At 39.5% G+C, this 72089-nt stretch overlaps 1 long non-coding RNA gene across 1 annotated transcript; it reads right to left on the bottom strand.

Moving 5' to 3' along the window:
- Positions 1–23896: 23896 nt before the first annotated feature.
- On the bottom strand, positions 23897–67211 carry LOC134296623 (uncharacterized). Its single transcript, XR_010003418.1, has 3 exons — positions 65729–67211; positions 65536–65639; positions 23897–26746 (listed from the first exon to the last, which is right to left on the bottom strand). It is a non-coding gene; the product is annotated as an uncharacterized LOC134296623 (long non-coding RNA).
- Positions 67212–72089: the final 4878 nt, after the last annotated feature.

The raw sequence follows: 72089 nt of genomic DNA, 5'->3' as shown, positions 1-72089 counted from the left end.
ACGTAAGCATTCTGCCTATTAAATGAAATGTACTGCCATTCCCCACATTTCTTGTATTGCAGCAACTTAAACTTCCAATGGAGCATTTACAAATACAGTGTAGGCATCCAAAAAAGAGGGGAATAGAAAGAAGTGAAATGATCAAGAGAGTGGGAACACAGCAACGATACGGTAAGCTCTAGAGATGAATTTTTTTCAATTGCTAAGTTTTCAAAATGCTAGAAATTTGGAGACTAAAAGGAAAAAATCATTTGGTGTGGCAAAATGCTTATGAGGTAATACCACTTCCCCAGTTACATCTCTTCTCCTAGCCATGATAATGACAGTGAACAAGAAACAGCTATAACTGTCTGGAGGATAATGGACTGTGGGGAACCAAAGCACAAAATAAAAAACAAATTAATCAAAATGCAACTATCATACATGTCAAGTAAAATCTTCTCCTTTAACAAATAAGATTTTCAAAAACCAGAGGTAGAGAAAATATGGCCCATCAAAAGTTGTTGAAGGTGTTCCTCCCCATTGTCTATTATGGTTTCGGGCTGTTGAGAATTGCAGTACATTTGAAGGACTGCACTTTGCACACCGCTGCTTTAACGAAAGCTTTAAACATTACCCAAAGCTCTGGAAAATAGATTTAAAGCCCTCTTCAGATACATATGAGGAGGGAAAACACAGAAAATATATGTATTGTTTTTAGTAGTTTTGATTTAAATATTGGAATTATTTTTCAACTTAACATTATCCTAGCTGCCAGAATGTCTATAAAAGTAAAGCTCCAGAAGAACCACATTACATATTCTTTAATTAGCTGCTCATGGTGGTGGACTCTTATTTTCCCCATTTATCATCCGAACAAGACTGTGAGTATAGGTCAGACTGGTCCAAGAGCTTCCAATAGGTTTTGCGGCTGAATAGGGACCTGAACATGAACCTCCCAAGTTCCAGTCCAGCACTCTAACCAATATGCCACATTGTTTCTCATAGACAATAGTAATAAGTAACTGTGCAGGAAGCTAGAAGGGGGAATATGCATCTATTGGTTCTACTGAACCTCTCTGTGGTTTGATATCATCCTCCATGATATTCTTGTAAGCATCATTGAAAAGAGGAATTTGGGAGCTCTTGTCTTATTATCTCATTCTTGGAGGAGCAAAATCAGACGGCAGTGCTAAAGGACACCTGCTTAATGCTATGACTATTGGCATATGAAGTCCCTCAGGGCTTAGGTCTGTTCTCAGTGATGTTCAACATATATGAGAAATTACTGGAACAGGTTTTCCAGAGTTTTGAAATTTGATATTACTATCATCCTCTCTTAGTCTGATCTACCTTAGCAGGATTGTTCTAGAATGTGGCAAGAACAGAATGGAAATGGCTGGTTACTCTGGCTTTTAAACTTTAATGTTTAATTTTTATTAGTCTCAATTTTTAAGTCTTGTTTTTAAATGCTTATTTATCAAAATGTGATTTTTTTAGTTATGTGATGCTTAATTTGTTGTAAACTTTTGTCTGATGTTGATGTCTAACATGTTATTATTTGATTTATGGTTTCATTATTTGCTTTTTTGGTTGCACTTTGTGGCATTGAATGTTTGCTGCTGTATGTTGTGAACCACCCTGAGCCCCCATTGGGGAGATAAGGAGGGATAGAAATCAAGTGTTATTATTATATTATTACAATATTTATATTATAGTACTATGTATTTATTATTTCTGTATCATGTACAGTTTTCCAGAAAAAGGCATTACAACAGAATTAAATATAAACAGTATTAAAAATTCACAATTAAAATTCATTAAAACGTATTCAAAGTTAAAAACCACAGTCTAAGCATTGCTGTATATCTATAGCAACATACACTATGACAGTAATGGTGTCATCAGAAAACAAAACTGTCCAATGCTTTCTGGATGAGATTCTAACAATAGTCACCCAACACAGATGGAGCCCACTTGCCCTGATACCGTTTCTCCATCTTGGCAATGTCCCAATTAAACTTTTCACCATGTTTGTCACCCACAGCACTCAAGTTGTCTGGAAAGAAGTCCAAGTGGGAATGAAGAAAATGCATATTCAGTGACACGTTGCACTATATTGATTTGTATGCTTGAGCAGACTTTCAACCTGTTGGACATAATCTGGTGCTTTATTGCTGCCTAAAAAGTTACAAACAACATTCTTATTAAAGGCTGTCCATGCAACATATTCTGCACCCTGTAGAAGACCATCAAAGTGGCTATCCTTCATCACATCTTGGATTTATGGGCCAGTGAAAATGCCTTCTTTTATCTTTGTATCACTTATGCGGGGAAACATCTGTCGCAAATAAATTAAGGCTTCACTTTGCTTGTTCATTGCCTTAACAAAAATTTTCATTGGCCTGAATTTGATATGTAAAGGTGGAAGAAATATCTTCTTTGGATCAACCAGTGGATCATGTACAATAGTCTTCTGCCCTGGTACCAATTTATTGCAGGGAAGCCAATCTTTTCTGATATAATGCATATCTCTTGCTCAACTATCCAACTTGCAAAGGAAACAGCAATACTAGGCTTGCTGAAATAATTTGATTTCCCCGTTACCCGTTATTAATTCGTTACTTTCATTAGTTTTGAAGCAATATACGGCCTTGATTGTCCACACGTCTGGATATCGCAGTTTCGAATCGCGAGAGGCCATTTTTTGTTATGTCGTCGTTTTTTTCGTTAGGAAAAAAAAGCTTTTGCAAATCACCCAAACTCCCACCATTCAGGCCCTTTCCTTTTGCCCCTCAGCAAAAGGGGCGTCACGGGCTCAGCCAATGGGAGGGGGCGAGGGAAAAGGAGGCCGAGGAGGAGGAAGAAGACGGAGGGGGGAAATGGCCGCCGCCGCCTCGCCTCAGCTCAGGCCTGGTGTCTCTCTGTGAGGCGAGAAGGTGGCGGATGGAGCCGGGAATGGAGAGACCGAGAGAGACAGAGAGGGGCCTGGCGGTGAGGAGGAAGAGGCCCGGGATGCGAGGGGATGTGGGCCAGGCCCGTCCTCGGCTGCTCCCAGGGAGGGAGGGAGGGAGGACTACGACTCCCAGGGGCCCAGATTCGCACCCTCCCTCCCCCCAATACAGGTCTCCATACGACGCTACATGAACTTGAATGGATACTGTGGTTGTGTTGTCGAAAGATTTCATGGCCGGGATCACACTGTTGTGGTATGTATTCCGGGCTCTCTCCTGATGTTTCACCCACATCTGTGGCAGACATACTCAGAGGTTTTGACGTCTGTGCGAAGCTAGGCAAGTGGGGTTTATATATCTGTGGAAGGTCCAGGGTGGGAGAAAGAACTCTTGTCTGTGGGAGGCAAGTGTGAATGTTGCAATTGGTCACCTTGATTAGCATTGAATAGCCTTGCAGCTTCAAAGCCTGGCTGCTTCCTACCTGGGGGAATCCTTTGTTGGGAGGTATTAGCTGGCCCTGATTGTTTCCTGTCTGGAATTCCCATTTTCTGGGTGTTGTTCTTTTACTGTCCTGATTTTAGCTTTTCTGTAGCTAAAAATGCATATAAAATTGATTCTATAGGGAGGATAAATGATTGGATTTCAACTCCTACAGCTTAGCTTTCTCTGCCAATAATGGTACCATACCAAACTAAACCTCCCAAGATTCTGTAGCAGTGAGCCATCTTGGATATTGTAAGGGATTTATTATTATTATTATTATTATTATTATTATTATTATTATTATTATTATTATTAGACCTTGCTCCCAGGAAGGTGCCTTCGCTGTGGCTCCCAACTTATCTATCTACCTTTCCACATATTCTCCACATTGTGTGTATGTGTATGTATATTATATATACATGAGCCCCGATGGCGAAGTGTGTTAAAGCACTGAGCTGCTGAACTTGCAGACCGAAAGGTCCCAGGTTCAAATCCCGGGAGCAGAGTGAGTGCCCGCTGTTAGCTCCAGCTTCTGCCAACCTAGCAACTTGAAAACATGCCAATGTGAGTAGATCAATAGGTACCGCTCTGGCGGGAAGGTAATGGCACTCCATGTAGTCATGCCGGCCACATGACCTTGGAGGTGTCTATGGACAACACTGGCTCTTGGGCTTAGAAATGGAGATGAGCACCAACCCCCAGAGTCAGACATGACTGAACTTAACGTCAAGGAATACCTTTACCTTTACCTATACACACACACACACACACACACACACACACACACACATATGCAGGGACTATATATATATACACAGTATATATCACACACACACCAATTTAACAAAGTTTCAGCCACAAAAACAAAGTTTCTGAAGTAGAACAATGACTTTCACAGTAAAGACAACCCAATTTAACAGGAAATAAGACTTTCAAACCAGGAACAGATTTCTGCAATTATTAAAAAATGGTTTATTATAAAAGCTATGAAAATTCGCCAAAAATCAGAGGATAAGGGAAACGTTCCAAATTTTGGTGAGCTATCAGTGTTAAATGTGTTCTACCACTGTACCAAGTTTGAAGAAGATCACTCAAAAAATGAGGGTGGGAGAGTCCTGTAAAGTCCTCTCCCTCTGTGCTGTTTTTGGGAATTGCGCATGCGCGTCCGCCATTAACGAATTAATTTAGAAAATAACGAATTTTCGTTAATTTCGAATTTTTTGGGGGGCAAAATTCGGAAATGACATCAGAAACGAAACGCTGGCGCCCCCTGCTTTTGAAACGAGTTTAGAATCAATTTTTTCATGGATCGCTCAAGCCTAAGCAATACTCCATGTAACCAAGCTGCAGGTCCAGTAGAATTGCAACTACCTTAAGATCACCACACAAATTCCAGTTGTGCTTTGAGTATTGAAGGTGATCCAGCAGAAGTTGCATGGTCTCATCTGATTCTTTCATATGAATAGCATGTCTGGCAGGTATAGAAGGGTAGATATTGCCATTGTGCAGCAAAACAGTCTTCAAACTTCTGTCAGGAGTACTTTGATTGTGCTTTTCCTGCATGGCAGGGGATTGGACTAGATAGCCCATGTGGTCTCTTCCAGCATCTGAGAGCACAAAACAATCAATTGATGTCATAGCAAAAGGTCAGACTGTCAGCTTGGCTAAAATATTTTGTCAAATCTTCATCACAGTGCAGACATTTTGAGATTTTCATACCAGATGACAAAAGATTCCATCCTTGCAGCCTTGATCCAAGCAGCTCTGCCTAACTCTTTGGTAAATACAAATCTCTGATTAAATCGTTCAACTCTGCCTGAGATATTAAATGAGGATCACTGAATGTTGATGTCACAAAGTCAGGATCAGCATCATCACCTACATACTCCTCCTCTAGTGTCCATGTCTCTGGCATGTCTGAGCAAGTTTCTACATGATCAGAAATGTATTTTTGTGGTATTTTAACAGACTGAGTCTCTTTTACATGCTACATTTGATGGTTATGGCCATCAAATATATGAGCAATCTAAAAAATAATGCAAATTACTTTCAAGAAAAAAGTTTCGTAATTTTGCAATAATTGTAAAACAAAATTGGCTGTTTCTCAAAAACTTTATGTGGTGTGATAATTTTGAAGTTATCTATATGATCAGCATCAAAAAATCTATTTGGTATACCAAGAATGGTAAAGGAAACAAAATACCCATTTTTCATTGAGATCAGGGTTCAAATCTCTACTCTGCTATAGAAAACCACTGGGTGAAATTGGGAAGTAACATTCCCTCAGCCTCAGAGAAAAGCAAAAGCAAACCTCTTCTGAACAGATCTTTTTCAAGAACACCCCATGCTAGATGTGTCTTAATATCACCATAAGTCTTGAAGGAACACAATAACAACAATCATGCTGATAACATGCCATTCTATCTCTCCTTTCCAACCAATTACAAGGAAGCTGTTTTCTGCTAAACTAATGCCTGCTGACAAGGATTGGGTCAAAATGAAGAAACTGAACCAGGAAGAGGGATTTAACATGTGCTAAATGATGAGGTTATCACTGCTGCCTTGTAGGTCCAATCTTGGTGCTGGGAGTCAGAAAATATTGTTGTGCTGCATGAGTGATATGTTGTACCACATAGGTAATATTGTTCAAATTTGTCTAAGTTTCATGAGCCACATAAGCACAAGCTAAGCCCCAGAATTTGAACTTAGGAACCTATACATTTAAAGTTAATTCTTCTATGCCTTTGCCTGGTGAGCCAAAAATGTATCTTTTCTCACTAGGAACTGTGCTAAGCTTCTCTCAGCTGGAAGTTGCTCTTTCAAATTTGTCTTAGCAACCACACACCACCATTCCCACCCTCCAAAGAATGTATAAAATGAAAGTGCAGTATGATATTGTACAGGTTTTTTTTCTAGGAGCTGACTGAGACACAGAGCCGGCCCAAGAGAATTTTCAAGTGTAAGCGAATAGAAATTTTGGTGCCCCCCCCACACACACACACACACCAAACCACATGAACGGGCCAGCAGAGCATTGGATAAGCAAAAATGTTGGATAATATGAAGGCCAAGTGTGAATAACTGCAGTTGATCACCTTGATTAGCATAGAATAGCCTTGCTAGACATGGTTATGGTTATTGAGCATTATTTCTAGCAGTGCAATAATTGAGGACTTTTTAAGTATTGACCATTGGACTGATTCTGGACTATGATTTTGAACTTACGTGGTTGTAATTGTTGTTTTTAGTAGTTTTTGTTTTAATGTTTGAGTTTAATTGTCATTATATTATTGGAATTTGTATGTCGGCCATCGAATTGTTGCCAGTTGTGAGGCCACCCTGAGTCCTCTTCGGGTGAGAAGGGCGGGACAGAAGTATGGGAAATAAATAAATAAATAAATAAATTGTAAAAAAAGGACAGTAAAAAAAGGACAGTAAAAAAGAACACTCAAAAACAGGGGAATTCCAAACATGAAACAATCAGGGCCAGCTAACACCTCTCAACAAAGATATACAAACCCCACTTGCCTAGTTTCCAACACACCTCACAACCTCTGAGGATGCCTGCCTTAGATGTGGCCCTCCTCTGGACACTTTCCAGCATTATTTGGCAGAGAAGGAGAAAGAATTTGGGCCCTTCCACACAGCTCTATAACTCAGGATATCAAGGCAGGATAACCCACATTACCTGCTTTGAACTGGATTGTCTGAGTCCTTACTGCCATATATCCCAGTTCAAAGCACGTAATGTGGGTTATTTGTTTGAAGCCATTCTTCCAAGTTCTAGTCTCCAAGGCAGAAGGCAACAAGCTTGGTCCATCCTCCCTATGACTTCCTCTCACATTATTATACATGGCCGTCAAGTCTCCTCTCAACCTTCTCATCTACATGCAAAACATGCCCAGATCTTTAAACCGCTCCTCGTAGGGATTATTCTCCAAAGCCTTGATCATTTCAGTCACTCTCCTCTAGACAGATTCATGTTATCATTTAGTATTACAGTAGAGTCTCGCTTATCCAAGCCTCGCTTATCCAAGCCTCTGGATTATCCAAGCCATTTTTCTAGTCAATGTTTTCAATATATCATGATATTTTGGTGCTAAATTTGTAAGTACAGTAATTACAACATAACATTACTACGTATTGAACTACTTTTTCTGTCAAATTTGTTGTATAACATGATGTTTTGGTGCTTAATTTGTAAAATCATAACCTAATTCGATGTTTAATAGGCTTTTCCTTAATCCCTCCTTATTATCCAAGATATTCGCTTATCCAAGGATTAGCTTGGATAAGTGAGACTCTACTGTACTCATTATTTTTCCTGGAAACTTTCCAAGGCCTGAAGATAGGAGGTATGGTGACACAACGGGTTAAACTCTTGTGCCAGCTGAACTGCTGAACTGAAGGTTGGGTTGCTGACCTAAAGGTTGCCAGTTCGAATCTGCAAGACAGGGTGAGCTCCTGTCTGTCAGCTCTAGCTTGTAGGGACATGAGAGAAGTCTCCCAGTAGGATGGTAACACATCTGGGCATCGCCTGGGCAACATCTCTGTAGATGGCCAATTCTCTGACACCAGAAGCAACTTGCAGTATGTTCTCAAGTTGCTTCTGACAAGGAAAAAAAGCTGATGGTTTGTAGATCAGTCATAAAGAAATTACCATAAATAAATGTCTCTTAAATATTTTGCCAATATCTGCTTATTATTCCTTCTATCCAATAGAGAAAAGTTCCATAATAACCTCAGGCCCATCATGAAAGTTGGGCAAGGTTACCTTCCGTACAATTTACAGAATCTTTCACCTAGCATGAACACAGAACTTTTGGTAGGTAAAGGTAAAGGTTTTCCCTTGACGTGACCGACTCTTGGGGTTGGTGCTCATCTCCATTTCTAAGCCGAAGAGCCGGTGTTGTCCATAGACACCTCCAAGGTCATGTGGCCGGCATGACTGCATGGAGCGCCGTTACCTTCCCGCTGGAGCGGTACCTATTGATCTACTCACACTTGCGTGTTTTCAAACTGCTAGGTTGGCAGAAGCTAGGGCTAACAGTGGGCGCTCATTCCGCTCCCGGGATTTGAACCTGGGACCTTTTGGTCCGCAAGTTCAGCAGCTCAGCACATTAACACACTGCGCCATCAGGGCTCCCACTTTAGGTAGCTCTGCTCAAATGAAATCATCCAAATGAAATCATTACAAAGGAAATCCAGTTAGTTCATCCTTTCATAGACCAAAACAGTTTAATGGAGACACCCAACCCACATAAACTGGATTACTCAGGATGAGGTCAGAAACAACCAGTCAGCTAATCATAGAATCATATGGGACATCCAGTCCAAAACCCTGCCATACAGGAAAAGCACAATCAAAGCACCCCCAAAAGATGGCCATCCAGCCTCTATTTAAAAACCTTAAAAGGAGAAGCTTCTACTGAACTATGAGGCAGTGAGTTCCACTGCTGAACAGCTCTTACAGTCAGTAAGTTCTTCCTAATGTTCAGTTGGAATCTCCTTTTCTGTAATTTGAACCCACTGCTCCATTGAGTCCTAGTCTCCAAGGCAGCAGAAAACAAGCCTCCTCCCTCTTCCTTAAGACATCCTTTTAGATCAGGGGTCCTCAAACTTTTAAAGCAGAGGGCCGGTCCACGATCCTTCAGACTGTTGAGGGGCCGAATTATCATTTGAAAAAAAAAAACGAACAAATTCCTATGCACACTGCACATATCTTATTTGTAGTGCAAAACAATAACAATAACAATGAAATATTTAAAAATGAAAATAAATTTAACCAACATAAACCTGTCAGGATTTCAATAGGAAGTGTGGGCCTGCTTCTGGCCAATGAGATAGTCAGGTTAATTAGGATTATTGTTGTTGTGTGTCTTCAAGTCATTTCAGACTTTGGGCAAGCCGAAGTCCAAAATTATTTATTTATTCATTTACTACATTTATTTACTACATTTATATCCCACCCTTCTCACCCTGAAGGGAACTCAGAGCAGCTCTATGTACATACAATATATTATATTATTAGCATAGCACAATATTAGCATTATATATTACTATATTGAACTATACCGCTATATGTAACATTATATGTAATATAGAACATATAATTAATATTATTATATGGTATTATTATTAGTATTATATTGTATAAAATGATAATATTATTATCAATATCATATGTATATACAATATATTATATTATTAAAACTGATATAAAAATATTATATTATAAATGAGGGTGGGGGCCAGGTAAATGACCTTGGAGGCCTTAGTTTGGGGACCCCTGTTTTAGATATTTAAACATGGTGATCATGTCTCCTCTCAACCTTCTCTTCTGCAGGCTAAACAGACCCAGCTCTTTAACCTACTAATCATAGGGAAGGTGGGAGCCCCCAATAGCACAGTGTGCCAGCAGGACTGATGACTTGCCCGTTCGAATCCAACCTGGGGAGAGCACGGATGAGCTCCCTCTATCAGCTCCAGCTCCATGTGGAGCGGTCTGAATCAAGGTAAATCAGGATGGTGGCGATGAGGAGAGCAGCCAGTTAGGGAACATTTAAAAAATGGTAATCAAAGATATGGGAAATAAAGAACATGGACAGACTGACTTTCCTGATGAAGAAGCATAATCAAAGAAACAGGAATATATAAAAAAAGGAGAGACACAGATTGAAGGAACTCCATAAATGAAATAAGAAATAGCCAACCCAGGCAACATAAAAGGGGGGCACAATCTGCCCCCTAATAAAATAAAACAACTACTCCTCTACATCCAGCAACTTGCTCCACAAAGAGACTAGACTCATTGAACCGAAGATCCAATGGAATATACCGATCCTCTCCCCCTCACCCAATCCCCCCTCCCCCACCACGAATTCCATGTTTTTTCTTTTATTTTTAATTGTAAATTAAAAAACATCAATTAAAAATATGCAAAAACAATTTTTTATCATGACTGTATGCATTGCATTGCTGCTGCTGCTGCTGACTGACCTGAAGGTGGGCACTGACTGGGCAGGCAGGCACAAGTGAGATGGTTTTAACAGCAAGATAGAAGCTGCTCTGCTATGATCAGTCAGCCGGGCCCTAGCACCTCCTGGCTGGCTGTTCCACGTGGTGGGCGGCTGGAGGCTATGCCTGCACAAAAACAGCCAAAATGGCTGATGGGAGTCCTGTGCGTATGCGCATAGAAGTCCCATCGGCCATTTTGGGCGATGGCATGCCAGTCCTGTGCATGCGCTGCACTCAGGGCCTCCATTGCCGGCGCCAGGACAAAGAAGCCCCATCGGCCATTTTAGGCGATGGCATGCCAGTCCTGTGCCGTTGTGTGCATGCGCTGCATGCAGGGCCTCCATTGCCGGCGCCAGGACAATTTGGACAAACACTGTGACCGGAGCAAAATGGGGGTGCTGCCAAGGACTCCACACAGCGCCCCCCCTCGCCTGCGCCCAACGCCAAGGCGTAATCTACGTACTGCATTGGACCGGGCCTGCTGAGACAACATTCCTTCCTGTTATTGAATCATGTTGAGAAGACACGGGGGCTTTTGAAAAACTATGTTCTCCTAGCTCACTGAAAAGGTAGGCAGCTGAAGTTCTCCATTAACCCAACCTGCTCTATCTATATCATTAGATCTTTTCCTGACCAGAGCACGACTAAGAGTAAAATGTTAACAGAAAGGTCAGGTGCCTTGTAATAAAAATCTGCAAGTAGATTTTAAGAAAGTCCTAACTTTATATCAGAAGCTTATTTCAAAACTCTTGATAAGCCAGTTACATATGGCTTGGTTCATAAGATTTAATGACCTCAAAGAAACCCCATATTCCTCCAACATAGTCACAGATCTAAAATAGACTGTCAAGGACATGTGTAGACAGAACCAAGGCTTGCAAAGTTTAGTTTCTGTTTTAAGAACCCAGAGGTGTGTTAAACAATGCTCAGATGAGCAGGTGCACACTAAAGACATTGGCTGTGGGAGTCTATTTGGGGTCCAACTGGTTTTGCAGCATAAATGCTGCTTCCAGCCATTAATCTAGTGGAGGAGAAGCTGGAATTTACTCCAGAGCTTTTAGGAAGTTTGGGAGTGATTCTGCTGTCTTTGATATGTGAACGGTTGTGATCCACAGCTATATCCCCACCTAGAACTCCCAGCAGAGCCTTAGTGGTGATGTCAGTTCTGCTGATCACATGGCTGGGTGACCTATTTTGATCTCATCAGAATTGATGTCACCAGTAAGTTTCTTCAAGGGAGCTTATATTGGCTGGCAAAACAGAAGCAGCCGTTTCAGTGCTCTGTCAGCTGAACTAGTTGTCTGGACATCAAAGAGGCTCCTAGAATGCTCTTGTGCTGCATTGGGTCAGCTCCAGAGCACAGTACTCCGGATTATTTTGATAGCTGTAGCTCTACATGAGAAATTAGAACCATAGATGTTCACTCTGGCCTTCTTCGTGATTTCCCTGTGTTGTTGGGAAAAGCCTGAAAAGGAGTTTTTACTTCATTCAAATGAACATAACTACAGAGTCTTGTGCAGTGAAGAACCTTGATAGGGTAGCATTCCACTGGCACACTCATTTTAATATGGTCCCAGATCTTATTTCAGATCTTCATTGCCAAGGCATGGAGGGAAAAGGAAGAGATTGCAGCACCTCCATCATTCTGCATTTGTTTGGCGGCGGCGGCGGGGGGGGGGGGGGGGGGGGAATGGAATTTGAGAATGAACACCTAAATAAGGTTTCAGGAATAAGAAATATAATTTTTCTGAGCACCTGCAAATTCCAGCATTTGTGATTAATATTAGAGTCAGGCATATATATATATATTACACACACACACACACACCACGTTATTTTTCAGTAATTTAATAGTGGTTGCTGCTACTGTTAGTTAACTATGAGGCAGGAATCCTTGTTAAATAACTTTTTTGTGTGGGGACAATTTCAGGCTGTATTCTCATAGCATTCTATTATCTACAGCATTTCTATTTTTTCTTGAAAGCAAGTTTGTCACTGCTATGTATTAACTCAGATAGATCAAGCTGTAGATTTGAGGAGGCCTGAGAGAATCTTCTCGGAGTTACATAGAGCAACTTTCTTCCCATTGCTTCTTGGCGCAATGGCCCATGGTTTATTATTCTGATTTGTGCCTTAACTCCAAGTACTACATTTTAATGCACAGCCTACATCTACAGGAGCTAGCATTTGGGGAATTATTTAGGTCTGGAAACCTTCTTTCCATAATGATTCCTGCCAAAAGTAAGATTGATGTTGTACTTCTTCCACAAGGTGAGAAATTTCATTGGGAGCAAAAGCTTTGTCAGTACTGTACTTACAGACTATTCTCTTTTCCCTCCCTGATTCTACCTCCAACTCCCAAAACAAGTTAATGAGGCAACAAATTTGGCAACAACTTGTCAACCTTTATGGCTTGAATATTTAGTACTGGCCAACCACAGTTAGTGGCCGCAGTTATGCATTGTATATGGAAATGTGTATTATATTCAAATCTTCATTTCTTCTGCCTTACTACATAGTCAGCTATAACTGAGTTAACAAAAAATACATTCCACCGACAAGCCAGTTTTAATGAATAGATAGAAATGTTGAGGGAAACTTGGGCTGTAGTGTGTCATATATAGAAGTGCCTTGATATCTATCTGGAGAACAGGACCTGAAATTATTCCCCCGGAGGCAACCGTGGACTTCTACAGAAGTCTGTTGAATTTATTTAATCTTCAGTTGAGAAATGGTAGGAGCCTAAGGGTTTAACCACAAGTGTTATTTAAAGCAAGAATTTCAAAGGATCTCTGTGTTACAACCTAATATTTTTCCTTTCTTCAAGGCATTTGTGGGGAGAAGGTGGATAGGAGGATGTGAAGGTACATTTGCAAAGCTGAAGATTACACAATTTTGTATGTAGCTTGTGTTTTCTATTTGCTTCTACTTCTGAAGTCGATTCTTCTTTTTCTTTTTCTGACATTGGAGAAATATGGTTTATTATGCATAGATATCTTGATTTTTGTTTATACAAGTGTTGAATTATTGTGCATTGACATTGAAAATTTGTATGCATAATGAGCCATAATTCTCCAAGCAAATAATTCTTCCAGCTACTTACTCTGGCCAGAATCCAATGCTGTCTTTCAACTCATATAGCTGCATCTGCAAGAGCAAACAGGTGTGTGTGTAAGAAAGAGAAGGGAAGGGAGAAGGAGGAGGCAAGAACACTGTACATATCATGTTGGCCACTGGGTGGGGGGTGGGAGATGATCACCTACTGGTCACGTATGCTTTTTTTCTTTCTAGGTAGGTTATATCCACTCATTCAGTAGTTCATTGTACAAAAGGGGATTTGAGCCACATACAGAAAGGGCAGTTAACTGGTGTCCCTATTGCTGGTGTTAGACCGCAGCTTCCAGTAGGCTTAGACAGATATAACTGATGCTGAGGAAAATGGGATATGCAGTTTTACAACCCCTCTAGTGCATTGAAGGAAGCCCTAAACCCCAGAACTGCTAAGGAATTGAATCTCTTTCATTCAGTCTGAGACTCTGTATATTACATCTCCTGTGCACTTTGGTGAAAACACAAGCACTTCCGGCTCAGAGAACTGAATTGCAGTTAGTTCTGAAGATCTTGTGACAACCCCCCAGCTGTGCACCTTCACTTTTACAAAGGTGACCAATGGCCAGTAAACTATTTGTTATCTAAATGTAGGGTTCTGGATACTAGGTTTCAAAACTCTGCTTGATCATGAAACTCACTGGGTGACCTCAAGCAAGTCACACAATCCAAGCCTCAGAGGAAGGTAATGGCAAATCTCTCCTGAACAAATCTTGCCAAGAAAACCTCATGATAGGTTCACCTTAGGGTTGCCATATGTGGAAACAACAAATAATACAACTTTAAATGTATGTTTGTTGTCATTAGTTCTTTATTTTGTAAATCCTAGACAACAATTGTTATCCAATTTCAAATTTCTCTAATAAAGGAAGAAAAACTATAACATGCTTCAAATGGGGATTTCTGTCCCCACCCCCAACTCAAAACCTAGGCTTTCCCTCGGTGGTGGGGGGGGGGGGGGTGGACTAGATGCCATTCCGTGTCAACCTTTGGTTGACCTGGGATGGCATCCAGCCTCTCCCAGCTCCCTATTTCCCCCCAGAAAAACTACTCGAGGGGCCTGCTGGCAGCCACAATGCCCACAAAGGACTCATCACTTCCCACTTTTCTTCCTTATTGTATGCCCAACGGAAGAGACATGGCTGGTTCTCCTTAAATTATTTCCAAAAAACAGAATTTGAGATTTACTACTACCCAAAAAATAGTCTGGAAGATGTATCAAGTGATGCCTCTCAACCAGGGAAGAGCAGCTGAGAGGGAGGAGATATGTTCATAGTGTTGGTCACTAAGAGTCAATATAAAAAGCATTAAGTGAGAAACTAGTATAAAGTCTACCATTAGGTAGCATGTGTTAGCAGAGTCCACCATTAGGTAGCATGTGTTATGAAAGGTTAGAGAATTATTGTGCATGATTCTGCATCAGTAAATATAGCTATGGGATGAAGGGCTGCTAATCTCCTATCCAATTGCCCAAGCTTTCTCAGCTTCATCTTTGCAAACATGGTCCTTTGTTTTTGTTTTTGTGAGAGCAGGGGAAACAGCAAAGAATTCTATAGTGGGTCAAAGAGCAAAAGGCAGCTTCAGAGACCTCTTCTCCACTGATTAAAAATGGTTGGGTTTTAGGATGAGGTAAGGCTAAGAAAAAATGGGTTGGGGGGCGTTTGGTTGTTGTGTGGGCTGTAGCGAATACCAAACTATCCATCAATCAAAATGTAAGATGGGATGTCTTTACATCCAACTGAATGCATGGGGAGGACATCCAAACTAGCTGTGCCTTTGCTGTTTTTTTATATGAAGAAACTTGTGACCTCATCACATTGAGAGGGGAAGGCATGGATGACCGCCCCTTTAAGAGTAGATAATTGCCCCTCTTACATCATCAGCAGTCCCTTTCATGTTCTGCCTCCCCTTCACACTCATACTCACATGTGGAAATTTAAGAGCTGACAATACATTCATCTTCCATTCATCACAAGGTGATTACTTATTTGTTTTTAATCAGGAGAAACAACAGTATCCAAAAAACCAAGATATCTCTTGCCCTGCCCAAAGCCCCTTGCATTAAAGGAGACTGACATTAGTTTAATGCCTCATCTTCCCATGGGAAAAATGGTGCCCCAAACCCTAGAGGATACAAGAGACAGCGATCCAGGTTAAAACAATTACTTTCCATGGGATCCTATTGATCTGCATCAAGGATACAAGAGACTACTGATGGTTGGGCAATGAAACAGGATGGGAAACTTTGATAGTTTCCATCACATCTATTTTTCAGTTATAAAGATGTGAGTAAAGTGTGATAAGAGGTAGGAATTCTGAACACAATTGCTGGCCTGTGTTCCAAGTTTTCTCCTTTGAGGACATTTCAGTCTCTTTTCAAGCCTGGAACATGTGAAGAGCTTCATGCTTCTCCATGCTTGAAAAGAGGCTGAAGTGTTCTAGCAGGGAGAAATTTCTCAATGTGATGAGATTGATTGCTGGATTTCCCTCCCTTCAGGACACTTCTGCTTCTTTTCAACCATGGAGGGCTATGCATGGAGGTCAGAAGTAGCTTAACTTATGTGATGAGCTCAGTGCGTTTCCATGTTTGAATAGAGCAGTGGTTCTCAACCTGTGGGTCCCTAGGTGCTTTGGCCTACAACTCCCAGAAATTCCAGCCAGTTTACCGGCTATTAAGATTTCTGGGAGTTGAAGGCCAAAACATCTGGGGATCCTGTGATGTCTCATGGGCCTTGTAGTCCCGTTCCTAGTGCTATTGTGGCAGACGAGGAGGAAAACATGGGATTTCCACCGGTTCAACTTGAATCGGAGCCTCTCCACCTGGAGGATGTTTGTCCTCAGGAAGTTAACCAAACAAGCCTTGGGCAGAATTCTCCCCCATTTTCCCGAAAGGACAATTATAATAGAGATAGAGGAGTCAGGGAGGCAAATCGCCGGAGTCTCAGAATCGCAGCCAAACAATTAGCTGATTAGGTCTGCTTCCCTTGGGAAATTCTAAGGAGTCATGCATCTGGACAGAGTTGGGTTTCGCTTCTTGTTCTCCAGGGAAAGTGTTCTGTTGGCGGGAAAACAAGACCCTATATAGGGGTTTTGCCGCAAGGGGAACCTTGCGGAGTCAATTGTTCAGCTTGAGGAGAGAGATCGTGTGTGGACTTCGTACCCTAGTTCCTTGTTTCCCGGATCAAGTTCCAAGCCTTGCCTTGTTTCACGGATCAAGTTTCCAGCCTTGCCTTGTTTCATGGACTTCTCTGGACTCAGTTCTTGTTTCATGTTTGCCTCGTTTCAAGCTTTGATCTAGCCAAGAATCAAGTCTATTTTCCAGCCTTGTTGTCAAGCTACTTTGGACTTTAAAGACCCTGTCATTCCCCACACTATTGCTTGGCAAGGTGTGTGTTTCGGTCAAGTGGATTATAACTTTGGACTCTAATATCTTATATTGGACAATACATTTCTGGACTATATTTGACCTCATCTGAAAGGTCTGCTTCTGAACTATATTCTTCACTTGTTTTTATTGACTTTATATATTTCTTTAATAAAGATATTAGATAGATTCTGGCCTCTGTGTAGGTTATTGGTGCTCTGCAGCCTGGATCCTGACAGATCCACATGTTGAGAACCAGTGGAATAGAGGCTGAAGTGTCCTACGACTGGGAAATTTCTCAATGTGATCAGGTGGTTGGTCTAAATAGAAGAGCCTCTGTTGCAAGGGTCTCTATACAGCACCTTGAAAAAGACAGATTTTCTAATCATGAGAAGAGGCTACTGATGTATTGGAGTATCACATTTTCAAGTTATCCCAGTCTCTCTACTGCTACTTCACATGATTATTGCCATAATAAAAAGAGGGACAGAAGGCACTGCATTCTAACTTGAACTTCTAGGAAGAAACTGAGAATATACATATATTAAAGAAATAATGCAATATTTGCCATATTAAATTCATACTTTAAACTTGCCATAAAAGCTGTTGCAATGCTCATAATAGAGCTAGAATGCCAAGATACTTTGTTTCCCTTACTTTGTTTTCTTTCTCCTTTTCAGGCTTCTCAAATGCAATTGCAAGGAGGAGATCCTGTCTCTGACATAGATAGTCCTCAGTACAATGTGAAATGATTGGGAGGTAGGTTGGGCCTGACTTGGGAGAGCAAGTTCTTGGGAGAACTGTTCTGCTGAACCAAAGTGTGAGAGTTTGTTATGCTCTTGAAAGACTTGAACTGTTCAGTATGGGGAATTGATCAATTCCATCCACTTGTAACACAATTTTTTCTTTATGAGAATGCAAGAGTATACAGCTATCCTCACCAATCCTTGTCAATTCTAAAAATATATCCAGTTGTCCTGATGGCCATGAAGCCCATGGATACCTGAGAGTTTCCTGCAAACTCCATAGCATCCTCTGACAGCGTAGAGCAGAGTAATGCCTGGTTAAGAGGTTAAAACTCTGGATACTTATTGGAAGTCCCCATTTGTTGTGAAGCCTGCGAGCATAGACACAGCCTTAGAAAGCCTTAAATTGAACTTTGATTGTTCAATATCCAAATAATGTCCACTTGATCTAATGTGTTTTGTCTGGAAAAATTACATAAGCAGAAAAAATGGAACGAAATAAAACATTTAACACTGGATTGGTTCCAGATTTTCTCATAAGTAAAGTAGTCCCGATAGAATCAATGGGATTTGAGTTAATCATGGCTGGCTTTCAGTTCTAATGTTTATAATGAGCTTACCTGAAGTATAAGGAAATTTGTAAGGAACCTACTAAATTTAAGTGTTTAATCAGCTGTAAAATTAATGACATTACTCCCTGAGAAAACCAAGAATGATGTTAATTTTAACTGCTGGTGGGAGACAAAAACATTATGTAGGTAAAAAAAAAATTCAGCAAATCTAACATTGGAGCTCAGTCTCAAATCACCACAGAAGATGTTGATTTTGAAAAGTTTCTTTTGGAGGGGGGGGGGGGGGGGGGTGACAGTTCCCAGGATACTTCCAGACAGCTTTGTCACTGGGTATGCTGGTTTAGGCATTCTGTGTGTTGTAATACAAATTATTTCCAAGTTTGGGAATTAATCTTAAAAGAATAAACATTCCTCAGCATGTACAGATTACTTCCAATTCAATTGCTTCTCTTGCTCTGGCACTGTGATGTCCAAACTGTCTTGAAACATGTCAGTCTTTCCCATTTAGAATAAATAAGAACTAGACTCTGCTCTAAAACTAGTGGTCTACTGCTGCATTGTCAGGGCTGTAATCCTCCTGTTGTTACACAGAGACACAGCCTTTCTTGAGCTAAGTGGTTTTTAATTCTCGTAACAAGCAAAATGCCTTGCCCTTCTGTGCTCTATATATTCTGAAGAATCCAATGCTCCTTAAGTACAAGGTTAAGGCTCATCCTTCACAGAACCGTTTATGTGAGTGGCAAATCAGAAAGTGGTCAATCACAAAGGCAGCTATAGAGATGTTTTTCATCTCTGGTAACAGCAGGATGCTAATGGTAGAGTTAAGAAGACAAAAAAAAATCCATTGATTTGTTGACAGAGGCCTAGCAGCTGTCACAGTAAAACACGGTTCTCTTGCACTTAATCAATGTCAGCCTCCAACCAAATCGTTTTGTAGCCCAGATGAAAAGCAATCAAGAGGAACACCTTCATAAGCATGAAGCCTGCTAGATGGAGTTCAATGAAGTGTGTCGTTAAGCTTAGACACTTCAAGTGTGATACATGACCCGCAAGCTAATTGGAATCCTTTAACCCTTTCAAAGGTTGCAACATTGCTGGCTTCCTTTCCTTATAAAAAGCCAAGATATTAGATTCCTATCAGACCACTTTTTAAAAAGAAAAAAATATATCCTATGTCAGCTTTGATGTGCAACCTTTCCTTTCTCTGGAAGAGCTGAACCACTATCATTAATTAAGACTGTCTCAGGGATTGACAATTTAAATATTAAACATACCTCCCTGCTCTACCAGCCCACATTCCCCTTTCATGGTCTCAAGCATTTTTTTCATGGTGTCTGTGAGAATACAGGCAGTTCTAAAAGATGCCTTCATTAGCAGTTCCCCAAGCAACTCAGAGAAGGGGGATGTGCTGGAGAGAGGAATTGTTGATAGAGGCCTAGCAGCTTTCCCTTTTTGTTTCGTACATCAAATAATTACAGTATGCCAGTCTTACAAGTTAATTAACTTTTTAAGAAACAATCAACTTGCTTTCGCATCCTCTGTACTGACCCAGAGCATAGACTACAAAAAGGTTAGGTAGTTAAAGCCATTTAAATGAGAAGGTAATCAATAGCATGACCTGTTTCAACCCCCCCCCCCCCCTTGACAGACTATACAGATAAAATTTCATGAAGCATTGTATCACATACCATATTGGTAGAGGAGTACCAATAGGCACCATTAGCTGTATTGCTGGCAGAGAAATTGGTTTGTGCCTGCTGGTAGAGCACTTTTGTTTTTTCAGTCTAAAGTGAAAAGCCAAGCTTTTCATATGCTTCTGTGAAGATATTTGAAGTGGCCTTGTAGGTTTTCCTCTGAATGAGTACATACCATGTTATCTTCAGCATATTGGACTTCTGTTACTTACTTTTGGCTTCCAGCCTGCTGGCATGAATATGAAGCAAAAGGAAAAAAAATGTGCCAAGAGGAAGATGTGTCAAGCAAACCATTGTCATGACCACCTTTCACCAGGAAATCTATGTCCTCATTTTGAAAGAACATGTGGGTCTTCGTAGTCACTTACAGACCCACCATCAAGACTCTACCTTTGGAAGACAATCATACGCAGCCATGAGGGATTGCCCATAATGATGGCCAATAGGCAGTGTGTTTTGAATATCACCTTCATTCTAAACGTTACCTTCTGTCCAAATACTGATCCAGCACAAGTCATTTGTTCAGCAGGTAAGCATCAACAGTGTTTCTGACTTTTATAAAGAATTTGGATTTTTTTTCTGTCATTCACCCACATAAGGGCTTTTTCATACTATGCAAGTATACTGCTAGAATTTGACAAACTGCTATGGTTCTATCCTATGGAATCCTGGGATCTGCAATTTAGGGATAAATGACATTTATGCACTCATGTGTGCCTTTCACCACTTATGCATTATATTTCTTTCAATGACCCAATACAAGCCATCTCATAAAAAGCATTCCTTAAGAAGTAAGTATGATATGTCTGTAATAGAGAATAAATTCCCAGGTACCTGAATGGTATTCTAAACCTTAGTCTGAGTGAGTCATAGGAGTGTATACATAATAATTATGGCATTCAGAAAGAGTAACCTTAGTATTAAGTTTAGACTCATTCCACTCTGTGCTATTTTCAGTACTGCTAGTTCTGGGTAAATTTTTAAACAACTACTGGTCCATAAAAACAAGTATGGGTCAAATAGATGGCAAATAAAAACAAATCAACATTCATGCTGGCCTTCTGTTTGACTTTCTTAAAAATATAATTGAGTATATTTTGGAGGGACTTAGTTCAGTGTTGCCTGGCTAGCTTCCACATCCCACAATCACACGTAGCCATTTAATAAGCATAGTCAGTATTCTGCAATCTGTGTTTTGTTCTTTGCTGCTCCCATCCTCTGCTCACCTCCTATTCCCCTTTGCTTCTCTTTCTTTTCAATTCCCCTTACTGCTGGTGGTTTACTTTAATCCTGATTGCCTTTCCTCACCACCACCACAGGGCACCGCACACATATCTCTCCCTAAATATATGGTTCAGCACAGCACAGCCAATGGAAATTGACATTTCCTACTTCTCAGGTTGGCATAGAGCTAATCAAAGCATCACACTACACTATTATCCTCTGTATTTTCATGGATTTCATGCTATTATGCAATCATGCTGTTTCAAATACGAATAAATATTTAAGCTTAAATGTCAGGCTTTTGAATCTGAAACTCCAGTAACAAGGCATGAGAGGCTCACTATTTATTTTGCAGTTAACAAAAGCAATAAAAAAATGTCCTCTGCTCTCAGTGCAGGAGGATGTGCAGGATGTCATTAAACTAAATAATGCAGGTAGCTGAGTAATATTACTAAAGTGGTCCCTTGGTATCTGCTAGGGTTTGATTCCTGTATACCCACCAAAATTTGTGGATAAGTACTATAATATACAGTGTTGCAATAAAATGGTATCCTTTATACAAAATGTATAATGTATAAAGAGAATGAAAATCTAAAGAGAGCCTCTCCATGATGCCTTTGCATGTTCGCTGCATATCCATCTGAAGAAAGTTGGATGTCAGTGTTTTGTATTCCTACTCTCAGATGCCCCCAGTGGCACAGTGGGTTAAACTGCTGAACTGCTGACTGGAAGGTCAGTGGTTCGAATCTGGGGAGTGGGGTGAGCTCCCGCTGTTAGCCCCAGCTTCTGCCAACTTAACATGCAAGTGTAAGTAGACCAATAGGTACCACTTTGGCGGGAAGGTAATGGCGCTCCATGCAGTCATGCCAACCACATGACCTAGCAGGCGTCTAAGGAAAATGGCGGATCTTCGGCTTAGAAATGGAGATGAGCACCAATCCCCAGAGTCAGACATAACTAGGCTTAATGTCAGGGGAAAGCCTTTACCTTTACCTACTCTCAGAAGCACAGTCAACATGAGTAATATAGTAAAGGATCATGGGTGTTTTATGGGCCAAAATGTCTGGATGGACCAAATGCTCCCACACTCACATGACAAAGCTTACAAAGAGCCTTCAGCCGTTGCAATGAGTTAATGGATGATTGCACAAAGATCAAAGTCCTATTTGAAGTTGGTGAAGCATACATATGGAAAGATCCAGGAGGCTGACGTGAATGAAGGCTGACAAAGAGAGAGGGAGATGTTTGACAAATGGATGGAGCTGCACCTGGTCACTGGCCAACAGCCACTCTACAGATTGATAAAATGGTTGCATAATGAGGTATTAAATACCTCTTTATGCATCATGAAGATACTCAATAGGAAGTTCATTATTCATTGTTTTGGCACGTCTTGAATGTTAGAAGAACACTGCTCAGATTTAAAAATGAAAGTGTTCAAAATGTGATGGGATATGTGTATTTTTGGAAGATCATGCTTAGAAATACATATTTTTAGGACCAGTAAACCAATGCAATTATACCAGAACTTAAGGTGTTACATTTTATAAGTAATATTTTATGCAATTTGTCTGCAATAACAAAAAACCAACTAACAAACAAGCAACTCCTGGACAAATCCACAGCAGACTGTCTCCATGACACACAGGGACATCCAGTGAGTATCTCAGGTTTTCTACTTTAACGTGACTTTGCCCTAATTTAGACAAAGTTGAGGAACACTCCAGAGTTTACATCCTGGGGTTTTGCAATTTTATGGATAGTTGGATTAGGGTCAATTTCAACTTGATTTTCTGTCCAGATGGCTACTGCTGCCATTACCTTTCCCTCCACTGATCATCATAAGGAATGAGATGGTTCAGCCCCATGTCACTGCCACTGTTTCTTGCTGGCCACAAAGCTCACTGCACATGACTGCCCATTGCAGTCTCATCTAATGATGTCAGAATACAGCACCTTTGTGACCAGCAAGACCCGCTTTGATTGCTCAAACCCTTCCCACTGGTTATGTGACCACCCCATTAGCTGACATCAGCCGGCATGACCATAATGTTGAACTCCATGGCCAGCATGGAGGGACAGCGATGACCCAGGGACAAGGGGATGGGCCAGTAGAGGGCTGAACTGAACCATCTGGGCACTGGCCCTGGATTCAGCAGGTTTGTGCTGAATTCGGGGCTCCTCTGGGACAGATATATACCTGAGGCTGGATTTACACTCTCATATAATCCAGTTTCTGAATCCACATTATGTGCTTTGGACTGTATTATATGAGTCTACACTACTATATCATCAAATTCAAATCAGATAGCCTGTATTCAGAAACCAGCATAGATGGGGCCTAAGTAACCTAGTAGGTAGACATTGTCTTGTTGTGAAGACCCCAAGAACTCATTGTGAAATAGTTCACAAATGTATATCATTGCACCTTTTATTGTTTTTGCAATTAAAAAATGAAAATGGCACAGCATTTTTTTTTTAAAAAACCCTTACAATTGCTTCAAGAGAGCATTTGTTGTCATCCCAAAGTAAAGAGTAATTTTTACTCACTATTGGAAAAATATCATTTTACCAATTGTTGCATTATTTGCAAAAGACCATTGTTTCTTCCTAATCAACCCCCTCCCAAACATCATTATTTCTGACTTCTCATTTAAATACAATTTTGAAGTAATTTTGTAATGGCCATAGTACTGTGCAAATGTAAATTGAAATGGACATGGGCAAAGACATATGAAAGTGAAATAGACCAGAATTAGAGTTATTTGCTCATCTTTATTTTGTTTCAATGTAAGAAACATTTAAGCATGGACTTAAGTCTCCCGTTTACTTCCCTTTTTCACTAAATCATGTTTTACATGATCTGATTACCTGGGTAATATTGTAAACTTGTCTACACGAGCACACACCTGAGAATTGTCAGAACTGCCTTCATCGGCAACAAAACCTACAGTGAGAATAAAGGCTAAGTCAAGTCAAGGGCAGTGACAATACTAATATTGCAGATTTCACTTCAGTTGCAAATCAATACAAATGTCAAGAGACAGGCTAAAATTGCTGCTAGTGTGTGAAGGAGACATTAAACACTGACTGGAGTGCAACTTCTGCAGAACGAGCTTTTCCTCAAGCACTGAGCGTACCTTGTAATAAATCAGCTCAGGTCAACTTAGATAAATAGCCCTTGCTACAGCCAATAGCAATAAACCTCCGCTAAGGTTACTAGTTATTTTCTGCCTCTTTTGCACCTTCCATTGTAATAAGCAAATAATGCCTTTAAGAAAGGTGAAGCAAAGCCTGTCCTTGGAGCCTGAAAGAGACAAGTAGCCAAGAGATGTCACTTTGGAAAATGCCTCCATTAACAGTATATAAAAGAAATGACAATGGGGTTGATTGTGGATCCTTAGGCCCTTTTCTTCTATCACTTCTTGTATCTTTATTACGAATCCCCCCTCCCTTTTTATTATTCTGGAAATGGCATAAAAAAAGATTCCTTTGTTTTGAACTGATGCCATCTGAAATGGCAGAACTCCTAACTGCTATTTCTGGCTTGCCTGTTTCAGTATTCAACAGCTCTTTTCTTGACTTCATAATTCAACCAACAAAGCAAAACCCAGTTTGACTGGGCACCATTTAAAATGGCTCTTTCTAAGCCCATGCTAAAACAATTTTATATAATGTAAAACAAGTCCACCAGCTATAAAACATTATGTCTTATTATGTTTATTGTTTTATGGACCCAGCTTCACATGGGTGCTATCAAAGAGCTTGTCACCTTGGACGTCTGAATAAAGCCATAATTGCATACACTTTGAAGGAGGACTCCTGCTGTGGTTGACCCCTCAGATCCTTGTGGGAGAGGTCCATCCATCCCAGTCTTATGAGTTGCCAGCCCTACACCTGTTTAGGAAGCTTTTCCAAAGCAATAAAATCAATCAATTACAAACCTATATGTTGATTTGAGAACCACCTGAAGGCTAAAGCATAGAACTGTAAAGATGAAAGGGACACAAGGGCCATCTAGTTCAATCCCTGGTTAGTGCAAGAATCAATTGGTTAAACACCCTTGAGAAATGGCCACTTCACCCAAACAGACCTCTGAAGCTTCAAAGACCCCATCTACACTGCTATATAGTGCAGTTTCATAATGCAGTTTGACTTCATTATATGAGTATACACTGCCATATAATGCAGTTCAATGCAGCTAAATTGCATTATGAAAATGCTTTATTATTATTATTGACACAACAACATTGCATGACACAGCAAACAAGATAGGTATGCTGGATTTCATATCACAAAATCACAAGTCAAACACTTCCCAAGTGTCTAGGACTGTGTGATGTATTTTCAGTTGATGCGCGCAGATCCCAGTAGGGTGACCTTTTGCAGTTAGTAGATCATAATTTTGTCAATGTCTATTGTTTCCAAATGCCGGCTTAGATCTTTTGGATTATTGTTGTTATTATTATTATTATTATTATTATTATTATTATTATTATTATTATTATTATCACAACAAGATGAGTCCACAGCAGACACTCTGCTAGCTGTTGTATTGGATCACATGTCGGACACTTCCCAAGTGAATAATGCGTGCAGATCCCAGTAAGGTGGCCTTCTGCAGCTGGCAGATGGTAATTTTGTCAGCGCCAATTGTGTTTAAGTGCAGGCCAAGGTCTTTAGGCACTGCACTCAGTGTGGTGATCACCACTGGGACCACCTTGACTGGCTTGTGCCAGAGTCTTTGCAATTCGATCTTTAAATCCTCATATTGTGTCAGCTTTTCCAATTGTTTCTCTTCAATCCTGCTGTCACCTGGGATTGCAACATCGACAATCCATACTTCTTCTTCTTCTTCTTCTTCTTATTATTATTATTATTATATTTATATTTATATTTATATTTATATTTATATCTCAGCCTCTCTCTCCCGAAGGGGACTCAAAGCAGCTTAACGTAAAAGCATCAGTACCCAATTTAAAATATACAAATATACAATCATTAAAATAGAAGTGTGGCAGTGTAATGGTCAGTGTAAATGAAGCCAAAGTCATGTCGTCTCACTCGTTCAGTCGTTTTCGACTCTTTGTGACCGCATGGACCAGTCCACGCCAGTCCTTCAAGGTCGAGCCAGTCACTTCAAGGATACCGTCCATCCATCTCGCCCTTGGTCGTCCTCTCTTCCTTTTTCCTCCCATTTCCCCCAGCATCATGATCTTCTCCAAGCTTTCCTGTTTTCTCATGATGTGGCCAAAATACTTCAACTTTGCCTCTAATATCCTTCCCTCCAGTGAGCAGCCGGGCATTATTTCCTGGAGGATGGACTGGTTGGATCTTCTTGCGGTCCAAGGCACTCTCAGGATTTTCCTCCAGCACCAAAGTTCAAAAGCGTCTATCTTCTTTTGCTCAGCCTTCCTTATGGTCCAGCTCTCGCATCCATAGGTTACTATGGGGAATACCATTGCTTTCACTATGCGGACCTTCGTTGCCAGTGTGATGTCTCTGCTTTTCAGTATTTTATTGAGGTTGGCCATTGCTCTCCTCCCAAGAAGTAGACGTCTTCTGATTTCCTGGCTGCAGTCTGCATCTGCAGTGATCTTTGCACCTAGAAATATAAAGTCTGTCACTGCCTCCACGCAAAGTCACAGACACATTTAAATTTATTCAGTTAGCAAATGCATTGATACAATAAAAACAAACCCAAGGTGCACACTGCTACAGTATCACTAATATGCTGATCATAATTTAGATGTCTGTGCTGGAGCTTTGATAGGTAGACTTATTATTGAGGACCCCCAACCCGACCCCTAAGAAAAAGAAGACATAGTTCAATCTCCGTGAGAATTGTAGTTTCCCATGGACCGAAGGCCAGATGAACAGGAAATGGCCTCCGTCCCCACAACCTCCTTTGATTCTCTAAAAGACCAGCAGCAGCCCATACTCCATAGCCCCCAAGCCCCCACACATGGACACACACACCCGGCTCAGCTGTTCAGCTTTTGCTGGTCCAGACCAGTGAATCTCCAAAGCTTTAAAGGAGATAACCCATATTAACCTCTCCCTTCTCCCCAGCCAAGATGCAAGCCGAATGGCTAAAATGTATCCAAAGCACCTACGTTTCCAAACTGCTGATACTACGTATCTCTCTATATTGCTTTTATTTTTTTATTTTTCTCTTAATGCAAATAAGCTGATGTATGCACAAGCGGAGGGGATAAAATATAAACAAATAAGGAAAATGACCTTTTCCAACTTATGCTCAGCAGCAGAGAGACCCTCATTCTTCACCTCCTCTTCCTATTCTATAAGCCTCTACCAAGTACCTAATGAATTATCTTTTACAATTTATTATTATTATTATTATTATTATTATTATTATTATTATTATTATTGAACTCTATAAAATGAAGGCAAATCAACATGAATCTATGAACCCCATTAACTTCTCCTGAGCAATTCCAGATACCCATTCCACACCCTGTGTGAGAACCAAAGATGGGACATAATCTATTGGACAAAGGACCTTCCTGGATCTCAGCGGGAGCCCATCTGCCTGTTGCCCAGCAGTTCCCCTTGGTTATAAATGGGGTAAAGGTCCAGGATAAAACTTTTGATTGTGATCCCATCAACAATATAAATCTTTGCAACTCTTTGCCTTCCCAACATAGGAAGATGTCTGGAACAACAATCCTCATTGTCCTCTCCGGTAAGGTCCAGTATCTGCATAATCCGGTCAAATCATCTTTTGGACTTTTCTTTGTCTCCAGCATTCCATTGATACACACCTAGGGGTTGGCTTGACCCTAGGGACCTCTCCACCCCAAGACCACCTCTGCCAGCCCATTGGAAGTCCTGAGGCCTCTCTGCCCAGCTGTGAGTAGATCCCTGGCTACATCATCACTGGCTCCTCCAATCATGGCGTGCACTGGCTAAGACCTGCCTTCTGACCAATCAGAGGCTGGGGCATACCGACTGGCATATCGACACTGTCCAACCAGGGGAAAGGGAGGGAGTATCAAAATGTAGCAATGCTAATACATGAGAACTCTTGTATAAAAATATGTGCTTATGATTATGCTTTTACACTTGTACCTTTTGAGCATCTCTGCTGTATGAGTGTCCTTTCTGCACAAACTGAATAAAGTGTCTCTTATTTGCCTTCAACCTGGTGAGAATCCCAGTTCCTGATTCCTGATTCGTGACATCCATGGTTAATGAAGCTTGCCAGGTATCCCTCAGTATCCACAGGACTTAGAAAAACTTCAAATTTCTGGCATCACACACATATACATACACAAACACACACACATTATTTTATTATTATGGAGATATCATTGAAAACTCTTAACAGAAAAAAGGGGAAAGATAAAATATAATCATCTGGAAATGGGAAATTCCAATCAAATCTGGTCAGGAAGATCAGAAGATAAAAGACACAAAGTAATACATTCATGCTTGATGATGTATCTTCTACACATGGAAAAAGAGATACAATTGATAATATAGAACTTCATGTCAATATCAAACTGGTTGTGCAGCCAAATGGTCATTTTTGTTATTAGGATCACTAGGTACTAGACACCTGCTTCTATTTTAGATTTTTAAAGGTTACTTCTGAGTCATGGAATATATTATTTGACCTTTTAAGAATGTTAATTTAAGTTTTTGCTGATTAAATTAGGCAAATCACTGATTAACAGAGTACAGCCCCCATAGGCCTAGGAGGTACATTCCTGGACTTCACATGAATATGTGAAAATGTGAATAAAAGTGAATCTATTGAAATAAAGGACACCTAGCTGAAGAAGTGTAGAGTTGTGCTAGAGAACCTAGAAAATGCCTAGATTTGAAATGAAACTATGGGTACTGATCCAGCAGATATGGGAGTCACAGTGCTGTCTTAAGACACTAGAAAATGAAAGGAGAAGTGATGGAGCATGACATGATGCAGAGGAAGCACAGTTGCCAAAATCCAGTTACTAATCCAAGCCATGGTGAGCCAGTTGAAGAATTCCTGAATCAAATCAACACTTACAAAAATGAATTGATTTTGTGGGTCTACTCTAATCAGAACTAGCAGCATATTGTTTTTCTTTTGGAGGATTTACAGCTATATTTTTAAGAAGCGGCTATTAAAATATGGGCTGAACACATGACTTAAGTTTTATATTGTATAATTTCTACTTGTATGTGTTTGGCTAAACCCTTAGTTTACATTGCCTATATCTGCATTAGGGTATACCTGGACCCAGAGGCAGGTCTGTTTCATTTTTATTTTTGTATAAATTGCATTGGCCACTGGCTCTGTGCAAACAAAATTGGATTTCATTTGATTTTGAACTAGCAATTAGATTCAAGCCTTTGAATTCACAGGAGCCAAAGCCCTACTAGTCCATAGTATCTTCTAGGGAAGCAATACTTCACTAATTTTCATTTTGAAAGAAGCAAGAAGTTGTTTTAGCAATGATGGATTTGAAATAGTTACCTAAATGTACTCATCTTTAACTGATTCATGTTCATGATCACTTAATCATGATTGTAACAAACCTATTTTATCAAGCATCAGCTGCATGGGAGAAGAAGTTCAATTTTGCCAATAATTGGAGCACTGGTGAAAAATTTGTTTTTGACCATTTTCAAGCAGTCCTTTCATCTTTATCATGTCTCCAACTTGGGAGTAAGTTATTACATCACAGCCAGGATCACACCTACAATGGGAAATCCATACAGAACAAAAAAACAATGGAAGAAAGCATGGAATGCTGTTCCTTTTCCAATCCCATCCTGTTGGCAAGAACTCAATAGGCCTTACATTATGTCAGGCTCTCTCACCTTGGAGCAATCTGATTTATAGAATTGCCCTATCTCCATAAGGAGAAATATGAATAAATTCAGTGTTCCTAATGAAAATGGATTGGGTGTAATGCAATTTGACATTACTACAACCCCAGTCAATTAATTCACTATCAAAAGTAGCTTGTTTCAGGAGTGGGATTAGAATTGTTTGACATTTCACTAGATATGAAAACTTTTTTCCCTTTTGTGGCAGGATAATGCAACCTAGTATTTTATTTTTTGTAACATGAAATCATGAACTAAAGTAGACTTTGATCAATGTTCTGGATTATTTTAAAGAGTTTAGAATTCTTTCAAAACGCTTTGACAGGTATTAGCAGCTACTTCTGGCAACTTGCTCATTTTTAAAAAATATATGCAGAACACACACTCTTGTACTTTTCCACTAACACATCACTCTCACACAATGGACAAAACATGAATGGATGTCGTTTGCTCTTGTGATCAATACTCTGATATGTAACAGGAAGTATGCACTTTGATAAACAGATAATATTTTCAAATCATTAAAGTAAGCCATTTTATGAGGATGTTATTAATCTAGTTTCTCAGAGACGAGCACAACCCACAGAGCTGCACCATGAAAGGGAATATAGAACATCACTCCCCTTTTAAGCAGCCTCAGCAAAAGCATCTATACAGAGCCCTAGTGCTTTAAACCGTTTCAGTAAACCTATTACAGCATGCACTTGATTTATGAAAAGGGAATAAAGAAAGTCTATTCTTCATCCTGACCTGGAGGGTTTTTAAAACATGACGAAGTTGTGATGTAGACAAAGAACTGTTGATATGCCCATAATAATTGCCAACATGCTATGGCTGCCCCATTCATTGTGGGAGGCTAGAACTGTCTTTGATTTTACATTGAATGAGAAACCAAATCATATTCATGAGCTGAATCCAGGGGCATCATTTTGTGGAATCATACCCATCAACTGACTTCTAATGAGGTCTTCACTCTGAAAAGACTTGTGGGTTCTTCAGCAGATTGGAACGGGATTGGAGGGGCAAGAGAAAAATCCATTTCACTAAAGGACTGCCATTAGCCCCATGTTGGATTTAAATCAATGTTATCCATCTTTGAGTGCATCTGCACTGCAGAATTAATGTAGTTTGACACCACTTTACATGCCTTAGCTCAATGCTATGGAATCATGAGAGTTGTAGTTTTACAAGGTCTTACTTCCTCTGCCAAAGAATGTTGGCGCCTCATCAAACTACAAATCCCAAGATTCCAAAGCATTATGTCATGACAAGTCAAACTGCAATAAATCTACAGTATAGCCCCAACCTTTATTTTAATCATTCAGGGAAAACACTACATTCTGAGATTTAAGGGCCAAGGAATGAGATTTTAAATGTCAGTATCTGGGTGGCGCTGCTAGATGGTAGTGTTGCTAACTTCTCTAGACTTAGCCTGATTAGGTCTGTGTGCTTACACTGAGCAAAACAGCAATTCTGCCACACTAATATGATATGGTTTCAGCATTACTAATTCTGACAGCAAGCTTATAAGCAATGTTCAAAGATCTTGTCATAAATATATTCATTAATTTACATTCCACCACCCTATTTTATGCTTTGCATTTTAAAAAATAAGACATGTTAAACTCTAAAACGAATGGATTATTGAAGGAAAAAAGAAATGCTTTCACTGCTGAAGTCAAGTCTATTTAGCTTTCCATTTTAAGAAGGCAAATACATTTCCTCTTATTATAAAGGGCAATGGGGTTGACTTCAAAACCCATGCGTGTTTTGATCATCCTTAGTCCGAAGATAAAGTCTTGTCACAAAACCTGGCAGGCTTTTTTTAAGCACTCACATTTAAGAGTTATTTATTATAACAAATGTATTCAGGTACTTTAAAATCTTGCTTCTGCAAATTCACTGTATGTCCTACTTCTCTCCTGTACCCATACAACAGTAAATGCTCACTAAAATGATTGCTTAGCTGGCATGCTATTTAAATTAGAACTTCAAGAAAAATATCACCTTGAGTACTGCTGTGTATCTTTCTTGGTGTATAGAAGATGAGATTGGTTATTCAGAAAGAAAAAAATATTTCATTAAGTATGTTCCCCACCCCATACTAGTCTAACTGCTTTATGTTCCCATCCCTAAACAGTACAGTCCTATGAATGGTATTGAAAGAAAAGGAACAAACAAATTGAGAGAATGAGAATACAGCAAAGGTGGTGAACGATTTTCAATGCCCCACTCTGCAATGCTAGACATGTGGGAGTTCAGAATCCATTTTTGAGAGAGGCAATACCCCATATCCCCAATCACTATGCATCTGCCCCTGGCTGTGATAGTGAGAGAAAATCAGAATAAAAGAAAATGCCTGGAGTAACAATGGGATGATGAGTAAAGATAACATAAAAATGAATTGACTCCAAATGCAATATCCATCTCTTTTGTTGTTATGTGCCTTCAAGTCATTTTGGACATATGCTGACCCTATCAGATGGTTTTCTTTGCAAGATTTGTTCAGATGTGATTTGCCATTGTGCTCCTCTTTGTCTGTGAAAGTGTGATTTGCCCAAGGTCACCTACTACATTTCATGGCCCAGCAGGAATTTAAACTCTGGTCTTCAATTACAATCCAACAATCAAAACACTATACCATGCTGGCTCCTACCTGTCTTATAACAGGTCAAATAAAATGAATAGATATGGGTGCAGATAGTGGATGTCTTCACTTTGCCCCCTTCACCCCTGGTCAGATAAAAAACCAGTAGGGACTATTTCCAAGTAAGTATATATTTGTTCATAGTCCAGAGCTGCAATTTATTTACCTGGGATGGAATCCCATTGAACACAGTGGAATTTAATTTCTGATTAGACATGCATAGGATTACACTGTAAATGTTATTTCAAAAACTCCCAGACTGTTAAATATGTATTTCTTTCTAGAAAAAAGGCTGCCTTTGATTAAACGGGTGCTTATAATGTTTTGTGTACTAAGGAGCACTGAAAGACAATAGTGACTAGAATATTGAAACATTTGTAAGTAGATCAGAGGTCTTGTGGAAACAGAAGGTGATGCCAGAAGGATTCCAATAACAAAACAGTGCACCAATTGCAGATACACTGCTACGTATCACAGAAATTTGTTTCCTTCTATTTTCCATGTACTTCTCAAAATTATTTAAAAATGGACTCCAGAGGGTTCCTCATTCATCAGGAGTAGCAATGTGGCCTTTTTGGGGTGGGGTGGGGGGTGGGGGGGTGGGGGGGTATGAGAGATAAGGAAAGATCAACCCCCCCCCCCCCACATACACACATACCAACCTGTACTGTCAGATGGATGCCCTCTTTTGTATATCACTTATAATATTTTCTATAATACTCAGTAAACTCTCATGGACTAGAATGGCACATTTGATCCCATCGTCCAAGTCATAGTGACTTGAATTAAAATATGAAGGCATGAATATCTGTTACATCTGTCTATAGGCTCATCTACATGAGCATAACAACCAATACTCACTGTGAGTTTGAGCCTGGTTGTCTTCATGACATTTCTTCGTTTCCGGTAGATATCATGGGGTTAATTGGACTAATCGGGTTTAGCCCCTCATTAAGAAAGGTCAGGGCACATTTCAGAGTCTACTTGAAACTCCAGAGTAATCCTGCCACTTCAGGGCAATGTAGACAGCAGGATCTGGTCTGTTTCAGACTGGTCTACTGTCCACATGGAGCACTGCTGACGTTCTCTTTTGCCTGCACTCATCACCACAGGAAAAAGGTGACAGATCACGCCTGCATCACCATCATCACTGCTCCAAGATATGTCCATGTGAGCTCCTGGTTATTGTGAGTTCCCAATGTGGACATCAGCAAAGGGTGCTGTAACAGCCAGGAGCTCACACAGACCTCCATGTTAATTGGGGAGTGGTGATGATAATATGGACACGAAGGTGATGACAGCCCAGTGTGGTCTCAGCCCAGCTGGACAAGCCGGATTTTGATCCATCACTGCTGTAAATTGACAGTTCATGTGGCCACCTTTAGGGATAGCCCTGGATTAATCAGCCTTTCTGCTCTGGAATAACCATTTAGACATGGCCCATGACATTTTAAGATCTTTGTTAAAGAAGGAATTGGAGTACCTCCTTTAACTGCTGCTGATGCGTGTTTCCCATAGCTCAGTGATTCTCAAACTGTGCTCTTCCAGGTATTTTGGACTTCAGGTCCCAGAAATCCCAGCAAGCTTACCGGCTGTTAGGAATCGTGGGAGTTGAAGTTCAAAACATCTGAAGGAGCACAGTTTGAGAAAAGCTGTAGCTATTTAGTTACTAGAGTAGAGTGCGAAGCACCTAAACAGAGTTTGGCTGCATTTCTACAGTCCCCATACAAATAAGATGGCGTTCTTCTGGACCTTCAGTGGTGGGGGAGAAGGAAGTATAAATATGTTTCGTTGAACTTTATGTTGCCTGAAGCAATGTGGGATCTGGGCTATTTTCTTGCAAAATGCAAACAGAACTAGACCTGCAATGCAATCATTCTGTGGCACAGTCACTTGCAGTTGTATATAATAGCTACAATTTCTGTATACTTGCCAAGTACAGTGGTATTCTTTTTCCTAAAAAGAAAAATAAATAAATTAGCAATAGTCTACAAACTTGGAGGATGGTCAACGTTAAAATTACTAAGCTCTTCAATAACATATTCTTGACCTAATTACAAAAATATACATTTGAATTAACTAACACATCCTACAAAATAAGCAAATACTTTGATGAACCCAGGATCATGACCCTTTTTTCTATAGAGGTCATGGCATCTATTATCTCGGAGGTTTCTTTTTATACTAGTGCAAATGAAATTACTATGATCAAGCAGAATTAATCAAGTCATTTTTAATTGTTGTGTATGGCCTGACAAATTTGGTTTAAAAATGAATCCTAAGAAAAGCAATACGACAGCCTGAGAATTAAAATTTTAATATATTCTAATTACTGACTTTATATGTCTTACTCATTTGTGATAAATACTTTCATCCATATTTTCTTCATATAAATGCTTTGCAATATTGAGTCTTTGATGTGATAAAGATGCAGGATTTCCATTAAATGGACTTCACAATTGCCATTTCAGGAATTCTTTGTGACAATAAAAACTATATTCTTTGATGCAGGTTTGAATAATAAAGTTGTGTCTAAGAATCTTTTAACCTTTAATCAGCTTGGAATGCTTTGATCTAAAGCACATTACTAATTTTTGTCATCATTATGTTTTTACCCCAGATACAAAGTGTGTCAGTAATTCTCTGTTCTGCACTCTTAACAATTTAACAGAATATTTTGAAGGCACTGGTAGGCAATTTTATTCCACCCAGAATGTTTACTGGTTTTCAGTGTGGCTCCCCAACGTATCATTAGCAAGCAAATTGCAATGGTATGGAATAGCAGTCAGTTATCTATGGGGCTATTGATAAAAGATGTTTATTCATTTCTCAGAACTCTTCCAGATATGAAAAAGTATCTGAAAGTTCTTGGTTTTGTTCCTGTACAGACCAATTTAGGTTTGTAGACCCACAAAATATTTTCTTCATTTGGAAACCCTCAGCATTACCAAATACCTTTTGTTCCTACTTCCCAAGTTAGTGTACTTTATTTATTTATTTATTTACAATATTTATATTCCATCCTTCTCACCTCGAAGGGGACGCAGGGTGGATCACAATGTACACATACATGGCAAACATTCAATGCCATTAGACATACTGACAGAGACAGATATGAAGACACAGAGGAAATTTAACATTTTTTCCAGCTTCCAGGCTTCATGAGGGTATTCTCGATTCCAGCCACAGGGGGAGCTGCTGCTCCATCATCCACTGTGACACTGAGTCCTTGATGGATTGCTTCCTCATTTCTTTCTGCATGCTTCTGGATGATTTTTATGGTGTTGTAAATTAGTTAAATTAGTCTCCACACATAAGCAGTACCTAAATTTTTCTACTTAATAGATGCAACTATCTTTTGGGTTGCTTAGGTCAACAATGAGCTGGGCTATTTTTAATGGTCAGGCGCTCACTCGAACATGGGCTGGGTTCAAACTCATGACTGCTCGGTCAGTAGTGATTTATTGCAGCTGGCTACTAACCAGTTGCGCCACAGCCCAGCCCTTTAACTCAGTATTTTCTGAGACAAAATGTATCTCCTCTTGGTTGTTTGTTTGTACTGCCATGGAACTATCTAAGATGACCATCACCACCAGTAAATGCAACTATTGTCTGCACAACACAGATTCAACAGAAATAAAATGATTTAAAGAGAAACTTTTGCACCACAATGGCATGATGCTAATGTTCAACTTGTGTAATATTGTTAAAGCAAATCATCACTTTTACTATAACTCCTAAATAATAATAAGGAAGTCTGAATGGAAATTGGTGAATGTATTTTTTTTAAAATATTGCATTAATCTAGATGGGACACATGATCAGTGGAAGGGGGAGGAGGAAAAACATAAGAGGATAAAGTGATTGAAATCCAGATATTTCAATAAAGAGTTTGGATGCAAACTTAGGAATGGGCAAGAAAAATCAAAACAAAAAGAACCGGAAACTCTTGATACTTTCAAAAACCTTTCTCCAGTTCTAGATGAATCCAGTTTTGTGATATAACCATATGTTTACCACATTTTATCTCAAATTGTGATCTCTAGATACTTGCCAGAATATGGTTTCTGGTGAATGCAGTGGAACATTTTCAGGCTTAGATTTTGTGTTCTGTGGTTCATAACGAGCATATAAACTGTGGGGATGTGGTTCTCAAAAGAACCTTTTCTCAGTAGGCTTCTGATGAAGACATTGACTTCCTTCACCCTCATCTGTTGGCTCCTAGTTTAAATAATCTGCCATAAAATAAAAATGAGCCTGACACATCTTTTTCTAAAAAAGGAACAATAACCCGTAAATGAACGTCTGGGTTAGGAATTTGGATCCAAATAAAAAAAGTTTCTGTTCTTTAGCTATTAGTGCACCCAGCTAACTGCTGGGAAAGACTGATGCTCAAAAGATAGAGGAAAGGAGCACCTGCTTTCTCACGCTGGTTTGTGTTTGCTGTCTTGATAAAAATGCAAGACAGCATATGCAGAAACTGTGCGGAAACTCCATTCACATGGTAATTCCTTTGTATCTGAATAATTTCTTTTCAGGTGCCTGAATGAATACCAGGCTAGTGGGAGGATTTTGAACATCCCATTCCTCCAGTTTGTTCATGGCTATGTTTAGCATCTAGCTGATTTTGAAGATCAAACACCACCACATTGTCTAACTACTCAAAAATAAAAGGTTGGCTCACTGGTTCTAATCCAGGCCAAGTATGACTGAATAATGTCTGTTTAGATAACATGACCTCACATTAAATTATTCAAAACCTACATTTTGCTTGATCACAGGAAATGGCATTGTTTAACAAAATAATAATAAAAGTGGGGACGTTATTTCTAGGCGTGACTAACAACAAAAACAGAAGACTGGGAACCAAGCTCACTGATCTTTAATCATAAAAAAGCCTGTGCAAGAAGCCAACAAAAATAACTGAACAAATTCCAAGCCGTGGGAGCTCCTCATGCTGGGAAAAATAAAATTGACCACAAAGCTTGTAAGATAGGTTGAGGGTGGCATGTGGGTTTAACTTTCAATATTAGGTCATTCAGGAAAGCCCCTTTGTTGGATTTTTCCAGTCCTACCATTTATGTGACTATGTCTGCTTTTTCAATGCTGCTGGACACCAGCAGTGCACTTTGATTTGAATGGGATCTTTGACAGCAGACAGCTGGAGTGAATCTGGCCCAGCTTTGAGAGGAATCTGTTCTTCTATAAAGCACAGCTCACTATAATTTGGCCTGGAAGTACTGATAAGATAAAACAACCTTCTGCTGCCTGTGTGAGGATGAATTCAATTTATATCCCGTGTTAGAGAGGAAGTTACAATTAATCATGCATGTGTAGTCTGTTACTAATCTTTCTGAATCTAATAAAATGCTAGTCCTTACCACTGATAAGGTGCAAATAGCACCAGTCTGTATTTTACTGTGTGCATTGTAAATGGAGACAATCTATATCATAAAACACAACAAAAGAAGGTAATGTCTAATGGAACATAGGAGGATATCTGTCATGATGGCTAAACTCTGTCTCTCAGATGGGGTGATCAACCTTAGCAGTTCCAGAAGCACATATTCTGCCATCATGACTTTCTGGGGGCCATATGAGCCATCAAATATATATTTTGAAAACAAAAGTGTATACGTCTGATTTAGAAAAATGTGGGAGGGTATACCAAACAATAAAGAGTGGGCTACAGATTTTTTTATAAAAATGAGTGAAAACTCCCAGGGGTTTCTGGATGAGGCAATTTGTCATTCTTTTCTTAGAAAAAAGAGTGCTCTGAGAAAGTCTGGACTACAAAGGTAGCCTTTGAGTGTCACATGAATCTTCAAGGTTCTGCCAACCCAAAGGGTACCCAGATCTGCTAAAGGAACATATCTACTTTGTTAACTGAGGTATAGCTGTATTTTAAAAAGGCAATAAATAAAGAAATATACCAGATTTACTGTTTTAATTTCACAACAAAACTCAATAGAATTTAGAGGAATAAATTATTTGAGAGATATGCCCACATTCAAACCCTCAGCCACTGAGGGACCAAGCTCAGATATTCCTACCATTTTTAATTTCATTGGTAAAACCTTTACCCAGAAAATCTAGAAACAAGTTTTGATTGGTTCTCTTATCCACCAATGTAGTCAATCAACAAGTCTGGAATGACCTTGAAGATACAGCCCAGGTCTGCTGTAAAGCTACTGCTTAACCACAATAAAACAAAAAAGACCACGGAATAGGAGGGTAACCCATTTGGAATGTCATTAAGACCACCACCCTGAGTAAAGTTAAAGGTGCTTCAGAGGAAGAATTTCAACTTATTCTTCATTAGTTCAGCCAAAAGATAAGACCATTGGTAGCTATCTCCCATTATATTTTCTCAGTATTCAGCTTACTTGGCTGCTGTCTCTAGAGTAATTGATTGGTCTACTTCTTTTGCCTTCTTCCATAAATACCTGTGTGAGTTTAGCAAACAAATAGGACACTATTTTTTGGTAAGCCTGTAACCATGGAACATTGTGGTGGAAATGAGGGCCAGCCATCTCAAAATCCTTCTGTCTCCTGCCAAAACAGGGAGACACTGGCCATTGATTTCATCACAATGTTACTGCCCTAATTGTGCACTAAGGTAAGAACTGTCCCAGGTCTTGAGATTTCAGTATCAAACCTGGGCCCTAAGGATGCTATTTAATGATTTACAGGGAGATAATAAAAAGGTTAATGTTACAATGGGTATCTCCTTGTATGCCATTAAATACTGTAAGTTAAGTATCATCCACAAGTGCACAGAGTTTGTAATTTGAATACAAAACATCTAGACCAGACGTGTCAAATTGTGGTCCTCCAGATGTTTGGGACTTCAACTCCCAGAAGCCCTAGCCAGCTTGTCCAGTAGCCAGGAACTTTGAGAGTGGAAGTCTAAAACACCTGGAAAGCCACAAGTTTGACACCATTGATCTAGACTAACAAATGAGGAACACACACACACCAAGCAAATTGAGAGTGTAGTCAAGACAGCCAGTGGAAAAACAGATAAGCTGAGAGATGCTGCAGTAGTTTTATTTTGCCTGAGTTTGTAAGAAAAGGTAAGATCCTATCCCCTCCTGTCCTGTGTCCCTAATGGGTTGAGTGCAAACTACTTTTGCACTTTGAACTCAGTTTGCAGCAACTGAGGTAAACAGAAGACAGAGTGTGAAAAATGGGTAGATGAGGGACAATCTGGGACATGTTAAAAGCAGGTTGATGTCAGAAGATTAATCAGGACTGTCTCTGCCAAATTGGAACAGTAGGAGAATATGCCAGTGCTAAATGCAGAACTTATGTGTTAACATGTTCACATGTATTGTGCCTGAATTACTTTTCATTTCCCATTAGATCCATGTAGCTTCAACTCAAAATGTGTGCATTGCAAATACAATTTCCTAAAACAATAGCCAAAAGTAGTTTTAAAGAGGCACTTACTGTCCCCTAATCCAACTCCCGGTTTTGTTTTGTTTTTTTGTTTTTTTTGTTTTCAATAGCAGTCTTCAAATGGAAGCTTCCTAATGGAATAAATGTCACAAGACTGCTTCTTCCTCTAGGTGGCTGCTTTGATTGTTTTATTCCTTTAAGGCTTGCAGAAAAGCATTTGTTTATATTGATTTCCAAAGCCAGAAAATGCTTCCTTTTCCACTCTCCCCCCAAAGCTGATTACACACTGGTATACAAAAACAGAAGGTGAAATGTTGACCTAAAAGATAAATTTATGGGAAGAAAATTATTTCTATTCAAGGTAGGTTAACTTGCTATGCAAAAAAATGAAGAAACGAATCTATTTGGGTAGTGCATTGCAAATCCCAGTCATAAACTCACCATTTAGAAAAGACTACTCAGATCAATGCAGGATTCATTAGATGTGTTCTGTTTCTGATGTGTGTGCTTTTATCTTTTAAAAAGAGCATCCCATTTTATGTATTATTATATTTTCCATTGGTATTTTGTTGCTTATGGATGCCTGTGTATTCAGCATGCTAAATACACCCAACTGGTGAAATAACCATGCTTCGTTCTGTATAATTGGGCCTACCACATTGTAAGATGCCCACGGATGCTGTGTTAGTTGGTAAGCACATTACTAGCCAAGATGAATTATATATGAGGATATGGTTTTAGCAGTTGAGGCATTGTGGTGGGATGTAGTTCTCTGGCTCTCCATCCCTGCACACAGAAAAAGGAAGAGATTATATTTAAATATCATATCCCATGGTTTACTGTGGCTTAGGGTGTTACATGGTTTTTTATTTCATTTCATTTCAGTACTTAGAATACTTGTGGATTACTGCATTTCAGGACTGGTCTGGCAAAGGCTTGTTTTAAAGCTGGCTGTGTAAGATTTCCTAAGCCACAGTCTGAGGAGAAATACATTAAGTGTAACAAACAGGCTTTACAAAATCTTTGAATACTGCTATCACTAATCAGATTGAACAAGGCTAGATCCCAGTCCCAAGAATTGAGGGACAAGCAATTTGCTTTGCAGTAGGGCTTCTGAAATGTTCTCTCTCATTTTGGAAGCAACAACCGTGCCAGCGGACGTGTTCAGAGGAACTCTTGGAGGAACTCCAGAAGCTACCTGTAGGATGAAAGGAACAGCTGCTGGCGATGGGTGAGGGCAAAGCTTTGGTGTGCTGAATAAAGGACTTCATGCATGTCTCCAAAATGCTGTTTGGAGCATGGCAGGAAGCTCTAAAGCACATTTAAATGTAAACAGCTTTACCCAAAGTGACAGCTACTACTACGTTTTCTGCTTCCAAATGTGAGAAAATTAATGTGCCAAAAAAGTGCCTACTATTTAAAGGCGTCTTGCTCCAGACATTTTTAACAACTGAGATTTGCAGTGGGTAGACCACTGAAGTGTCTCGTCATTAAATTATGAACTGTACATTAGAAACAGATGTAGCACTGGAAGCCTTGCATGACAGTGCAGCCTTCAAGAGCTGGCGGTTACATTGCCGCTGAAACAGGAATGTGAAGCATGACTAACAGATTGGTTATTCCTCCTAGGAGGTGTCAATTTGGGATGGTGAGATTAGAACATTTTAGTGTCGTAGTGCCACCTGATCCAAAAGGTACCACTTGCAATACCTTTTATCTCCTGTACCCAGTAAACTGTAAAGGCCATTTAATATCAACACATGATAAAGTATTTGATAGGTTAAATTGAAAAATACTGAATTTAAAATAAGAGGGAAATTGTGTTTGCTTGCTTTTAAATGTAAACCTCCCCTCAATTAGTTTATAAAGCAATTTGTAAGGCTTAACAAAAATATCAAAGGAAGGAAGACCAGGTGGCAGCAGCCCAAGGCCCACTCAATGGTATGAGCAGGAAGGCCTCAAAGTACAGAAGGCTTGGCTGATCATGTTATCAAAAAGTTATCATCAAAATTAGAATGAGGAAGATGATGCTAGTAAGTATGCCATTTGTTTAGAGTCTAGAGCAGGTATGGGCAAACCCAGGCCCCGGGGGGGGCGGAGGGGGGCGGCGAATGCGACCCTTTGAGCTCTTTTCTCAGGCCCTTCTCTCTCACTCACTGTCCTATCAGCATGAGGATGCTGGAGCCCACCACATTCTCATGCTGAGAGGAGGGCCAGGGTAGTCACATGTCACCTTAGCACCAGCCCCGAGCAAAGCCTCTTCTTGGCCTTCCTGGTCTGTTGCTCTTTGCTGATACACTCCCCTTCTCCCAGCCTCTGCCCCCAAAGATGAGGAGGGCGGCTCCTCCTCTTCCACCTTCCTCAAGGGCAAGGTTCCTCTTGGAAAGTTGTTCTGGGAAGATGCACATGGGGCCTTCAGGAGGCAGCCCATGTTTTTACCTGAGGAAGGAGCAGGAGGAAAGAGAAAAAGGAGAGCCCTGAGCAATCGCTTGCCAAGAGGAGGGTTTGACATGCCCTGCAGCCTCTCCTTCCATTCCCTCCTACTCCTGCTCTTCTTCTTTTTAGGGAGGAACCTACCCTTGAGGAAGGCAGTGGCTGCAGAGGAATAGGAGAAAGAGGAAGCAGAGAACTCCCTCCCGGCCCGCCTACCCCACTCTGGCCTGCCATGCAGCCCCAAGTTATGAGGGTTGAATGAAAAGTAATGCCCCCACCTTCATTACTTAGGTTTGAATGGGAATATTTTAGTAAAAGCAGAAATAATCCTTAGAATGTGCTCTTTAACTACCACTATTCACTTTTCCACATAATCACCAGACAATTAGATACATTTCTGCCAACGATGAACAAGTTTTCTGAAGCCGTCACGGAAGAAGTTGACACTCTGTTTCCGCAACCAGCTTCTCACGGTACCCATTGTGCACAGATCTTTGAATAGCCAAGCAAGTCAATAATGTGACCCACACATTCTTGTGAAATGCTGATTATGCCTGAAATTTCTCTCTGAGTGATACAACGATCGTCCTGAATCATTCTATCAACCTTTTGCTTGTGAAACTTGGTGATTGCTGTCACAGGATGTCCGACTCTTTGTTTGTCATGCAAGTCAGATGTTCCCACCTCAACATCTTTAAACTTACTCGCCCAACAATGCACAGTACTCACATCAACACAATCACCATAAACAGCTTGCATTCTCTGATGAATCTCCTTTGGGGTGACACCTTCTGCTGTCAAGAATTCTATGACTGCACGTTGCTTAAGTCGCATTGACCAACCGTCTGCGTAGGGTTCCATACTTCGCACTTTAACAACACAACCGTTCAATGCTAAGGTTTCCTGCCAAATGGAACTGTAGAGGAGAGTCTACTGAATAAGCCAGTACCTGCCGCATACCAGTACTTCCATCTGTTGAGGAGTTATGAAGGGGTTTCATTCAACCCTCATAGAAAGTTTGCCCATGCCTGGTCTAGAGACTCACATTGACAGGTTCATCTTTGCTCATGTTATCATCCCCCTCCCTTTGGAAAGGATTTATTATATCAAAGGCTTCTTGCACACTGGCTTGAAAACCGCTTTCACTTTCAATAGTAATTTCCCTCCTCTGTCATAAATTATTGTTCCATGGGGCAGGTCACTATAAAGAAGAAAAACTGGAGTGACCTCTAATTCAGTGCCTGCCATCCCTACAATGTATGGCAACTTCTGATGAGTAACCAGGCTTTTCTTTTCTTATTCCAACTTTGCTCTGCTTTAAACAAAGTAGGATAATCAGAATTGGTTGAAAACTCTGGAGTATGTTGGGACTTCATGGCAATCTAGACAGCTGAATCAGGTCTGATTTGGCCCAATATCTGTCCAGGAGGACACTGGAACAACACTATTCCTTTCACTGATCAGCACAATAGAAAAATATAGCTCATCCCTGTGTCACTGTCACACTGCCCACCAGATTTCCATGTAGGGGTCTGGTCATCATGGTCAATTGGCTGAGATCACAGCAAGGAATCCACACAACCAGCAAGAAGGATAGGGTTGCTTTACCCCCAGCTTACCACCCAGTTCTGGTCATGAAGCCACCTTACCTAAAGTACAATAAAAAGAATAAGGAGAAAGTAGTCCATTAGGAACATATTAAACAAGTGACTGGATCATAACGAAACCACAAAAACAGTGAATTGAATTAGTATGAAAGGATTACTTCAATCAAATAGCTGATGTTGCACTGGTTGTGGTTACACTCTTTCTGAAGATGCATATTGGGTTAACTCCTGGATTCAACCCAAGCCTGAATGCTCAGAATTCCTTGGTGGCCAGTAATTTGCATAGTTAAGTCTTGTACACCAACAAAAATGCTGGATCTGACCACAGTGACACATACCCAAAACTGTAATACTCTCTATAGGGTCTGCCTTTTTTGCATATCCATTTTTGGTTTCTGGTTTTTGGGTGCCCCCATTCCATTTTTTCAGGAACTGCCTGTATTCGGGAGAGCAAAATGCTATTTTTCAATCTGGGAAGCTCTGGCCCATTGGCGGGAATGGGTGAACTTCCCAGGCTCTCCTTTCTGTAATTTTAAGGGCTATTGGGATTATAATGGCCATACGTGGAGGACACATTTACCTCTGCAAGCCCACCAAATTTCAGAAAGTTCACATCATCCACTGATTTTTAGTAAATTCTTAAATATTATAAATATGTTTTTTTTAAAAAAATGAAAAAGGTATCCCACGGGAGGATCTGATTGAAATGCAATAGTATGTTTCCCTTTTTCTCTAGCTTTTGCTCCCCTGAAAGCCTGGCCAATTGACCCAGCAGCACCTATACCACGGCCACACCTATATATAACTGTGGAATACTTTGTAATTTGTTTGTCATATCTATTTCATAAGATTTACAGGAGGAAAAGATTTACAGGAAGGGGTGACCATGCTAATAAGTAAGATTCAAAATACTGACTTATTTCTTTCGGAAGAGTTATGTAAGTCTTGTAAATGGCTCCAGGTCTCCATCATGGGCACTGCTTTCTCCCCAGAAAGGCTGGGTTTGGTTCCCCCAAAGGGCCCTGAAAAGGATGATGAGGCTGGAATGAAGGGAGAAGTCTTGCTCTTTCCCCAAAGAGGGTGGTGGTGGTGGTGGTGGGGGGGGGGGGGGAGCTGGCTGGCTGGCCTAGCAAGGAAGAAGTCCTTCCAGCACTTGGGTAGCTTAGGAGAGACAGGAACTGATTCCACTCACATTCAGGCTTTAATGTGGGAAGTGAGCAGAATTCTGGGAAATGTAGTTCAGGGTGGGATCTTTTGAATTCTCTACCACAGGGTCCTTGCCTTTCCAATCTACATTTCCCAGAATTCTGCTTACCACCTTGTGCCTACTCCTCCTATTAAACTAAGATAATTTTATTAGATTGCCAAAGGGAAAAGAATTAAGACAAAAAGTGATCCAAAGCAGCAACAGCATTGAGAGATACAATAAACAGAGCTAGGAGCTAGCACATGATTTTTCTGTCTCAACAGCCACGATGCCACAGGAAGATAGAGGCACTCAAATAGACCAGCTTGGCTATAAGACATGTGAGTGGCTATTTTCTTCTGATTGGCTCAGGCAGTATGGTTCACAGGGAAACTGGTTTGTTCATAGTTGCTGCTCTGCATTTCACATGTAGGCAAAATAAACTGAAAGCAGCCATTTTGTTGCAGCTGGAAAAAACATGGTCATGCCCATGTTGTTCTGGGTGATACAGTGCCTGAAAATGCCAAATCATCCGAAGCCTATTTTGAAAAATGGAACATTACACAGCCCTACTAGTTACTAGGAGCAAACAACTCCTTTCTTGCAACAGCTCCTCTGATTGTTTCCAAATATGATTCAAAGTGTTGATTATGACCTATAAAGTCCTATATAATTCTGATCTGGGTTAATTGAAGGATTATATTTTCCCATGTTTTGACATCTTCTGGTGAGGAACCTCTGTTTTCCCCGCCTTCTTCCCATGTAGATCTGGTTGGAACACAGGAAAGGACCTTCTCAGTGGCTACTCTCATGCTCTGGTATTGCATTTCTAGAGAGATTAGACTAACATACTGCATACTTTAAGCAGATAAGCCAATATCTTGTTATTACAGGATGCCTTTGAAAATTGGTTGTTCAAGAGGAACGGGATTCACTGAATTGTCTATTTGTTGTTTTCTTTTTAATGCTTTCACATTTTTGTTGGTTTGATTACATTTTTAAGTTCTATATGCTGTGATTTTTTTAACTATTTTGTTTTACTTGTTGGAAATCACCTTGAATTCTGAAGGTGATGATGGTGGTGATTATTATATCATTTGATATAATAAAACCTTCAGTAGTTTACAGGTGAAACAACATAAAAGTGTTAAAAAATAATTTTAAAAGAATAATAAATTCTCCAAACACCCTGACAACAAAAAAAAAGCAGGACTGTAATTATTGGCTGGAGAAGGCTTCTGATGGAATAATTTCTGTTTTAATCCAATATTTTTACTTCCAAATACATGCAGATTGAAATAAGTTATATGCAGTGCTTCAAAAATTATTGCTTAAAGAAAATAGTAGGATAATCCATTTTCTAAATACAATAATGATATCAAAATGAGGAAGGTTCATATAAGTTCATATGAAATTAGTGAAATTGTAGCTGCATCTCAAAACATGTATGTATGTTTTCCCACAGAGGCAATGTAGTGTTCGTTTATACACTTTTCTTTTTGCTTCTCAACATGAAGAGCATAATTACTCATTGCTATGAGTTTTAGCACTGCAGGTGGTAAAATTAAGACATGCTGTGAAGTCATTTTTATATTGCATCAAGGGAACTGCATACTATACAAATGAATACAGTTCATATAACTAATTTTGTTGAATATAAAAAGGCATTTGTATAAGGAAATTTGCAGTTGAGAGTAATTTGGAAGACTTAAATCATCAACTGTCCTATTTTTTGTTATTTCAAATTTTGGAAATTACTAAATGTATTTCTTTTTTTCAACAGTATTTGATTATATGAATAAATTTAGAAATTTTAGCTAGCTGTTAATAAATTTTTAAAGGCTTTTGTGTTAAATAATGATGGCTACCAATCTGGATGGCTTTAAGAGATGATTAGACATATTCATGGAGGACTATCAGTGGCTAGTAGTCATGATGGATATGATCTAATATTAGAAACAGCATGCTTCTAGTCTATATACCAGTTCCTGGAGAGCACAGGTAGGAGAGTGCTGTTGTACTGATATTTTGCTTGTGGACGTCTAATAGAAATGCTATTTGGCCACAGCGGGAATATAATGATAAATAGATAGACCTTTTGTCTGACTTCTTGTGTTTTTGACATATCTTTAAATTGTGTTTAAAACTTTTGGGAGTTTGCTGAGTGAAAAACAGTGTACTAAAGTACATTACCAGGTTTGTCAAGCATTTTTTCAGTAACATATAGTTTAATAATAAAATTTGTGTGCTAGAACTGTAGTTTTCTAGCAGCAAGGATAGCATTTTCAGGTAGGTGAGGACAATTGAGAGATGAGTTACTTTTCTTCTTGCTGTCCAGGTGCACTTTATGTGGTCATGGAGTTTATCACATGAAACAGGCACACTGGCATTAAAGCAAAACCACCATCCTGTCACACAATGTTGTGTGCATCCCGTTGCTTTTCTGCCTCCTCCCTGTAATACACCCATACCCTGCTATTGATGGGAAAACTCATTGAGTTGCAGATCACTTATCTGATACAATGGCGTTGTTTTGCTTCTGTGCAAGCACAATGGCACTGCAGAGGGTGAAATCTCCTCCTCTGCCACTCTTCTCCTCCCACTCATTATTCCAGAGGCAATCATTTTGTAATTTTAGGTTTTATTTCATTTTTTTTAAAAAAAATTAAACATAGCTGGAATTATGAAATTGCTTTTAAAAAACGATTACAAAATCACAAAGCAGTAGAAGTGTGGAAAGGTGGGATTACAAGCTTATGTGGAAGTAGGAATGTGGAATCAACACAGATGTGCTAAAGCAGGAATGTTCAATAATAAGGGTGGTCATATGGGTATGTTCCCACTATCAGTGATCACACAAGTGCTGTGGAATTGAGGTTTTGTGTAATAAAGTCCCATGTTAGAAAATAAAACTTTTCCCTCATACCTCCCTTTTGTGACTACTGGAGTCATAGGGGATTTTTGATATTATAGGGCTTTTTGCACACCTATACCCTTTCTATTGCAATACATGACCATATTCTAACAACCAGATTAAGTGTTCATGTATTTTTTTTCTTCTTCGTCAATTTCCTTTTTCTTTTTTTTTTAACTTTTCCTTCCTCTGTTGTCAACGTTGAGATTTTGGGTTAAATGTTTTATGCTTACGGTAGCTCTTTATTTTGTGCAATCTTTTCATTAGTTGGTTAAAATGTTAGTACTCCAAGTGTATGTACGTGTATGTATGTGTATGTAAAAGAAGTTGGCAAAATTCTTTAGTTTATGACTTGATGCTGGTGGCTTATATTTATTTAAGTCAGTCACAGCCAAGCAGATTCTGAAGACTGAAGTCGAAGGTGACCCCCCCCCTCCCAAATAAAAGATAGTAACGTATAGTTTTGCTAAGGACAAGGACATCAGGCTGGATAATAAGGGCTAAGTCTTGGTCAATTTGCAAAGGCACTAACAACAACAACAAGGACCCTTCCCATGTTAGATAGTGTGTATATTTAATCAAGGCTTTATGTCCTATATTTCATGTATTTATAGCAGAAGGTAACAAATTTATTACTGAAAAGCATGCCACAAAAGTTATTTGACTTTTTCCATCTGAGCCACACTTGGGCTAGAGAATTAACAACCCTTCTAATGGTTTCCCACCTCAGTCAATGACTCACAAACAAAAGAGACTCCCTTTTGAGCTGAGAAACATTTACATATCTAGGCTAAAGGTTAGCCAATAAATATTATGCTTTATAATCTTTCCCGTGCCATTCATTTTCTCCTCCTGCATGAACCCCTTTGTATCCCTTGAACCGTCTTCCAGTTCTAGGGGAACCCCAAAAAGCCCTTTTGCCTGCTGGGCTGCTGGAGAACCTCTGGGATTCCTCTTTTTTACCCCATGAGAAACACAAAGGAGATCGAAGCCCTTTGAATACCTCATGGGACCTACCTGCATCTGTCTCCCAACACATGGGGATGCTGGATCTCGTGTTTCTCCCCCATTGTGAATCCCACATGTGTCTCCTATCAATTTTATATTATTATTATTATTATTATTATTATTATTATTATTATTATTATTATACTTTATGATATCTTGCTCCTAATAAAAGAAGCACTGTGACCCTGATTTGAACTTTTGACCAGCACACCATCCTGACCTGAGTACCACCAGGATGCCTCAGGCTATGTACTACCAGTATGGATTACCATGATCACCCTCTGGAAAATAAAACAATGGACTTCTTCTCAAACCTCAAAGGGCGATGCCAGGCCATTGGAGGATGAAGAAACCTTTGGACATTTCAATCATTTATCTAAATGGCTTACTTCCTCCGTGGGGAGATAAGGGTAAGCCAGAGCTATCAAGACAAAGCCATCTTCCTTCCTTGGACTCTGAATCATTTTAATCCCATCAAGATTTCCAATACTACTACTCTTTTGACGATAGGACTGGCATTCATGTGTCAGATTCCCATCCAAGGGACTTGTTATTTCAAGCAATGTATCAATAGACAGGTCCAGCTTGCAGGGCCCTGGGGCTCTTGCCAGACCACTTGACAAAGGACCTAACATAAGGTCACTTATTAATCCTGTCATCAACATATATTGCCTTTGTTTCTCCTGCTGCCACACCTCCATTTCTCCAATGACCAGCTAGGGAGAGTCGCCACAGGCCGGCGCTGCTCTCTCATTGGCCAAGGCGTGTCAAGCTTCCACCTCTCCAGGGAGCCCCTGCCAATCACAACAAGGCTAGGTCCAGCCAGGGGCAGTGGGAATTTTGAACCTGAAAATTGTATAAAAGTGCATGTTTTGCTATGTTATGTATCTCAGGCTATTTTTGGCAAACTATCGCAGGCTGGCATCACTTTCAGCTGAAATTAAATAAAATTCCTTGATGGTTTCTGCTTCAACTTGGTGAGTTATATTCTGGAAACTATTGGCTTCTTTTTCTCACCAGGCTCAACCTACAGCTTGGATCTCACTCTCCAATGCTGCTCTAAATTGTTCGTTAACAAGACTGAGACTTGTTACTTTTGCTAAACTCTGCTATTTAAAAACAGATCCTGTTTTCGTATTCCTCCCTCCCCCCCCCCCCCAAAAAAAAGGGTTAACCTACCAGGATGTAAGTTTTTCTCCATTGTCCATAAGTTCTAGATGAAGAAAAAAGTCTGTTTTCACCTAGGCCCCTTCCACGCAGCTGAATAAAACCCCATATTATCTGCTTTGAACTGGAATATATGGCAGATAACCCAGTTCAAAGCAAATATTGTGGGATTTTCTGCCTTGATATTCTGGGTGGAAGGGCCCATAACCTGCTCCAAAAAGTCATATTTGACTCTGTTTCTGATTTGCCTAGAGTAGAAGTGGGTAACTTCCAGATATTTGAGAGCCATACACATATAGCCTGGGCCTTATGTCTCTTGACCCCTCCCCCCAGTATCCTCAACATTCCCTTTTGACATAAAAGGGGTCATTGCACCAGCTTAGGGTCAATTTAACAATGGTTTTCTCTGTAGACCTATTTTAGGCCCCTTCCACACAGCTGAATAAAATTCCACATTATCTGATTTGGACTGAAATATATGACAGTGTGGACTCAGATAACCCAGTTCTCATGTACGGAGGAGGAGTTGTTGCCTGCTTTTGGTCTAAAACTATTTAGCTGTTTGTGATTTCCTTTATTTCATCACTTTTAAAATTTATTTATTATACAATGCTTTCGACACAAACTAAATAAATAAACCCAGTTCAAAGCAGATATTGTGGGATTTTCTGCCTTGACATTCGGAGTTATATGGCTGTGTGGAAGGACCCTTAGTTTATATTGATCCCTGTCCCCCTTCAAAGCATTAAGTCTCTTTTTTACTTCAAAGGAGAAAATGTGAGTGTTGGGGAGTAAGAGGATTGCAGTGGAGGCCCTGGGAAGCTCACTGAAATTTAAACAGTGTGATCATTCACTGTATTTTTTTAACATTTTACTTGTTGATTCTCCATAGCTTCTTTCTCATTCTTGGAGATCCATTTCTCTCTTGTCGTCCAGTTGTCTTTCCTGATGCTCTGATGTTGGGCCCAGCTCAGCCATGTGAAGGGGAGGAGAAATGTGCATGTACATACCCAGCAGTAGGAAATATGGCATCCATGAGAATGATAGAACTTGAAAAGGATGAGAGGATCTCTGGGCTATATATGAATTCCTCATGGTTGGCATCCATAAAGCATGCCAGGAGTAACACTACATCAGGGATTAGGTGAAAGGAAATAGTTGCTATTGGGTAGAGTAGCGATTGGGTGGAGCACCTCTCAGTGCTTCGAAGAGGGGAAGTAAAAGCACACCCCAGGCAGGAGCATAACCTGAAACTGTTCCACTTTTAGAAGGACAGCCCTGATCAATTATCTGTAATTCCACCATTTTTTCTGCTGTTAAAATATCCCAGTTTCCTTTTCCACTTTTTCCTCCTCCTCCTCCTCCTCCTCCTCCTCCTCCTCCTCCTCCTCCTCCTCCTCCTCCTCCTCCTCCTCCTCCTCCATGTCAGTGGCTGTTAGGAGGCAAATGTGGCAGTAGTCGTACCTGACAATATTGTGCCTGACAGTAGTAATTTTGTTTTCTACTTGGGGAGCCCACAGTTTGGGAAACTCCGCCATTCCTAATTTTTTTCACATGTATTAAAGTGTATTACCAGGAGAACTGGGTGAAATGGATGCAAGAAACATTCAAGCTGTTGCCATAAAACTGTCTAAAAGATTTGAGGTAAAACACAGGAATGGTCCCAGCTAGCAGATGGCTGTGACTAATGAGTTTGGGTCAAGCTATCCTTCCTCCCCAAATCAATACAAGGCTCACTCTCTAAGCAATCCAAATGGTAGTGTTTACTTTGGGACACTGTGTGCATTTCTCTTTATGATAAAGTACTGAGATAATTGGACAAGAAAGGAGAGATAGATATTCTAACACTTTAATCAAAACACAAAGCATATAGGAACCTCTCCCTAAGTTAATGAAATCTTCGGCCCATAAACATGATCCACTTACATTTGCAGACAACAACATTAGATTTATAGTTGTTATTTCTTACTGCAAAAATAAATCATTCACATACCAACTGTGATTTATATTTGACTTAAAACCAACTTCCCTTTCATTCCCTTCCCTCCCACCTCCTTAGTCATTATTTTTTGTAATACTCCTCTATAATTAGTTAAAAGCAAAGGAGGTTTGATTTCACCACAGTATGAGGAAAAGTGGCCATTTTGTCTTGATTTTACTCAAATCTGTCAGGCTTCTGAATAAAATTAATTGTCCTGTATTTTACAATGGAAGAGATGAAGCACAACAGCTCACATAAACAGGCTGTAATGGTAATAGCCAATTTAAAGGTTCATTAACAAATACCAGCACAAGCACTGTAAGCCTCAGCTTCTTATTACCCAGATGTGAAATGACAGAAATTAAATATTCAAAGAAAGTGATTCCTAAATACCAAAACAAAACAGAAGGGGAGTTAAATGACAAAGCTCTATTTTGGAGTTTGGGGAATATATGGACTACTGGTGTGCACATATTATGCAAATAATGTAATTTTTGAACTGTTTAAAAGATATGTACAACAGAAGACAAATGGGCAAGGGAAATGACAATATTTTTTATCTGTTGCAGAAATCCACAATTTTATTGTTAATGTATTGATTACTGTATATATGGTAGTTGACCTTGTATATAAGCCAAGGGCAGATTTGGGGGCTAAATTTTTGGATTTTGATATGTGTTGTGAATAAGTTGAGGATCTTTCCACAGAAAGAAGAAAGCACCAATTCCAGGTCAGGTGGTCAGCCACCTTGGCTGCCAATGCCATTTCCCCAAGTAGGCATTTTAAAAGACGAGGAGCAGTGCCACGGTGGAGACAGCTGATAGGACTGGTGCTTCTTTTGGGTTGTGCTAGGATGCATTAATCTCCTGCTTTTTGCTGCTCTACATAAGGGTTAAGGTACAGTTAAGGTAATACATTGACCCATGGATCCCCTCCCCTAGGTTTTTTGAGTTGATTTTTTGATTAAAAAAAATCAGACTTATACATGAGTATATAGGATTGTTGAAGAATTTTTTCCTGATACCACACTCAAATGCACGAAAAGGTGCAAATATCCCCATCCCACCCCAGATCTTTATACTACTTCATTTCCTCTGTAATCTCTTTCAAAATGACAATGTTTCATCATTTATTGTTACCATTTTGAGAGGGGCTACAGGGGATGTTTAAGGTAGAGGTTGGCATTTGGCAGTTGGGAAGAGCATAGGAATCTGCACCTCCTGGCTGGGTCCCCTGGGGGGGACCCCCTTTTCAAATATCACTTAAAATGTTATCAAACGCTTTCACGGCTGGAATCACTGGGTTGCTGTGAGTTTTCCAGGCTGAATGGCCATGTTCCAGAAGCATTATCTCCTGACATTTCACCCACATCTATGGCAGGCATCAGGTGTGAGGTCTGAGGATGCCTATCATAGATGTGGGTAAAAACATCAGGAGCAAATACTTCTGGACCATAGTCATACAACCCGAAAAACTCACAGCAACCCAGTCACTTAATATGTTTATGCCCTCTGGGCTGTTTTAGGGTCCAATCGAGACCTGTTTTATAATAGGAAGTGAATGAAAAGTTGACAAAAACTTTGAGAGGATAAAAAAGGAAAACATTGTGTTGGGGGAGTAAATGGTCTTGAGGGTCTCATAATGGCCTTCCCATGATTTCAGGTGGATTGTATTGTGTCATGTGGTAAATGTTTTCATCTACTTTTAGTTCAAGCATATATTCCTCTGCTGTTCAGACTTTTTCCATTCTCTTTTTTTCCATTTCTTTTATTGTGCTTACCTATTTTTTTCCACTCACATTTTTTGTCAACGAATTTGGATTTATTTTTGTGCCCTTCTCTTTATCCCTGTTCCTTGTTTTGCTTAGTTTTCCAAGTTCTCAATTATTTAAACATTTTCTTAACAGCAGCAACCACCAGTCCACTAATTCCTCTGCTCTACTTAATCCTTTCAGAGGCAGGGCCGTCTGTCAACAATGGCGAAAGTACTGAATAAGAGCAGCAAAAAACAGCTTGTGAGGGCTTCAGAACATTTCACCTTCCAGATGTTTAAATGTTTGACCTGGCTTGAAAAAGCAAGAAGCAGACCTTTCCCTGTCCTCAAATAATTAAAATAGTGTGTGTTTATTATATATATTACATCATTCACACACACACACACACACACACACACACATATGTGTGTATGTATATGTGTGTGTGTGTATATATATATATATTCATATATATCATATATATAAAATAAGCAGACATATAAGTGTGTGTGTGTATGTGTGTGTGTCTGTGTCTGTGTTGTGATATAATATAAAATTGCTTTGGGAAGAATGCTGGAGTGATTAAGGAGTTTGGCCGACACCTTGTTTTAATCAATCAAGTGTGAAAGTGCTAATGAGAAACCAGTGCCAGCTTTGGGAACCACACACAGGCAAGACAAACTGCATGAGATTTGCAAGAACAGGTTCTTTTAAAGCAGGTGAGCTCTTTAGTAGAGCTGTCTGTGTGTGTTCATTTTCAATAAAAGTCAAAAAAATGCATAAAAAGGTATAGTCAATCTTAGCCCTATCTCAAAAATCAAAGTCAGTCTCCAGGAGGAAAGATAGAATAGAATCTAAGGAAGTATCATTTTCATGTAACAATTATGCAAACCCTTCTGCAGGGCTATCTCATGTTTTCTTGCAAAAGGAAAATAAAATAATAGATGCAGATGGATTTTTACTGATAGGCAGTACAATCTGAAAGTTGCACCAGCTGTAGGATAGTAGCGAGTGAGGCACAGACCTTGTCTGTGGGTAGAAATTTCCTTCTGTCAACAGAACCTTCTTCTGCCAACTGAGCTCAGAGATCTGCCAACACAACAATCTGTGGATAGAACTGGCTAAGATCTGCCAAAGGAAGAGCCAAAAGGCGATGGAGAAGATAAAACAAGAGAGAATTCAGATATGCTAGATAAAATCTCATCCAGTCCAGAGACCCAGAAAAAATTCCAGCAAAATGTAAGACACACCTAAGCAATTTCCAGCACTTCTAGACTGGGGGGGGGGGGGGGATGGATTCTGCACAGCTTGAGCTCAGGTGGTTCTTGGTCACCTTGGTCTGTTAGGAACATACTTCAACTAAAAGAAAGATGAATTGTGTGGCCAACATTAAAATCTTTCACAGGAGTAAGCTAGAAGGTTGTTAAGGTAATATCTTTTTTACTCATAGCATTTTCAAATACTCACTTCCACTTTGATTTTTAAAAAATTCTGTAAGACTTCATCAGAAGTAAGCAGCTTCTTTCAGTCCGCTTACTTTTCTAATTATCAGATGTAGTGATGAAAAATTCAGCTACAATTTTATTTATTATGAGATTATGGCCAATCAGGTTTTGAAGAGTTGTGTTCATATTTTGGAAAGGTGAAATAATACATTTCAATTGTTGACAGAGGCCATGGACTATATCCAACTAGTGACTGGTTTTTGCTTAAATATTTATTTTGTGGACTACACCTACCAGAATTCACCAACCAGCATGTCCAGAAGCAATGGATTCTGGTGTGATAAAAAAGTAATGTTTTCTTTTTTTAAACATACTTATTTGGGTTTTACATTCATAATTCATAACAATAGTACTTCCCCTTTTTAACATTTGCCTTCCCGATCAACCAGTATTTTTTCCCCTCCCTCCCACACCCTCCCTTCCTCAACCACAGTATATTACTACTAATCTTGCAGGTCCAGCCACAGGTAAAGTCTGTGTATTTTTTCTTTGATGTAATCGTTGGCTCCTCCAACACTTGATCACACATATAGTCATTCCAATTATTTAACGTCCATTTCAATTTCTCTCTCAATCCTCTAGCAATCATGACATGTGCTGTTCTTATTGTTACTTTAAATAACTTTTGGCAGTTAGTTTTTATATGATCCAACACTCCCCAAAGTAGCAAATCATTATTAATTTGTATTGTTATCTGTAATAAGTCCTGTTTTTTTCCCTTGTATCATTAACCAATTATTTTTAATTCAGAATACACCCACCACATATGTGAATAGGTGCCTTTTTCTTTATTACAATGCCAACACTTTGAATTATTCCTGTTTATCATATTGTTCAGGAGTTCTATACCATCTTAATGCCATCTTTTTTTTTTCTAATTCATCATTTTTAAATGCCCCCAAAGTGAACACCTGTTCCCAAGCTTTGGGGAAGCTCTGGAGCATTCCCCAATTTGTACAATGTGCATTGGGTTGAGGAGGGTCCATGCATCATGTGGACACCACAAGGCCAATTCATGACCATCCAACTTTATAGTGTCAATATAGATATGCCCTAAAAGGTGAAACAGAGACACAAACCAGCAAGCCTAATCAGCTAATGTAACTTGAAAATAAAATGGGTTAGACAATTTGGGGTGAAAGGGACACCAATAGTTGCCACAAATAGTTTGTGGATGCAAGCAGTAGAATGTGAATTTTCCAGCCTCACACCTAAATTGCATTGCTAACTGTGGAGGCTACAGATATACAAGGAAATGGATCCATATTTTGGGAGACTCAGTGACAAGTAGTTCATGACTAAGAAGTCACATTACTTTCAGTGGCTCTTCTCTTAAGCATGGCTAAATTCAGATTCAACCCACAATATTTTCAGCTTTTGTAGCCAGATTGTAAGATACTTCATTATTCTTACATCATGAGTTGCAGAATTTGTTTTCAAATGTTATTCATCCATCCCAACCTCTGGTTATGGTTAATGTTATTCAGAGAACATCTTGAAGTATGTTCTTATAAATTATTTCTGCTCTGAAACCTCAAAATATGGTTCTAGTTTACAATCTACACTGCCATTTTATTTTGGTGGGAAAGCTCTGGTGACAATTATATAGCAAATAAGATTGAGATCTTCCCCATTTGCTTGTTAGATGATCTTTTGTGGAGTCTGGGCTATTTTCCATACAGCATGTTATGATCTAGAGCTCATTGAGATAACCTTAAAGAAAATATTTCCCCAGAGATAACAAGAAATAGTATGCTTTCACATTCCCTCCATCATGGCTTTCACATTTTTATTACCATAATTTATTACCCAAAGAATATATGACTTCTTGTGACCAAGCGAGAAAACTTGAGTGAGAAAACAGGAGTAGAGGTGAATCATAATTTTTCACAATGTAGACTTTTCAGGGTTTATCTGTATGAAGAATATAACATAATTCACTTTATATTTTATGGACTTATTGTTTCAAGGTGGTGATGGGCCAGGGAAAGCCTTTCAAATTAAACCAACCCCCAAACACACTGGGTTTTCTGAATACAAAGCGTCATTTAAAAAACTATTTTGTTATTTCAATTAATACTAACTACGTATTAAAATCAATTTAAAAGTCCTGCCCTGAAAAACAAAAGCTGAGTTGAATAGAAAGACTTTTGCCTGGCAGCAGCAGGAAAATTAACAGTGATCTGATTAGCTTCTCTACCGTTTTGATGGCTGTGGCGATTATAAAATTAAAAAGTATTATTGGGTTTCTTCCTGAGATGGGATTGGACAATCACAGATGTTTTGAGAGCAATTGGACAGTTGGAGGGTCATTTCAGTTTAGGGCAGATGGAAGCAGGAGTTGCAGTAAAATGAGATATCTTAGTAAAGCAAAGAAAGGAATATTTCCGTAATCCCTTTTCATGTCCACAAACACAGTGTTAAACTATTATAAAATTGCTAGCTCACATAAATTAATTTTTTTGTGTCATCTACCTATTTTGTTCTAACAAGTGATTTAGCATGGCTGAAATTGTGAAGAACATTGTAAAGTTTCAACTTTTTTATACAGAAGATTATCATTAGTTGTGGGTAGGACACATTCAGTTCCCAAATGTTTCTTTTAGGATTCACACTTTTTGTAGTAACATCATGGTTATCTCTCTATATAGTACACTTTTGTTACCTATGATGACATGGTTCCAGGATCTATTTCTCCCACATCAGGGGATACCAAAATCCATGGATGCTCAAGTTCCATTATATATAATAATGTAGTAAAATGATGCCCTTTATATAGAGTAGTGAACTACTCAAACCGATGCTGGAGTTTTCCCTGCAAATATTTTCAGGCTGTGGTTGGTTGAATCTGTGGATGCAGAACCTGTGGATATGGAGCTGACTGTACATGGTATAAACAACATATTAGAATACAGGTATAACAGAGCTTTTAATAAACGATATAGAATGTGTATAGCAACAAGAGGCCTGCCATCTCATCACACTGGGGTTTTTTGGTTCCTTTCCCCTCTTCTGTACAAGGCCTGCTGAGCACCCTCAGACGATGCTGACTTGGCTTTGCCCCATTCCTCCCAAAGTGGAGGGAAAGCATCGCAAGGTGCTTCCTCTGCCACAACAGAGAGGGAAGTGTGTTTTGGGGAGCTTCAATGGAGCTACCCACATTTTTTGCCCTTTCCTCCATCTGAGGGGGGACAGGGACAGGGCACCAATGTGCCTTGTCCAGTCCCCACCATGTGATGGGGAAAAGAAGGAGGGTGCGCAGGGTGCCACAAGGCACCCCGTGCAATTGCTGGTGAAATGACATGGATCCAGGGACCATGTAAAGAGATCCTTAGCATGGTATAGTGGTTTTGGAGTACAGCTCTGTTGACCAGCTCCAAGTTCTCACTCAGACATGGAAACAATCTTTCAAATTCAGAGGAGGCAGTGCCAAATCCCCTCTGAATATATATTGCCAATAAAACCTTATGATAGAATCATCTTGGGGTTACCAAATGTCAGAAATGACTTGAAAACACACTGCAACAACCACATGTAACAGAGGGAAATCCCAGAGGGAAATCAATTACGGAATAAAGTTCATTCTAAATACTTCTCTCTAAACTGCAAATCTCAGGATTTGAGAAGATAGAACCATGACAGTAAAAATGAAATAATAATGCTATAATTATGTAGTATGATGGGGCCCCGGTATACCTTTCCAGCACCAGGTTTTTCACTTCACTGGATAAGATATCATATTATATATCATACACTGTCTTCTCTGTTCTCTCTCCCCCCCCCCCTCTTTCTTTCTTGAAATAGAGTGAAAGTTTAACTTCCTGCATGAGAATTCATTCCAAGAAGTCATTTCCTGGGCTAAGGGGAAAATATAATTACAGCAGGCATGAGAGTTCTTAATCTTCCATGGTATGTGGTAAAGGAGCTAACTTCCCTCCCATCACTATACATCTTCCCCTTGCTGTACCCATGGAGATTGAGGCTGCTTTTACTCTGTTTTCTGTTTTCAATTTTTAACTTCTATTTTTAATTATATTGCTTTTCCATGGCACCCAGCCCCCCCAAAGGTACATATGTGATAGGCAGAGGAGATAAGGTGAGGCTAATGAGGCAGGGCAAAACAGTGAACATGGGACAATGAATCACAAAAGCAGTACCATAACGCAATTGTAGAGAAGTGTGATAGAGGTTATTTTCAAACCAGTATGTTCCTGTTTGCTCCCGCAATGCAATTGCTATGATACAACTGGCTGGTGTGCTAAAGCTCTTTTTTCAAATCATCCCCACCATATACATGTACACAACCATTGCCTTTAATAAAACACATGAAATGTAAAGACCCAGACAGAAATCTCAGGGGTCACATACAGTTTTAAGTTAAGGAGCTCAGAAAGAAACAATTTATAATTCTGATAGCCATCTTTGCCCATCATTTTTTTGCATTCATTTTATCTGATTTAAAGATTGAATTGTGGTCCCATTGGGATTTGTAGGCACACAGTGTTCAGAGCAGTACATATGGAACTGTTTTTCAGGTTCATTCCTATACTTTCATTTCATCTTTAATTCTGCTGGGGGATCATTCACAGTGAACTAGGGAAAATGTGTCCCTATAGAAAGAACTAACTAATAAGTATCTTGAAACTGCTGACATGAGCAATTAATTTAAGATGCACTCAGTGGCTCAGAACTACTTCTGAGATTTTTTAGAATAAAGTCTTCCAGAAAAACCACAAAAGCTGCAGTACTAAACATGCTTGTTTAGAAGACTGTTATTTTGTAATTAATGGAATCTCTCATTCCAAATACTGTAAATGAAAATATTAATCCTGACTTAGAGGCAGATGCCATTAGTTACACTAAGGAGAGTGATCATTTGAGATTTTCATTTCAGATCTTTCCTTTCTCTGCTAATTGGATGGAGACATTTTAATATAATTTCCTTCCCGTGCTCTTAGTACAGCTTGCTTCCTTCCTGACATACAGGAAATTTTCCAATATAATTTCTTTCTCTTCAGTGACCTGGGTGGGTTACATGTCTTCCTTTTTCTTTGGCTTCATGCATTTGGTACTGAGATAAATACATTAATTAATTTCATTGCATATTATGAACTGCTATTTATGGTTCATGTTTTCCATCTTTAAAAAAATGATATGACATAGCTTTCCTTTGGACAAGGGATCTCATTAATGTTATCTTACTGTCGACGGGAAACCAATGCATTATAGCACAGCGAAGTGATTAGATGGACTTCTTTTTAAACTGAATGGCAATTATGTGATGGCTAAGGCCTCTGGGGCAAATAAAACAACCACGTTATCTTAACTGGGGTTGCAGGGTCTGTGTAAATGACCTTGCTGCTGTATTTGCAGCTGTCTTGCTTTTCTTAATGACCACTTATCTTTTCCTCCCTGCTGGAAAGAAGAGGCATGACTTTACCTCCAAAGATGACAAGTTAAATGGGTCACTCTCTATTTTCTTCCTAATCTGACTGCTGTAAACACAAACTTCAGACCACCCAAATGGATAGTAGAGCAATGCATGATCTGAAACATGTTTGAATGATGACTCCCAGAAACCACCTTGCTTATCTGAAGCACAAATTTACCCATAGGTAAGGTCTACTGAACTCCTAGGTAAGCAGGAAATGCCACTGTCACTGGTTATGTATTTATTGATGTGCAGTATTTACGTGAACAAGGAAATGTTACTCTAAGAATCAAAATTAACCACTTAAAATTTTGTAACAATAAAACCAACCACAGATGTATACATGCAGCAAAAAAATACCAGTCAGAGGAAATAAAACCAACTTAAAGCTAAAACAGATTTAAAGGCCTGGTGATAAAGAGTTTTTTGTAGTATGAAACTGACAATAATTCCACCAATATAAATTCCTATTCCCCAGTTGCTAGACACTAAGTAGGATGTGAACAGATCAGCTGCCTTTCAGGTAACCCTATCAGGGTGCTTCCAGACACTGCCAAAATCCACCTTTTAAATGGAGGATAAAAAATCCCTGGACCTGACTGCCAGTCCCTACACAGACCTGTCAGTCCTGGAATTGGGTCCCCTGACATACTCATAGGCTTCCTCTGTATCAGAACAAAATGGAGAGTGGATGGGGGACATCCGACAAAAGGTATTTAAAAAAAAAATCTCTCGGTTGTGTCCTGGACTGTATATGTGCATATGCAAATATCTTGATATAAATATAAGCAAATTCACATATGCGCATATTAGGTACAGTGCAAAATAGAGTGATTTTTAAAAAACAACTTCCACAGGATTTCTCTCTTTCCCCAATTGTTAATGCAATATCTGCTTAATATTATAAAGTTTAAAATAAAGATTTTCATAGAGTTCTAATTGCTTCCAAGTTGTGCTTCCCTTGAGCCACCTGTGTGTCCGTTTGACAGCCCAATCAGCTGATCAGCTGTTTCAGGCTTTTTAAAAGTGCAGGACTATACAGTGGTGTGAATATGCACATATTCCGGGTAGAATTGGGATATAAGTGAACACTTTTAACATGTGTTTTTCATCTGTTGCTGCAAATCAGTGCAGATTTACCACTATTGTTATTTATTCCCCCCCCCCTTTAACCCAGTAACTTCCACATTTTAGGTGTTGTGTAGAAGTGCCCTCAGTTGGAGGTACAAAGCATTAGATAGATAATGAGACATCATGATCCACTAGAAAATACAATAATGCTTGGTAATGTTGAAGGCAGTAGAAAAAGAGGAAGACTGCATTCTAGATGGATGAATTCCACCAAGGAAGGCAGCACACTCCAAAGGACAAGAATAGGACTGTTGATGACATGGTAACTTGCAGGTCTTTCATTCATGTGGGCAGCAGACGTTGACATCAATTTGATGGCAGTTAACAACATCCACAATCAAGATTCAGATTCAAAGCCACATTTACTCTGAAGTTTTGCATTATTCCAAAATGAATTGGCTGCTATCCAATACGTGAATAAGGACAAGAACATCTTTTTATAATTGGAACACATCTTACTTTAAATCCACCCTCTCCAATAGTCTTTTTTATAGGAAATGTGCAAATCAGGTTGATTTTGTGTCTTATAAAGCAAATCACTGGTGAAATATTGTGACTTAGTAAATATATGTGGCTAGTATACAACATTTACTTAGCTACGTTTTACCTTAAAAACAAAAACCATGTGTCAGACTGCAAATCAAAATCAATAATAGTAGATGTTTGCCTAACAATTTTACATGGCGGTATGGCCTCCCAAACCCCTAAGAATAAATATTCGGAGATGGAGGCATGTCCATCATGTTTATTTCCCCCAATCATTTTAAGCATGGGATAGGTCTTTTAAAACAGGAAGTGATCACAAAGTGATTGTGGTGAAAAAAAATGTTGAAAATGCCATCCCACCTACTAGATTGTATTTTCAGGCCTTTTTGTGACTTTAAAAAAATGGATGGGGGTGTTGGAGCAGCCCTCCAAGGACTTCTGGTTGGCCAAGTTAGCCCTATATCCTCTGATAGTTGTCCATCCTGGTCTAGTAGAATGGTCACTTCACTCTCAAATCATCCAAGAATTAAAAAGTTGAAGTCACTTCTGGTCATTGTTTTGTGGATTCCCTGAAAAGTATAATTGAAAGTGATCTCCAGATATTTTTGGCCAAAAATGCATCAGTGTAACCCACTATGGGGAATCAGTGGTGTTAGATGGTCCCAGCTTCATTGCAGTTGCCCAATCCTATGATCTAGCAATGACAGAAAATGCCTTCTGCTAGATTTTGCTTTTAAAATAATCCGTGTTGCCACCAAGGACAAACAAAGAGTAGTGGTTTACTTTGCATGACTGCTGGATGGAGCATAAAAGATATTCACACATCTGTATGAAAATTTATGGCTGTCATATCACAGCTGCTTCTCCGCTACTGTGGGAAGAACTTGTAAACAGTTCATAAGTGTGCAAAACCATATGACACCATGCACTATGTAGCCACATCAAAAACCACTATGACAATTATGCAGTTCATCACACAGCCAGGCCCATAGCCAGGATTTTGGTTTGGGAGGGGCTGGGATTTTGGTTCGGGGGGGGGGGAGGGGCTGAGTCTGAGTGAGAGAAGATCTGTCCTAGCAAACCTTTTTTATCGCTATCCCAATACCCCCATGCATGTGGGATATATTGAGCATGGTGATCAGATCATGATATGAATAAACATAACAGTTTAAATAATAAATGTAAGGCCTTCTCGCAGACCATCCTGAGAATTTTGGGGAGGGGATGAAGCCCCTCAAGCCCCCCCCCCCCACTCCGGCTACATGCCTGCACACAGCTATTCATAACATAGAAATTAAGCCATTCCACGTTTAATCTAAACCAAGTGAAATGAGCAGAGTTCTCATTTAAGTGAGCCACCGTTTATGAACATTTGTTTGGGATCCTGTTATATGTTACATAAATTGATCTTTAGGTAACTTTTGTTTTTCCTTCGATTAAAGTTAGCAAGTAAGAATTTCCTGTTCTCATAACTTTTCAGATTATAATGCAAATACTAGATTGGGTGACTGACTCATCAAATCCTTTATAATTTTTATAATTTTTGAAATTTGAAGATATTCTCTAAATCTGTTTTGGATCACAAGGATATTTTGCAGTTCTTGAGTAAGCATTGGCCTATACTTTTCCTGTCAATGTTCCTGAATGTGTCTCAGTTTATTTTCACCACACATCAAATTGTATTTAATCAAGAAAACCAATCAGACAAACTATACCATATGTATTGGCCTATTTGTCTGAATAATCTTGAGCAAGCATTTTTGTGGGATACAAATACTCTTCTTGTGGCTCATTGCAGCCAGAATAACTTAACTTAGGATAAGAAGCATGTTTCCCAAGGGAAATGCAGCTCAATGACATTGGTTGGGCACAGACGCTTCTCTAATCCTTTGTGTTTTGAAAAGATCAAACGATTGGGTGTCAAGAAAGATGGTGGTCCATTTTTTGTGTTGGGAGGATGGGTAGCATGTTTTTGCAGTATTTCTTATTCCCTAAATGGCTTAAAAGGTAGGTTTAGAGTATAGTAGCACCAGGAGACATAGCTGTAGAGACATAATCATATGAGACATGTATATCTCAGCCACTAGTTGGTCTGAATCAGGAGATGTACATGCCTCACACATTTTCTGCAAAATTGGTGCTTTTTCACAAGACCAACAAGTTTTCCACACAAAAATAATGCAAAAATCAATATGTGTTTCTTTGCAGGATAATTCTATGAAACAGTTAGGGATATACAAATACCAGACAAAAACTGCACAAAATTATTGCTTTTGGGTTATTCTTCCCAATGGGTTTTTTTGAGTGTCAGGAAACTATTTTTGGCCAGGAAACAAATTTGGTATATTAGGTTTGTGTGATCAATTAAAAATGTTTCAACACTTATTACAACATTAAGGGGTGGGGACGGGGAATTGCTTCTAAGGTGTTTCCAAAATTGGATGGGGTCTGTTTCATTACTATTACAAATTAACTACTTTTTCATTACTTTTAGTTAAGTAATTTGCCAATGGGAAAATTTCAGGGACTCCTATCTCCCTCATCGTCAGAGCTATAGGCATGAAACTTTCTACATTTATAGAACACATTTGTCACTGTCAGCGCATCAAGTTTCACAACATTCCACTCATTCATTGGTTTTTGGGGAATTTTCAAAGTTTTTACAAACAACCTTTTTTAAACAAAAATTACAAGAGTTGTCTCCTCAAATTTCTATTTTCAATGATACAGCATAACCAAGGCATCATCTCCCCAAGTTACAGAAACATTCATACATCTATTGATTTTTGAGATTTTAAAAAAGTTTTGACAGAAGCATTTTTTAAAAAGCCACAACAGCCATCTCATTGAATGTCTTCAATCAATGTAGGAATTTCTTCCCAGCCTAGCACAGATTTACTTACTAGTATTGAAGTATCAGTCAGTCCTCCTCTTTGCAGATTCAACAATTTATTGGATCTCTTGCTGGAAATGTCCTGTTTTGTCTTTCAAGAACAGCCTTAGGACACTGTGGTAAGTAAATGAAAACTGCTTTACTTCAGTAAAACATACAGTACACTCAGTGAAATAATGCAAAAGAAAGCCAGAAAGTCTTACTTCAGACAAAGAAACAGGCATAAATCCAGATGCAGATTTGGAGCAGGCAGCCAGAGTGAAGGCATCAGAATCAGTTTGTTACCAGCAAGAGCTGGCTGCACCTGCTTCTGCTTTTATAGCCCTGGGTCCCTACACAGCTGCTAGGGCAGTTCCTAATCACTCAGCAGCATTTCTGGCAGCTAATCTAGCTGAACGATGTCTCTGCTCTGTTTCCTCTGCTCTGTTTCTCCTGGAATGAGGGTACTAGCAAAGTCTCCTCCTCAGACTCCAACTCACCCTCAGATTCATGAGCACTTTCCTGCCCCCCTTCCTCTTCTGAAGAAGAGGAATCCCTGACAGGAAAGCCCTATCCTAATTGGGGCTTTCTGATGCTGAACAGAATTCTGGGAAATGTAGTTTGGGGCAGGGCCTTTTGATTTCTCTGTCATAGGGCTCTTTGCCTTCTCAAAGTACATTCCCCAGAATTCTATGCTCCCCCAGTCTCTTTCCCAGCTCACTCAGCTCATCCCACCCTGCTGCTTTCCTCTCCTCATGATGAGAACAGAATTCAAATGAAAAAGTTATGGGGGACATTTTGATTCTTAATTTTTTGTGTGGGCATCCTCCCCCCCCCCATTTCTTTATATTGGTGCGTATATCAAAACTTACAAATTAGAAATGACTAATGATTTTAAAAAGAAGATTTACACAACCCTACTGTATATACACATATATAAACTGAGGGCAGATTTCGGGATTGAATTATGGATTTTTATATGACCCATAGATAAGTCAAGGATCATTCTGAGGATAGTGAAAAGTGCTGATGCCACTTCAGGGGGTCAGCCAGTCTGCCATTCACTTAGGTGACTGTGTGGGGAGAGCCAGACTGCCCTAAGGAGATGGTGTTTCGCAGCTGAAGACAGTAGTGGCACAGGAGATGGGGAGCCACCTGAGCCTGGATAGCATGAGATGACTGTCAAGGCAACTATGGCCAGTTCCATTTAGGAACTCCAAGTGATGAATAACACTAGTTATGTTGCACCCATGACTGCTGTTATTATTAAAACAGGAGAGGGGTTTGGAGTACCATATGGGACAGTTGTGTAGAGCTGAAAAAGCTCAACTGCTTACATGGACTCAAAGTTACAGTTTGCTTCTGATTTTTTTTGGGGGGGGGGGGAATTGGGGACTGCAGTTCAAGACCACATTAAGCAGTCTGGGCCCTCACTAACCCGAATCAGCTCAGTGTGTTATGTATCCTCCATAGAGCTGCTTCCCTCCCGATTTGGGATAAAAGTGTCAACGTGATCCCATTACAGCTACATTTGACTCCAGTTCCCATGAAGCTGGCAAGTTTCCTAGATATGTCACCTGGATTCTTTGTCCATAAATATTTATTTGGTTTGGGTTTTGGTTCCATTTTTAATGAAATAACTGGAATGACTTTAACTCTCAAAATATGTTCAGTCAAACTTCTCTGAAGCTGAAATCAAGCCCTAATTTGTTGAGTATTTAGTTTTTTTCAGGCAGAGACTGAGATTTTCATAGTATACTGCAAGCTGTTGCCAGAGTGCTGTAAGGCCCCAGTACACAATAGAATAAGGAACTGGATCAAATGAAAACACACCCCATGTTCTCATACTTGTAGAAACTCAAGTCCAAATTTGGAACTCAATGCTGGGCTTAATTTCCATATCTAATTAATATGCAAATCTTCTTCAGTTTGTGCCCTCATTTGCACTGTGTAAACAACTTCAAATAGCTGATTTCTCCCTTTGTTCTTACAATGTCCTTTGAAGGCAAGAACAAAATTAATAGCAGGTAAGCAATTAAGTTTAATGAAGCATAGACAAAGCAACCAGTTAGTATAAATTGTTAGATTTTTCGTCTAATCTCATTTTTCAGTTTCTCACAGATCTATTAATTTGTTCTGTCACTAAAACGTCAGTTCCCTCAACTCTACAAGCCCTGCTTCATATGCTCTGTCAATGAATAAAGGAACTAAATATTTTACACTGCTTCATTGTATGATGAGAAATAGTAGGAAATATATACATTCATTATGACTAAGGACTGGAGCCAGACTAGGAGGGCCTTTTTTCCTACAGTATATTTTCATAATAGAATATTATAGATGTGTAATCAGTGTACATTTCATTGGCCTAGATCCAGGTAGTCAATTTGAATGCACTGAATCAATGGGAACTTGGTAAATTAGCATTCAACAGTAAGTAAATTTGCTGTAGGGTTGCCATAGGCTAGAAATGACTTGAAGACATACAGCAACAGCAGCAGCAGCAACAACAACAAAGTTTTGGTTGATTCAGTGGGTCTAGATTTTTTGGGGGTGGGGATAATTACAAAGGTAGGTTTTGTGTTGCTCCCTCTGCAATGTCTGAAATCCTCTCATGTCTCACCATTGCATCACAATAGCTCCGCTTTCAGAGCTATTCTGTGACTGATAGAGAATAGAGAAGAACAAACCCACCCCCTCCCATCACTCCGCTCAGTACATAATACATTTTGCTGTGTTCCCATAATGAAATCCAGATCAATTACATAAAATGCTAAGACCCCCAGATGATGCCAGAAGATCTCAACAAAATATGTCTTTGGTCTGTATTTGCCTATGGGGACATAGATAGGAACACTTCCAGTTCCAACCCCACTCTCCACCAGCCACAAGATGGATGATTGCAATATAAAAATAAGTCTCTGGTTGTCACTGAGGAGCTAAAGTGGACTTTTACGTGTAGAACTCTTATGCTATTATTGGCTATGTGAGTTCTTGACTTTTGTTTTAATAGGGTTTATTCCTAATCATAGGTTTGACAGCATAGCCCACCCCAAGCATAACAAGAAATAAACCTCACTGTGTTTAGTGAGACTTAATGCCAGTGTACAGAATTCCAGTCAAATATATATTTAATTTTTGTAATAATTAAACAATAATGAATCATAAAATTGTTAGGAATTATATTGGATCCCTCCTCCCAAAGATCTGTATTGTTATGGATCAGAAGTGGGAGAAATATTTCCCACTGCTTGTACTCTTGCACAGAGCAGAGTGGTTGTGTCAGGAAGTGAGTGGGCACATCTTCTGCCCAATTTATCAGGCCCCAAAGGAAGAAATTGCATTAAATAATGGGACACACACTACATGAAGCTTGAGGATGAGATGTGAAGCCTATTTTTCATGAGACACAAAAATCACAACTAACAAGAGTTGGGGCCTATTTGAAGCATGGCTACATGTAAACTCAGCCATTTTTGACAGGGCGGTCCACTGATGCTTTGTTTGTGGAAGGATTATTCTGCATCGGTCATTTTTAGTTCTCAGTAGGCTTTTGTGCTTTGCTTCAATTTATAAAGTTGACTATGTATCTTTAAAGTTACTTCAAATAGATGTAGGACAGGGATTAAGTTCAGAAAATATTTCTGTTACAAGGGACAACCTAGGAAGTAATAAGCGCGATAATAATGCAGGAAACAGTTGTTTCTTCTTGTTTTTCTGTGTCCTTAAATGAGCTTTAACTTCTCATGACCCTATACATGAAGGCTCTTTTAACAAATACTGGTATTACAGTCAATGCTAAACAAAATATTTTCTTGTTCTCTTTTTTCACACAAAAGTCAGAAGTTGGTCTTTTTCTTTTTAAAAATTGATTTGTGATTTTTAAACTGGCCAAAATAAAGTATCATATGTTGTCCCACTTGTCCCCCTTTAGCAGTGGTTTCCAACCTCTGGTCCGTGGACCACCAGTGGTCCCCAAGAACTAAAATATGGTATGCGGCCTCACCGTTACTACACCGTTATAACAAGAGTGACTGGTCTCGCGAAACCTGCTTATAGTGTCAAGGCAATGGGGATGTTGGAAGGGGACAGGCTGACTTCTCACAAAATGCATGACAACAAGCCTCCTGACTGCTAGTTCTCCTCCTCCTCCCTCTCCCTGAGCGGAACCATTCCATGTGTCGCCTGGAAGCAGGGGCACCTTGGTGTCTTTGTTTTTAGACCTGATCCTGAGGTTATTTGAGGTGCTGATTCAGAAAATTGTATTGGATAGACCACATCAACTCTAAATTACTAAATATGGTTTTCTGTGGTTGAGCAGATGGCGACTATTGAGTGGCATATGTTCTGTATCAGAGACTAGATGTGATGTGGTCTATCCAATGCAATTTTGTGAATCAGCACCCCAAATAACCAAACCAAATCTCAAGTTGACCATAAACTTATTCGTAACCCTTTTGGTACTAATGGTGGAAAGTGGTCCCTGGTCAAGTGGTCCCTGGTTAAAAAAAGGCTGGAAACCTTTAGGTTACATCATCCACACACCTTTTGGGAAACTGCAGAAGTTTTGCCATTCAGTGGATGAGCTTAGAAGAGCTTTTCCAAACAGGTGAAAAGTATATTCTTCAGATGAAAAGTATATTCATCTGGAGTTATAGACTAGTCAAGGCATTGGAAACATAACCACCTGTTTATTTAGCCTTGGAAACCCAGAGAGAGGAAGAAAGAGAGAAACTATGACTAAAATGAGCATTCATAGGAGATAAATTTATTGCTTTATTTCTTCACATCTTTATGTCTTGATATTCAATCCATGCTCCAATCTGTGTTTTGATATTTGAATGAATATTTACAGTCCAATCCTATGTTTGTTTATTTATAAATAAATTCCATTGTGTTCAGTGGCAGTTACGTTTGAGATAGTGTTTCTTTGAAATTGTACAAACCGAATTTCTTTCTTTCTTTCTTTCTTTCTTTCTTTCTTTCTTTCTTTCTTTCTTTCTTTCTTTCTTTCTTTCTTTCTTTCTTTCTTTCTTTCTGGAGCTTATTTTGGATTGTGTTTCCCATATTCCTCTGCTTTCCACTTCTAATAAGACTTTGCAAAAGCCTCTTGGAACTGAAGCCTCTTTCTGTGTTAACTGGGCCATTAAATTAAAAACACAACAATCCGTTATATGCCGCTTATAATTGCAAAACATTTTTGACATAACCTTGATATGGGAGCCAAGCAAATACCCCCATGAAAGCGTAAGCCATTCACTCTGCTTTGCCTTTCTTCTTTTTTTCTCCTAAACACCCTCCACTTTCAATCTCTTTCTCTCTTGTCTTCTCTCTCTCTTTTTCTCTCTCTCCTTTTTTGTTCCTGGAACATTCTGTTTCTTTTACAAGCTAACAAGTTTGATGTGGCCCTGTGTCTCATTCCCTTCCAGGCTTGCAGCTGTTTTGGCAACAGAAGAAAAAAATCCCCATAACAAATCAAATAAAAGCCCATTCTATGAAGAGGAATTGAAAACAGCAGGCCTCAAAGAAGACTGCACATGAGATGCCTTGTTCTGGCTTTCAATGCAACTCAAATCAGAAACACATTATCATAATCTGAAACAGCCCACTGCTAACACAAGACAGATGGTGGGTAATAACCCATGCATCATTAATAAATAAATTCCAGCATTAAAGGCTTTACAAAGTATGACAACATTATCCGGGCAAGATTACTGCCCCTCTCCCACCCCGACATCACTCCACGATGTTGTGGGTCTTTCCCCACCCTGCTTTCCTTCCTTCCTTTTTTCCCCTTTCTTTCAAGACTCTTTGCTTTTGAAGGAAGCTAATAAGGCACTTAAAAAACCCAGATGAAAACCATCTCAGTGTGTAAGACAGTTTTTGAAACTCCAGAAGGGAAAAACAAAATTGCTGCCAAAGTGTAATAGCTCCCATGCACTTCCTTGGATCGACAAATGGCAAATTATTACACTGCTCTCCACTGGCTCTCTCTGGTACTCTGCTGTTGTGATCTTCCAGTACGCATTCCCAACAACAATTCTGGCTTCATGTGTGACACAAAGTTGAAAGAAAGATATATAATTTCTCAGTTTTCCTTCTTCATACTCTCCCATCTGTCATTCTGTGGCCTACATATCTTGGCCACAATGTTCCTGTCACATCTTGGCCAAAGTCCTAAGAACAGTAGGACAAGTTCCACACACTCAGCAGGGCTATCAGCTTCTCTTTCTTGAGTACTAGGTTATTAAAATCCCAGCTAAAAGTCCAACCTATTCAACTAGAGAAAAAGTATAAGTTTGACATTGGCTTCATCCCAGCTGGCTTAAGCATTCCCAATGTGCAGTTTTTCTGAGTGAAGTATTTGTCTATATCCTCTCTCTCTGTTAACCCAGTGCAAAGTCCCACTATACTGGGACTTGGACCTCACCAAACAGGTACAAAGAAATGCAGGCATATGGACAAATCAGTGAGGATTGCCTCTTCAAAGAAAACACTGCATTGAACTGGAAACCTTTAATGCAGAGATTCTCAAACTTTTTCAGCTGCAGAGCCCTTTTTGAGGCAAACAGTTTTCAGGGAATG

Source organism: Anolis carolinensis, chromosome 2 (genome assembly GCF_035594765.1).
Source record: "Anolis carolinensis isolate JA03-04 chromosome 2, rAnoCar3.1.pri, whole genome shotgun sequence".
NCBI classification, from domain to species: Eukaryota; Metazoa; Chordata; class Lepidosauria; order Squamata; family Dactyloidae; genus Anolis; species Anolis carolinensis.
The sequence above is the reverse complement of the archived record's forward strand: the minus strand, read 5'-3'. Positions and strand labels throughout refer to the sequence as shown.